Source organism: Phaseolus vulgaris, chromosome 3 (assembly GCF_051622355.1).
Source record: "Phaseolus vulgaris cultivar YP4 chromosome 3, ASM5162235v1, whole genome shotgun sequence".
NCBI classification, from domain to species: domain Eukaryota; kingdom Viridiplantae; phylum Streptophyta; class Magnoliopsida; order Fabales; family Fabaceae; genus Phaseolus; species Phaseolus vulgaris.
The window spans coordinates 43,036,090-43,105,906 of NC_143500.1; the positions used below are offsets into that span (position 1 = coordinate 43,036,090).

General features: G+C 33.6%; 9 protein-coding genes across 16 annotated transcripts; 5 read left to right on the forward strand and 4 right to left on the reverse strand.

Moving 5' to 3' along the window:
* Positions 1-5,397: 5,397 nt before the first annotated feature.
* On the forward strand, positions 5,398-13,368 carry LOC137807788 (P-loop containing nucleoside triphosphate hydrolases superfamily protein). 4 transcript variants are annotated; one of them, XM_068608582.2, is made up of 13 exons: positions 5,398-6,389; positions 6,478-6,634; positions 6,887-6,999; positions 7,120-7,221; positions 7,897-7,966; positions 8,453-8,508; positions 9,474-9,524; positions 9,759-9,863; positions 9,989-10,033; positions 10,953-11,055; positions 11,914-12,119; positions 12,581-12,667; positions 12,920-13,368. In XM_068608582.2, the coding sequence occupies exons 1-13, from the start codon at positions 5,529-5,531 to the stop codon at positions 13,082-13,084; spliced, it is 2,121 nt and encodes a 706-aa protein (XP_068464683.1). In that variant the 5' UTR covers positions 5,398-5,528; the 3' UTR covers positions 13,085-13,368. The 4 variants fall into 4 exon arrangements, 2 of the variants coding, with proteins under 2 accessions (XP_068464683.1, XP_068464684.1); XM_068608583.2 differs by having other exon boundaries at positions 5,414-6,389; positions 6,887-6,990; XR_016519145.1 differs by lacking the exon at positions 8,453-8,508.
* A 1,972-nt stretch (positions 13,369-15,340) lies between these two features.
* Positions 15,341-16,741, forward strand: LOC137807789 (uncharacterized). Its single transcript, XM_090299525.1, has 2 exons — positions 15,341-15,648; positions 15,962-16,741. Exons 1-2 carry the CDS (start codon positions 15,516-15,518, stop codon positions 16,594-16,596), a joined length of 768 nt encoding a protein of 255 aa, XP_090155651.1. The 5' UTR covers positions 15,341-15,515; the 3' UTR covers positions 16,597-16,741.
* A 2,026-nt stretch (positions 16,742-18,767) lies between these two features.
* Positions 18,768-22,715, forward strand: QKY (C2 calcium/lipid-binding plant phosphoribosyltransferase family protein). The gene has a single exon (XM_068608584.2). It carries the CDS (start codon positions 19,155-19,157, stop codon positions 22,212-22,214), a length of 3,060 nt encoding a protein of 1,019 aa, XP_068464685.1. The 5' UTR covers positions 18,768-19,154; the 3' UTR covers positions 22,215-22,715.
* A 2,704-nt stretch (positions 22,716-25,419) lies between these two features.
* Positions 25,420-28,129, forward strand: LOC137807792 (mitochondrial outer membrane protein porin 1). The gene is made up of 5 exons (XM_068608593.1): positions 25,420-25,951; positions 26,038-26,124; positions 26,765-26,826; positions 27,023-27,249; positions 27,390-28,129. Exons 1-5 carry the CDS (start codon positions 25,903-25,905, stop codon positions 27,700-27,702), a joined length of 738 nt encoding a protein of 245 aa, XP_068464694.1. The 5' UTR covers positions 25,420-25,902; the 3' UTR covers positions 27,703-28,129.
* Positions 28,130-28,186: 57 nt separating this feature from the next.
* HIR1 (SPFH/Band 7/PHB domain-containing membrane-associated protein family) lies at positions 28,187-31,780 on the reverse strand. 4 transcript variants are annotated; one of them, XM_068608587.1, is made up of 6 exons: positions 31,442-31,780; positions 30,272-30,469; positions 29,685-29,805; positions 29,502-29,593; positions 29,314-29,410; positions 28,187-28,953 (listed from the first exon to the last, which is right to left on the reverse strand). In XM_068608587.1, the coding sequence occupies exons 2-6, from the start codon at positions 30,458-30,460 to the stop codon at positions 28,598-28,600; spliced, it is 855 nt and encodes a 284-aa protein (XP_068464688.1). In that variant the 5' UTR covers positions 30,461-30,469; positions 31,442-31,780; the 3' UTR covers positions 28,187-28,597. The 4 variants fall into 4 exon arrangements, with proteins under 4 accessions (XP_068464688.1, XP_068464687.1, XP_090155652.1 ...); XM_068608586.1 differs by having other exon boundaries at positions 31,372-31,507; XM_090299526.1 differs by having other exon boundaries at positions 31,409-31,464.
* A 4,039-nt stretch (positions 31,781-35,819) lies between these two features.
* On the reverse strand, positions 35,820-39,492 carry LOC137807793 (protein NRT1/ PTR FAMILY 4.6). Of its 2 annotated transcripts, XM_068608594.2 has the most exons (5): positions 39,175-39,492; positions 38,948-39,050; positions 38,531-38,748; positions 37,372-37,812; positions 35,820-37,009 (listed from the first exon to the last, which is right to left on the reverse strand). In XM_068608594.2, the coding sequence occupies exons 1-5, from the start codon at positions 39,175-39,177 to the stop codon at positions 36,038-36,040; spliced, it is 1,737 nt and encodes a 578-aa protein (XP_068464695.1). In that variant the 5' UTR covers positions 39,178-39,492; the 3' UTR covers positions 35,820-36,037. The 2 variants fall into 2 exon arrangements, with proteins under 2 accessions (XP_068464695.1, XP_090155653.1); XM_090299527.1 differs by lacking the exons at positions 38,531-38,748; positions 38,948-39,050; positions 39,175-39,492 and having other exon boundaries at positions 37,356-37,478.
* Positions 39,493-51,310: 11,818 nt separating this feature from the next.
* On the forward strand, positions 51,311-53,144 carry LOC137807794 (uncharacterized). Its single transcript, XM_068608595.1, has 3 exons — positions 51,311-51,800; positions 51,878-52,269; positions 52,458-53,144. Exons 1-3 carry the CDS (start codon positions 51,683-51,685, stop codon positions 52,932-52,934), a joined length of 987 nt encoding a protein of 328 aa, XP_068464696.1. The 5' UTR covers positions 51,311-51,682; the 3' UTR covers positions 52,935-53,144.
* An 8,684-nt stretch (positions 53,145-61,828) lies between these two features.
* LOC137807796 (Integral membrane HPP family protein) lies at positions 61,829-64,499 on the reverse strand. The gene is made up of 5 exons (XM_068608597.1): positions 63,243-64,499; positions 62,960-63,093; positions 62,451-62,598; positions 62,252-62,358; positions 61,829-62,155 (listed from the first exon to the last, which is right to left on the reverse strand). Exons 1-5 carry the CDS (start codon positions 63,550-63,552, stop codon positions 62,114-62,116), a joined length of 741 nt encoding a protein of 246 aa, XP_068464698.1. The 5' UTR covers positions 63,553-64,499; the 3' UTR covers positions 61,829-62,113.
* Positions 64,500-64,616: 117 nt separating this feature from the next.
* On the reverse strand, positions 64,617-68,948 carry LOC137807795 (Leucine-rich repeat protein kinase family protein). Its single transcript, XM_068608596.2, has 13 exons — positions 68,581-68,948; positions 68,184-68,322; positions 68,024-68,095; positions 67,860-67,931; positions 67,681-67,752; positions 67,497-67,568; positions 67,341-67,412; positions 66,853-66,959; positions 66,552-66,725; positions 66,124-66,456; positions 65,643-65,897; positions 65,175-65,308; positions 64,617-65,085 (listed from the first exon to the last, which is right to left on the reverse strand). The coding sequence occupies exons 1-13, from the start codon at positions 68,663-68,665 to the stop codon at positions 64,864-64,866; spliced, it is 1,809 nt and encodes a 602-aa protein (XP_068464697.1). The 5' UTR covers positions 68,666-68,948; the 3' UTR covers positions 64,617-64,863.
* Positions 68,949-69,817: the final 869 nt, after the last annotated feature.

The window sequence follows — 69,817 nt, forward strand, 5'->3', positions numbered from 1 at the left end:
ATCTCGGAGAGGCCGCTTATGTTATTGGCATCGAAATATACCGAGATAAAGCTAAGGGGATTTTGGGATTATCCCAAAGGGCCTACCTTGACCGTGTCCTCACTCGTTATAACATGCAACATTGCTCTCCTTCTGTGGCTCCAGTAATTAAGGGAGATGTTTTCGGTTCTTTTCAATGTCCGAAAACAGAGGCTGAAAAAGAGCAAATGGCGATGATACCTTATGCATCTGTAGTTGGAAGCATTATGTATGCTCAAGTCTGTACTCGTCCGGATATCGCGTACATTGCTGGAATGCTAGGCCGGTATCAATCTAATCCTGGTCTAGATAACTAGAAAGTAGCTAAGAAAGTACTTCGATATCTACAAGGCACAAAAGACTATAAGAAGTGACAATTTAGAAGTGGTGGGTTATTCTGACTCTGATTTTGCAAAATGCAAAGATGAAAAGAAATCCACTTCTGGGTATATCTTTATGTTAGCAGGCGGGCTTATCTCATGGAAGAGTCATAAGCAGCAATTAACAACAACCTCAACAATGATGGCAGAATATGTTGAAGTGTACAATGCAACTTGTCATGGAATGTTGTTGCGAAATCTTATCGCTGAACTCAAAGTCATTAACTCCATTTCCAGGCCATTGAAGCTTTATTGTGATAACTCAGCCGTCGTTAGTTTTTCGAACAATAACAATTTGAGTGGCGCTGGATTATATCTTGATACAAAGTACTTGTTCGCACGTGAGCGAGTTGAGGAAAATAAGCTTTGTGTTGAGTATATTAGTACTAAAAATATGCTTGCGGATCCGATGACTAAAGGTCTCCCACCTAAAGTATTCGAAGAACATGTTTCGAAGATGGGATTATCTAAAGACCTTATTTAGCATATTTGTACTTACTTATGTTTAATAAAATTTCCTCATTTACCTTGATCTGTGTGTCCTTAAATATGTTTATACATGCCTAAATATACATAGACACTAACTGTACAAATCAAAGTCTAAAGGGCTTATTTATCAAGTGATCCTAAAATTTACTTAAGTTTTAAATTTGTATTGTAGTATGATTAATGGGGGTCTTGAGTTGAATACTGATTCAAAGACTATATTTCTCTGCTACAATTACAGTTTAGGACTAAAATGAGTATTAAAATCTAGCCAGACTTATCTAATGCTCATAATAAATAATCCTTTGGCCAAGTGGGAGAATGTAAGAATATTATGTGGCACCTCACGATTATTTATCTTATTAATTGATCAATTACCATAATTATCCTATTATATTATTGGTAATTACTTGATGGACGTAATTACTATTACCATAAATAATTAGGGTTTCTCCTTGGGTGTATTATAAATAGAGATTACCAGACAACTAAAGAGACACCCTCATATTCTAACATCACACGGCCGAAACTCATTCCCTAAAGGGATTTTCGAGCCTCTCATCTCTTTGTCTCTCTACTCACATAATTCCATTCTAAGCGATACACCCTAAAGGGGAACCCGATCAAGATCATGTCTTCGTCCCTTAGCCATACGATCACGGGTCTACCATGTATTATTTAATCATCATTATTCTCGTTTCATTATATGATTGAGGAATCCTAATCCAACATTTCAAACATGAAATCTTATTTGTTGTATTACCTCATCACTATTAGAATTACTAGTATCTTATGTAATTTGGAATTTGAAAACCAAAATGTGCTTCTTGGATCATAAGAGCAATGTTTTACACACTCAAACACCATTATAACTAACAGAAAAATAATTGAACCAAACACTTTTGAGTTTAAACCAAAACGAGTGGAACAAAATCTATTTAACAATAGTGGTAGATAAAAAATAGAGGAGGCTAAGTCAGGGTTGCCCTGTGACTCCAAGTGTTGATGAAAGTAGAGAAGTTTCCAGTGTTCAAAATGAATTTGCGAAACACATAATGGAGAGTGGGTTGGATCTTAAAATCAAACACAAACTTTGAAAAACCTCTATGGATATCTGGAGGTAGTGGAGACAATGGAATATATTGAAATATGGTCTCCATGGCCCACATTATGCAGCACAATGATCTTCCTTGCTGCTTAATTGTGTGTGACAGATGGCACATTATTGAATTGTAATTGTGCGGTGGACGCATTAGGTTATGCGGTGGAAAAGAGAAAAGGGGTAAAGGATAAGATAGAAGGAAAAAGTATTATATTCGTATATAATGTGAAAGGAATACAAGTAATATATAGGCTCTGTTAAAACAAAAAACAGAGAAACCAAAACTCATAAAACCCAATATCCCCCCTCAAGCTTAGCGGTAGATGTTGATCAACCCAAGCTTGGAAATAGCAGAAATAAAATCACCACGTTCAAGTGGTTTTGTAAGAACATCAGCAGTTTGATGGTTGGAGGAGATTGGCAGTAGCTGGAAAAGTTTGGATTGTAGTTTTTCACGTACAACATGACAATCTATCTCTATGTGCTTCGTTCTTTCATGGAAGCTTGGATTGTGAGCTATATACCTTGCAGATTGATTATCACAATAGACAACAGCTGGAGTCTGGACCTTTATCTTGAACTCATCGATCAAATACTTCAGCCACTGAATCTCACAGGTTAAAGTAGCGAGGGCACGATATTCTGCTTCGGATGATGATCGCGACACAGTAGACTGTTTCTTGGATTTCCAGCTAATCAGCGAAGAGCCCAGAAAAACACAAAAACCGGTTGTTGATCGCCTAGTTTGTGGACAGCTTGCCCAATCTGAATCACAGAAACCTTTAAGCTGGGGATCAGAACTGGCAGAGAAGAAAAGCCCTTGTCCAAGAGTTCCCTTAATGTAGCGTAGAACACGGTGTGCATCACTGTGATGTTCTGAAGTTGGTGCCCGCAGAAATTGACTTAGAAACTGGACACAATAGCTTATGTCGGGCCTGGTATTTGTAAGATATAGTAGCCTCCCAATGAGTCTTTGATAAGCAGTAACATCTTTTATGGGAATTCCTTCTTGAAACATGTTCTTTGTATCCTTCATCATAGGTGTGGCACAAAGTTTAGCAGCAAGTAGACCAGCATCGTTGATGAAGTCTATATTTCCTTTGGGAAACATGAATGCCCTTATTAGATCTGGCTATCTCGAGACCAAGGAAGAACTTCAAATCGCCTAAGTCTTTGACTTTAAAAACTTTGTCTAGGTGCCGTTCTTGTTGGATGATGAGGGAAAAAATACGATTTATACTGGGTAAAGGCTCCATTAATAAGATTTGTGTCTTAACAATAAGATAAGTATCGTTCAGACCTTTTAACAAACACAATGCGTACTCAGACTCTTTATACCTCTGGATGTGTTTGGTTAACGCACAACTGCATTTGATCTTGCACTCACAATCAGGAGTTGGTCGTAGTGCTTCAAGCTCTTCCCATAAGATTTTCAAATCAGTGTAGAATTCAGTCACTGGTCGTTCACCTTGCCTCATGGAATGTATCTCTTGAAGAAGATCCGAAATCCTGAAAAGATCTCCTTTTGAAAAACGTTCACGTAAATCTTCCCAGAGTTCCCTCACATCCTCTATGTAAACCACACCCTGCGCAATTTGTTCACTGAGGGTTCGTGTTACCCATGATATAACCATCATGTTCCACCGTTCCCACGTTTCTTGAAGAGGAGTACCTGTTTCTGGAGCGGGTAGAGTGCCATCAATGAATTTGTGTTTGTTCTTTGAAAGAAGTGCACGACGCATAGCCCTACTCCATTGATGATAATTGTTGCTGTCAAGCTGAAGATTGATCAAAACGGTTCCTGGGTTTTCTCCAGCATGCAGATAGTAAGGACTGCCTGGATTTTGAGCGGGATCTTGACTAATACTTGGATTCTGGGTGGGATCTTTACTGCGGCTAGTGTTACCTTCCATCACGAAACACAAACAAAAATACAAGAACCAGAAGCAGAAACAAGAACAAAAGAAATAGCGGAAGCAGAGCGGGACTTTAACCCGCTCTGATACCATATTGAAATATGGTCTCCATGGCCCACATTATGCAGCACAATGATCTTCCTTGCTGCTTAATTGTTTGTGACAGATGGCACATGTATTGAATTGTAATTGTGCGGTGGACGCATTAGGTTATGCGGTGGAAAAGAGAAAAGGGGTAAATGATAAGATAAAAGGAAAAAGTATTATATTCATATATAATGTGAAAGGAATACAAGTAATATATAGGCTCTGTTAAAACAGAAAACAGAGAAACCAAAACTCATAAAACCCAATAGAATATGAGAGTTGGATGCAATTCACAGTGAAATAAGGAGGAGGAACGTAACCTTAACAAGGAAACTAAAAATATGATGTATTGAACTTCGTGGATAAAACATGTTTAGTCCATTGTTAATGCATATAAGGTTATAAAAATTCACATTTCATGTTTAGCTTAAAAATACAAACCTGCACTAATGTGAGAGTGCCAGTATTATAAGTAATCCACATGCTTTTGTCCAAAATACCCAACTTTAATCATGGTGTGCATTGCCACTATCGGTGAGATCACATATGGTGAAAAATACCTTAACAAATTGTTCCATCATATTTTGAAAGAGTTCATAACTTTCGTGCTTAAGGTTTTCCAAAGCCACCGAGGTTGCAACATGAGGTTAGTTAATTGCCAATGAACATTGAACTTTGTTGCAAAAGTTCAAAGAGTCAATTGAATTGTTAAACAAGACTTAATATCATTGTAGGGTTGCTCCATTGTGAGTGGTGGAAAATAACTGCCCTGTAGAGAGACGTCTGACTTGTGTTTTTAACGTTCTAAGGTGTTAATCCATTATAAATTCTAATGGTTGAAGATTTTTGTCCGTAATCTAAACTTTAGACAATTCAAATGCTCATATTAAGAAAATAATTGGAAGGAGTCCTTTTGTAGGTGAAACTGATTCAATTTGAAGTTTCATTTCATCAACCTATTAGAAGTAGTTATAGTGTGACATCTCTCTACAATCAAAACAATAACGAACAAATTTTGAAAAAACTATTAATTTTTTAAAAAAATTAACAATAATTTTACATACAAAATGATCAATTCCAATCATTTCTATACTATAAATACATAGATGGTTTAAAATTTCAAATAGAAACAAAATAAATTTAATGTTATAGTATAAAGATAAAAAACGTATTTAACCGTAATATATCATTAATATATATATATATATATATATATTTAAATGTTACTCTCTATTGTAAAACGGTTGCTATGTAATTTTTCTCATTGTTAAAAGAAAATTCAAACAAAATAATTATGATTTAATTAAAAAGTTGAATAGTTAGGAATATATGTATTATATGATTAGTAAGTGATTTAATTAATAAAGTTGAGAATATAGTATATTATAACTTAATTGTATAAATAGTTATATTGTGAGGCAGAAGGGAGGGAGCATAAATTGTGGGTTTACTGAAGGGTTAATCTCTGGTTAAGGGAAGGAAGGAGACAACTTTCTGAAATAAAAACCTCTTCTTCAAGAATCCTGTGTTTCAGTAACAATGGATAATCGGCAATGGCGTCCCACTCCTTCCCCCAATCTCTGCCCCACTTGCTCCCTCACCCACTTCCCCTTCTGCCCCGCTCCCCCTCCTCCTCCTCCCCCACCCTATCACTCCCACCCATTCCCACCCGATCACCCACACCAATCCCCTCTCTCTTACGCCCCCGCCAACCCTAATTTCCCAAACTTCAAGAGACCCCGAATCCACGACGACAACAACAACCCCGTCAATTTCTCCGACGACCAGCGCAGATTACAGCTCATTCGCGATCACGGAACCAACCCCTCTCTCCCCCACACTCACGCGCCACACCAATCACAACACACTCAAAACGCCTTCCCTCCGCACGACGCCGTTCCGCCGCACCACCTTCACAATGCCCAATTCAGATCTTCCCCGCACCCCTTCCACCCTTATTCAGACCCCTCCCAACGCTTTCCCGACGTTTCCCCCGCCACCTACCATCACTCTCACGCTCCTCACGTTGGCATGCCTCCACCACCGCCTCATGTTAATTTCCCGGAAGGGAACCACCACAATCAACACAACTTGAATGGAGGAGTTGGTCACTATCCTTACCCGTACCCTGCGGGTAACAACAACAACGGTTCTTGTGATAATAACATGGAAGCTTCAAGATTTTTCAGGGGTCACCCTCAGCCTCCTCTTCCTTCTTCGCCGCCGCCACCTCTTCCTATGGAACCATCCATGAATCAATTGAAAACGTACTTTTCACCGCCCAAGAAACCGGCTTCTCTTTTTCCCGTTCACTTGAGCTCATCTCCTTCGTCGTACTCGCAAGTTTCCGAACCACATTCTTTACCTCAGCCCTATCACCCCGCCGGTTTTCCTTCCGAGGCAAGTTTCTATTTTTTCTCAGATTTGTAATTTTGAGTTGTTACACTTGCACATTTCTTAGTTTGCGTGTGTTTATTCTTTTGACCAGGAACCGTCGAAGCAGTACTCGGGAGATTCCCAACCTTTTTCGTTAAACCAGTTTTCTGCTGTCAGACCTAAATTTATTGATGCTTCACATTTATTTCGGCATCCTCATCGGGCTTCGCGGCCTGATCATTTTGTGATAATCTTTCGGGGCCTTCCAGGTGTGGTCTGCGCTGGAGTTTCGTTATTTGTTTGTCTGTTCGTGCAGAGTTTTTTATATTGTTGTGTTGAGGAAGTGCTGTTGTGCAAGTTTTCTCAGTTCGATGTTTTTTTTTTATCAGTAGATAGACTACTTGTTTATTTATTATATAAAATGAATAGGAGTTGTGGATGCAAATTCATCAGTACAATGCTTGCATGTTTGATTATTTCCTTCTGTTGGGATCTTTATTGCGCGTTTGAATCTGTTACAGGTAGTGGTAAGAGTTACCTGGCAAAGATGCTGCGTGATCTTGAGGTTGAAAATGGCGGTGATGCTCCTCGAATTCATTCAATGGACGATTATTTTATGACTGAGGTTGAAAAGGTTCACGACTCCTTTTTTATTTTTATTTAGACTGATTTTTCTTGTTGTTCTCTATGCGATTTTGATCAGTTCATAAGTTCTGGTGGAAGTTGTATTGATAGTTGTATTTTCTCTTAAAAGGTCGAGGATAGTGAGGCATCAAAATCTTCAAGCTCAGGCAGAAACAAGAAGCCTGTCACCAAGAAGGTCATGGAGTATTGTTATGAACCTGAAATGGAGGAGGTAGCGTTTCATATACTGAGCATTGTATTTTGTCATTTGTATTACAAATGTTTGCTGTCATTTGTTTAGAATTGTTGTACTAGATTTTTGTTTGTCCATGCAATTTCTCTAATTGGGAATGAGTTGTAGGGAGGGCATTATGTGATTGATTGGGTCTACTTCATTGTTTTATCTTATTATTACTTATTTTCTTTTAAAGTTTATATATAAAAAAAATTGATCATGGTAAGACTTGTTACATGGACTATATGGATTTGAGCCTTTAGACTTTTTTTTTGTGCTGTGATATTTTTGGAGTAGATTTCAAATGGAAATATCAGAAACTGCAATGATTGGTACATAGAGGACAGTGGAATCTAATTTTTGCAATGCAGAGTGTTTGGGAGCTGGCTTGCATGTTATATGGTAGCAAAATGGGAACTAGGCCATAGCAGCTTGGTTGCTAGGAATTTCTTTATTTCTTATTTTCTTTCCTTTATTTATTATGGCTCCTTGTCATATATAAATACGTAATTGCTTGAGAAATACTGGAAAAGTCAATGTTTTAAGTTCTATTGTATTAGCTCTTGTTTGTGATATTATGCATTTGCTTCAAGTTCTCTGTGAATTCCTTGATATGCACTTAATTACCTTCTCTGATTATATATTTTTTTGTTTTACACCCAATCATGACAGGCTTATCGGTCAAGTATGTTGAAAGCTTTCAAGAAAACTGTCGAGGAAGGAGTTTTCACCTTCATTATTGGTATGCATCACATTAAAAATATGATAGCTGGGTTATTCTTAACAAATGATTTCCACTTTTTCGGATATTATCTTGTTCAAGTCATTGTTTTGCTCTTAATAGAAAATTCTGCCTTTTGTCCTGAGGTGCATGCACATTTATTGTGAATTATCTGTTGTGTTCTTCTTAATAGAATTGCAACCAGTACTGATTTGATCTGCTCTGGTATGTGTTTATGTGAAATTACCTAAATAATCTTTTATTCCGGAAACCAAAAGAAATTGTTTTCTTAGGTGAATTATAATAACTTAAAGCATAGAATCAGAAAATGGTTGAGGGAGCTATGGTGGCTTGTTAAAAAAATTAATAAGTTCAATGATGTGGCTTCATTTTAGATTAAGTGGTGACGCAGTGTCCATGCACTGCCTATTTATGCACTAACCACAGATGCAGTTTTTTGTTCGGCAATGTGACCCTTTTCTTGGTGGTATTTGTGCCTCATCTTAGTGGATGACCGCAATCTGCGGGTAGCTGATTTTGCTCAATTTTGGGCAACTGCAAAGGTATACCCTTTTTTCTTTCTCGCAACCTCTGCCATGTGTGCTCAAGACGACTCACAATATCTTTGCAATACTCTCTCCTATGCTCTCAGAAATAGGTGTCGACATATGTTTCATGTGCCTTGTAGTTTACCTAGTTTTGTAAAGCATGTACAGTTTCTTGTTATGATTTTGTATGGAAAACTAGCAAACAAAAGGGTAGAGGATAAGAACTGCATTCAGTATTAATAATAAATGCAAATAACCAAGTTTTACCATTAAAAGTGATCTATAATTATGCTTCACTGTTGTTTGTCTTGTTTAATTATAGAGAGGCCAATCAGTGACTGGCCAAGGACATTGATGTAAGATGTGGAGGGTAGGGTTTACTTGGTTTACAGCAGAAGAAACTTAAGAATATACTTAGCCAGGATATGTAGGTATTCTATTATTTTATATTTTGGATGTGATCCACCAATAGTGGAGGGGTGATCGTGATTTTCCTTTTTCTGTTATTATTTTTGGTCTCTAGCTTTGGCAGGTATAGTTGTCTCCATGGACCATAGCTGTGTGGGTAGGGAGTTAACCATTTTCTAATTCTCCTACATTCCTACCTTATTGCAAATTCAATAGGACTGTTCACACATTTGGCTCCCATCATAAGACTTTGTATGACTCATGTTATGCACAAGGCTGTTAAAGATTATAGATAACGAACTAACTTTAAATAGGGAGGTTCATACTACTTCTTCTCCCATGTTCTTTTGTTTTAAATGTGCTACAATCTACTGAAGTTTCAGTCTATATGTATTTGAATTAAAAGTTGGTTTGATTTTGACGTACATGAATAAATGCTAGTAGCCTCTGTGTACTGTTCCAGTGATTAGTACATATTTCATTACTAAATAGATACATGAATTAAAGAGAAGGTACATGAGATCTGTTTGTTCTGTGTTTCCTTTGCTGATGAATATTTCTCTTGCTTTCAGAGATCGGGCTACGAAGTTTATATTTTAGAAGCTACATACAAGGACCCAGTGGTGCGTTTACTTGTTCTTTCTACCTATCATCTATTTTTCTTTTAGCCTTTAAACTAACCAATAATTCATTATCTTAACAGAGAGCCTTTCCTTCCTTCCTTTTGTTTTTCTCTTTCAAAACATGGGATTGACTTTTTGTATATTGAGTTTAAAAGCTTTGGTAATCATTGATGACCGAATTCTCATATATAAGCAAATAATTCTTATAGTTGCTGTTTTGATATTTTTCTTCAGGGTTGTGCTGCTAGGAATGTCCATGGATTTACACAGGAAGACATAGAAAAGATGTCTAAGCAATGGGAAGAAGCTTCGGCATTGTATCTGCAGCTTGATGTGAAGGTTTGTTGTAGATCTGGTGTTATTTGGTTGAAAGTGTGGCATTATCAAGCCATAACATTAGTGCAAACTGTATAATAATGTCTTATTACTAGTGTCTTCATTGTTTATCTTTATTCACTTGGCAGTCATTATTTCATGGAGATGATCTAAAGGAAAGCAGGATACTAGAGGTAATTAAAATATTTGCACATATTTATCTCTTGAGCCTTTGTGTGTAATTTAGTGTCAAGACTTTCAAATATTATTCTTTTTTTTGGAGTGTGGGTTAAAGAAGAAATTATGGAGAGAAAGGAGAAAAGGCACAACCAAGGGAAAATAATAATATTTCGTGGAAAAAAAATTCTAGAATGTTTAGTCAAAGGCGATGTTATGCAAGCTTACTTCTGTGTATTTGTTAGCATTCTAATGACCATGTTTTATACCAAATTTAATATGGTAAATATTAATAATTTTTTGTTTTGTAGTAAATTATTATATAAAACATTTCATGTTTAGAGGTACAAAATGAATCTAACGTAAATTCAGAATCACTTGTTAAAATCTGTCTTGTGTTTATGAAGTGTATATATACTATTAATGGAGTGGTTTCTAATTGAATGATATGTGTGGTTACCATATAAATTACACTACCGTACAATGTTGCTGGAGATGTTTTATTTATTTCTTTTCATGCCTTCTGTTAATTGGGCTCAATTATCTGTCCGTTTTCTGGGCACTGATTTTTGGCTCATCTGAATTGCAAGTGTCTTTACTCTGATGTGTGTTCATAGGACTGAGATTGACACAGGCAGATTATTTTTAATAATAAAATGCTCTAGAAAATATAAGTGGAACTATCGTAGTTTCACTATTTTGTTTGTTGTTATGGCTTTAGTCATCTAGCTATAATAATAACTAGATTTGTTTTAATTTGTAGTGTATTGTATTTTTGACTTCCTTGTCGGATGTAGAGTATGCATTGTCAAATACCTACACACCTTTTGTTGCTGAATATTCTATAATATTTTGCAATGAGAAATTCTGTTTGTTTTTACAAAATTTTCAAGTAGCGCACCTGGACTGATTGGTTTCATATTGCACCTATTCCAGGTTGACATGGATATGGAAGACGATGATCTGGGTGATGTATTACCTCCAGTTCAAGGGAGAGAAGCTGGGAAAGTTGTTGACCCTATTGTTGGGGAAGATGCAAGTAGGGTGCTCTAACCAGTTGCTATTTGTGTGGCTGTATTTTATCTATTTGCGGTGCATCTCATCACTGATATCCAACTCTACTGTAGTTGTGTATCTTATTTTTCATTATATATTGGATATGATCATGCTTGCTTAGAGTTGTAACTTTGAAGTGCCTAACCTTGCTAAAATTAGGACCATAAGCATTCAGGTTAACACTGGGATGGGTGGTGTATCTTGATATTTTTTTATCTTCCCCCTTTATGTGTCTCAAGAACGGTGTGACAAAGTCATTGTACTTTTTAAGGGACGATGTACAATTTCTAGTGATAATTGGCATGATATAAATTTTCATCTAGGGAGGACATGATTAAAAGGAAATCAAGAAAATATTAACACCTATTTTATTTTATGTATTTTGTAAGTGAATTAAACAATTTGGTTTTAAAGCTGTTTTACTGTCACTTGTCCTTGGATTTCGTTAAGGTGAGAAATACTAAGCTCTCTTAAATGGAATATTGTGTACTATACAGTGGAGTCTTATTATTTTTCTTTGGGATTTCTGGAGTATTTCACTTACAATGCATGCTCATCATATTCCTACTTGTATGCATGTTGTTTTCAATTTCATAATTAAAATATAAACTTGTTTATGCCCTTTTCTTAGTAATGTGTAAAATTATGTTAGTACCAACTTAGTATCACCCCTTTCCTCTCTTGAATTGGAAATGCATTTATTTTGAACTTTTTATACAAATTAAATATGTCCAAGCTATAATACCATCCCTGGATTATAATTAGATTAGAGGTTTTTGGGTGGGTTTAAGTACCATGTTTGTCTTGTTTTTTTCTGTTTGATTAAGCTTTTGAAGTTTAGGTTTCCTGAAAAAGGCTGGGAAGAACTGGGATGCTGAAGGGGAACATCCAACGGAAGTCAGGGAATTGGGTAAAAGCAAGTGGTCAGAAGATTTCGGTGAAGATGACATTGGTCAAACTGAAGGTATGAAGGGCAATATTAATGCTCTGTCTGGGTTAATTCATCAATATGGCAAGGAACGAAAATCTGTACATTGGGGTGATCAGGTATGATATATTTGTTTTGTGCTGTTATCTGAAAGCTTAGAAAGTACTATTTGAAGTCTCCTTCAATCTTATAGTTTGGTACCAAAAATTGCATTCTTGTTTAAATTCCTCTGGAAAGAAGGAAGGGAAAGGGGGTCATGCAGGGATTGAATCTTAAGTCATGAAGTGCTGTATGGTAAAGACGGAGGCATGAGCTGTCAGCTCATTGGTGTCCGTTTTTTGAATTGTATTCATCTTTCTATTTTTTTTTTCTCTTGCTTGAGGCGTTGAGGGTATCGAAATGTAGAAAAAGGAAAATTACTTAAAACTATAATATATAAGAGAGAATTTCAATTTTAGGTTTGGCTGTTGAAACACGGCTACAAAAACAGTGGTAAAACCTGTTTTTTTGGCTTTCATTACTTAGCCATTTCCTTAATCTCCACATCCCCGCTCCCCTCTCTTTGCAATTATTCTTTCAGGGTGGCAAGACAGGGTTTTCAATAGGGGCTGCAAGGAAGGTAAATGCTTTGTCTATAGTGATCGGACCTGGTACTGGATACAATCTGGTTAGTGGTTTGATTTCATGTTTCTTAAATTTCAGGAACAGCATTCTATTTAGTTGTCCTTTTCTTTTTTGGTGTTAGTTCTGATAATAATCTATCTTTCAAGATTTTGTGTTGGGTCTGTTTTCCATCCTTTTCCGGAAGTAAATAGGCTGTATGTTTAAGCATTCTATTAGCTGATTTGCCCCAAGTTGAAGATTTTTTTCACGGGGAAGATCCTTTATATAAACCTTTCCATTTTATATTAACGTACAGAAATCTAATCCATTACCTGAAGAAGATATTCCAAGCCGTAATAGTGTGGAATCAAAAAAGCATAGCATATTTCAAGAACGAATCCGGGCAGAACGAGAATCCTTCAAAGCTGTTTTTGATAGGAGACGACACAGGATTGGCGGACTTGATGTGGAGGAGGACTAAAAGAGAGACGCAATGCCAAAAGGCTTTCACAAAGTATGCACTGGACAAGTTATTTCCAGGATTTGAACCCGTCACAAGACAAGTTCTTACCTGATGTAATCAAAATAGAGGGGTTAATCTCATACTTTCATTTGTTAGAGAAGTAGTTTATGTGACAAAACTGAGTTGAATTGTTTGGTTGGCTAAAAAGAACGTGATGCCGCAGGCTCTGTTTTTGTGTGAAATGATGTAAATCTTGTCCAATGATAATATTAAATATATACACCGGATGTAGTAAGCTCAAACTCGGCGTGTGGGTGTTGGTTTTTCTTTCCCTTTTTTCCCTTGTACCAGCTCCTTCTTTCACATTTATAGGCATGAGTTACGCTGAAAAATAATTGGTGTGAAAGTCGTCTGCAAACGAAATATGCTTGTGTTATTGTATCCTTCAAGTACGAACAGTCGTGCGTGATGATTTTATAGATACAACGAATATACAATGGAATCTATTCATACACTGAGAGGATTTGTTTGCTCTTTTACTTTCTATCCTAAGTTATTTTTTCTTCTATTCTTTAAAATTAACATCAAAGGGAAAAATAAAGTATTTTTTTTTCATAAAATAAACAGTACAGAAGTGCGGGAGCTGAGACTTCGATTCTAATGCTTCTTGGCTTGCATGGCTTTGCAGTGATGTCTGTCTTGTAAAATATTGCATCTTTTCCTCACTTAGTAAAGAAAGGTTCCATTCATCATGAAGTCACCCTCCGATGTCCTCAACAAACTCGGGCTCTTAATCCCATGGTTACCTAAATTATGGTGCACAACAGTATTATAGTTTCGTTACTTACAACAGCCCATAATACACGAAATAATACGAAAATTGAAAAGTTATTTTGGCAATCTAAGAAAGTGAGATATTGGTGAAGTATACTTAAGCCATTGTCTTGTAGTCTTTGTTGAGAATATTAAAGAACACCCTCTCCGTTGGCATCCTCAGAACCAATCCTGGATTAAAATGATTGAAAGCCAGAGGTGTGTGAATTATTAGAATCAAATATAATTAAATATATAGATATTATATAATCAATTATTTTGCTTTTCTTTTTAATTTGTTAATATGTTTACAATTATATATAACTATCTCTTTTTGTTCCATAGATGTTGTGGATGAATTCTAATGTCTCAACATTGTTCAACTTTCTGCTATTGATGTTCTATAATAATTTTTATATACTTAATTAAATGAATTATTTTATTTATTTTTCTTATTATTTAAGTAGAGAGGACTCCTACAAAAAAAGCAACAACCTGCATAACAATATGCATATAGCCAATATTTCTGCAGTTAAATACCAATAACAAAATAACGAGGTTCTGAGAGAGGTGGAGGAAAACTAGTGTTACAGTTAAATTTATGTATTTCAATTGAATACAAACACATTTAACAAAAACAAGTTACCCTAATCTTTCCAAAACCCAAAACCCTAAAACTAAAATTAAAGTTGTATCATTATACTTAAATTTATTTAATTTTTTTAGTGCCATCTCGTCTCTTTTCATCATTCCAATCATAACCTCATCTTTTTTAACATTTTTCATTGGTGAAATTGAAAAGGTAGATTATTTAGTGCATGTATGTTATAAAAGATAGATAAATTTATTAAAAAAAAGAGTTTCTTTTGAAAAAATTCAGTTAGGTTTGCAGTAAACTAAATACAAAACACCCTAAACGAGTCATTAGAAATTTGCAAACACAGTAAAAACAATTGTGCATATTGACTATAAATCTCCCAAAGAAGAAATTTTTTTAAATAATATTTGCACCATAATTGAACCGGCTATTATTTCTTCCAAACTTATTATTTGCATTTGCTTATAAAACAAGAAATCCCTTATTTCATGACATAGGTTCGAAGTCACATGTTATAACGTACATATTGTTACTGCCATAAGCACATACGAATATATCCTCATTGTCGATAGTAATTCGAGTAGAGTATATCAAATTGACCCTCCAAACTAAAATTAACAATTTTAAGCTGTATTTATGTATTGATAAAAAAAATGACACAAACCAAAGATATTTAAAAGATCAAGAAAATAAATGAATTATGGATATGTGATCAGTCTCCGCCGAAAGAGGGTAACTGGAGATAAGCAACGCAAGGAATAATATGCTTTTGCACGTGTTACAAGACTACATAGGTCAATACTCAATACCACCCAAAACTTTTATGTAGGAATAACTCAAGTTTCGAATATCAATGTTCATGCAAGCAAAGCAACCCAACCCATCAACTTGATCATCAAGGAAACATATAAACTAAAGCACCCATCAATACCACCATATATACCATTCCCAGGTTGCATGCAAAATATAACATTCACGCTTCTTCAATACCAACTTCTTGCCATCTTGAAGCTCATATTAGTTTTTAGTTCGTTCTGAATGGCCAGTGCTAGGGGTAATACAGTGGTTGGAGGAAGAACTTGGGCACGAACTCCAGTTGTAGAACAGATAGTACCTAATTCTGGATGGACACATGACTCTGCGGGCCATTACCTTCTGGTGGATCTTCCCGGTATTTCAAACACCTAATTCACTTTTGAACAAGGAATATGCGTATGAACTAAGAAGAATTCCATAAACCCAGTTGAGATACCAATGTGAATAGTTTATTTGTACTTTTTTGGCTTGCTTGTTTGTTTCCCTTGAGAATCACCCAACTGAAAAACCTGTCTTCTTTTAAGGTGCACGCGTGCCATTTTTTTTACCAAGAAAACTATTTATTTAGTAGTTTCATTTGCAATTGGTAGGACTTCTTGTGCAGTTCTCAATAAGGATTGAAAACAAGAATAACTGATGTTTTTCTTTTTCTCGTCTTGCTTATTCAGAATTCAGGAAGGAAGAGGTGAAGCTCCAAGTTGATAGCTATGGCCGTATTGTTGTAAAGGGTGAAAGGCAAATAAATGCATGGAAACAAGATCATTTTCGGCTGACTTTTCCTGCTCCACTGGACTCTGATATGGATAGGATAGCCGGAAAGTTTGACGGTGGAATTCTTTATGTCACTATCCCCAAGCAAGTAACGCAACATAGCAAAGTAAGTGAGCTCAGGAAAGTTGGAAATGGCAAAGTTGAAAGGGCAGAAGAAAATGGTAGCCATCTGCTTGGAAATGGTGAAGTTGAAAGAGCAAAAGAAAATGATAGCCATCGGCATGGAAATGAAGTTGAAAGAACAGAAGAAAATGATAGTCCAGGGCATGGAAATGGTAAAGTTGAAAGAACAGAAGAAAATGATAGCCATGCCAGTGAACATGACAAAGATAGAGAGGAAGAAGTAAAAAGAAATGAAAACGAGTGCATCACAGAATTTCCAGAACAAGTAATAAGGAAGTGGGAGCAAGAATCCATGTTAAGAGGTGCAGCTGAGGTTTTGAGGGAAAACAAAGGAATTGTAGTAACAGCTGTTGTAGCCTTTTCCTTAGGGTTGTTGGTATATCGCAAATTCAACAACACTACAAGTTAAGTCCTTTGACCTGAATCAACAAATGTATATCCCTCACTCCATTTCAGGTCACGTGCCTCTTACATGTATGTAAATAGAATAAAGTACCATGCAAGTATTCAAACATTAATAGTAATATCTCCGCTTTATCCTTTGCCATCTTAAATTCTGCATTGACAATATGATATGGTTTACAACGTCATCAATCTTTTATCACATTAAATAAATCAAGTTATTGAAGGAATTTTAAGAGAGTTCATTGGGATAGGTCCGTGCCTGTGGCTTAATATACCTCATCATCAATATTGACCGTTATAATTTATTTTTGCTCATATTATTATGGTCTAATATCAAATGGCTACCACATGAAAGACTCAAAGTCTTGCCTCGTAATTAATTCGCAAATGTTACGAATCTAATGGTTACCATACGAAAGGTTGAAAGTCTCAACTCGCAATTAATTCACATAGAATTATGAATCTATAATTGCTTCAATTTACCTTGACAAAGCACATACAACTTTATCATCAGTTTATTTATGATCAAAATCAAGCATCAACTTGTAATAATCTAATTTAAACAAACTTTTTGAAACCAATCCAAATTCCTTGTCTACATCGGCCCTCAGTTAAGTAAAAAGGAAGAATGAAAGAAGGAAGTTATTAAGCATATCAGATCCAGTTGGTGCATCTCATCAAGGCAATCTTAGAGAAGATAAACCAAAACAAAATTATCTTCCTCAAGAGTTCAAGTTCCTTTTTCTAGAACGCTCAGTTTTTCTTTGAAGCTACTATTCTATAATCTAATGTGACTTCTGTACTGTGATGAATCCTATCAAAATATCAAAGCTATAACCAGATGCCATCACCTCTTCTTTTCAACACCACCTTTGCATAAATGATTTTTTAAACTACAGTGTTTTTTCACTGACCTCATCCTGTATCTTGATCCATATTAATTCTGCTGATTTTGGAATAGCATCATATCCCCAAAATTTACTTTTATCTTACAGGATCAGATACCGCAAGTAGTCGACCAATTTAAAAGAGCAAAAGACCGCATTGGATGTTGATTCGGGAAAGAGAAGCTTCTTTGGCATATGTGCCATAAAGTTGTGAATTGTGACCTAATGTTCCTAACTTGTGAGAGCTTATCTAAAATAACCAAATAAAGCTTCCCCATCCTGAGCTTAACAGAGAACCGCTTTAGTTCCAGAACTTAAATTGTCTGGCTGCTTCTTCCGGTCACAAACTATTTTCTTTCTATTCCTGCTGCTTTTGTTAAAATATATTAATCTACAACCTTCAAAAAGATTTTTCAAATTTCTTATTAAAAGGCAAATGATACATCAGAATAATACAATCCAAAACCTCACGAGCCAATTCCGAAATGAGGAAAAGAAAGAGCTTGCTGAACACAGTTGGTGATATATGGGAATTGTACCTCCGGGAGCTTCCCGAACACTAGTATAACACTAATAGACAATAGTTGCTTGACTTAGAAAAAGGAAAGGTGGTTAGAGTTTGGAGATATAGATGTTGACAAGCGATGCATGGTGAAGAATAAGAAACCAAAGGAGGAGAGGGGTATAAAGGTGATGCTTTGTCGTTGAACTTTATCCAAAATGCAAGTGCTTTTTGACAAAAAGGAAGGGCCCAAGTTGGGACGCGGAATCATGTGCTTCCTGCCAAGGCTTTTTTAACTTCCTTTGACAATTTGATACGGTTATTGACTCAAGAGCCTGTAGTTAAAAAGGGCTAATTACTAGTGAACGTTCATTTTGTTACGAAGGGGGATGGACATTTTAGATATGGGAATTAGTACACAATCTTTGTAAGAATAATATATTACATGAATACTTGCTCTTGAATGCAAGAATAATATTTCACACTTCAATCGTACTTGGAAAACAGTAACTTTAGATTACTGGATCAAGAGCACAAACAATAAATCAAAGGTGAAGGAACCGTGAACAAGAAAAAAGGGAAGGATATATAACAATATGAAAATGATATAGTGATATAAGGAAGATTTAGTGAATCCAGAATTGAAACATTATTACACAAAAAGTACAAAAATCTTCTCTCAACTTAAATATAATGTAATGAATGATCAGAAAGCGCACCTGTACATTAGCAATGGATGTCTTAAACCTACATATATATATTTAGAATGAGGAATGGAGATTGGTGCAAGAGAGAGAAATAGGTATTGAAATATTAAAATGTAAATCCTAATATAGTCTAAAATAAAAATGAAGAAAAAGGTGTGAGGTCGATAAGGAAGGGTGAGTGGAGGGAATTGAAAAAGTGGGAAAGAGATCCTTGGCGAGAGAGCATGGAATCTGATGTACGTACGCACTGTCATCACAACCAAGCTCAAAACCAAGAAATAAACAAAAAGAAAATATATAAATAAATATAATTAAAAACAAAATACACCGCACAACGCAAACACAAAACGATCCTTTCCTCACCTCTGTCAAACGCTGATCATAGTGACTGACCGCTATCAACGGCCTACTGTGTAAGTCCGTTTATCCATATTCGGCGCATTCAAGGCTCCACCAAGATGATAAGATGACGACGCCGTTTCAGCAACCACCCCAAATCGTACGGAGACTGGTCGTAGAAGTCATCGACGCGCGCAATCTTCTCCCCAAAGATGGCCAAGGTAGCTCCAGCCCTTACGTGGTGGCTGACTTCGACGGCCAGAGGAAGCGAACCACCACCCGCTTCAAGGAGCTCAACCCGGTCTGGAACGAGCCGCTCGAGTTCATTGTGTCCGACCCGGATAATATGGAGTTCGAGGAGCTCGAAGTTGAGGTTTACAACGACAGGAAGTTCGGCAACGGTGGCGGACGCAAGAACCACTTCCTCGGGAGGGTTAAACTGTATGGAACTCAGTTTTCCAGAAGAGGTGAAGAAGCTCTTGTTTACTACACACTGGAGAAGAGGAGCGTCTTCAGTTGGATAAGGGGAGAAATTGGCCTCAGGATTTATTACTACGATGAAATGCTTACTGAAGAGGAGAGACAGCCGCCGCAGCAGCCGGAGGAGCAGGGTGAGAGACCGGAGCAAGAGCGGAACAGGCCGCCGCAGGGAATGGTGGTTGTTGAGGAGGGACGGGTTTTCGAGGCGCCTGGACCGATGGAGCAATGCGTGCCTCTTCCTACTGGTCTTCCTCATTCGCCGCGTGTTGTGGTTGTGGAGGAATCGCCGCCGCCGGTGGTTCATATTCCACAGGAGCCGCCTTTGTCAGAAATGTTTGAGCCCCCGGTGTCGGAAATGCAGTTTCATCCGGAGATGAGGAAAATGCAGGCCAACAGAGGCGAGAGGGTGAAGATTTTGAAGCGGCCGAACGGGGACTACTCACCTAAAGATATCTCTGCAAAGAAATCGGGTAATGAGTCTGAGAGGGTTCATCCGTTCGATCTGGTGGAGCCGATGCAGTATCTGTTTGTCAAAATCGTGAAAGCTCGCGGGGTTGCCCCTCCCAGTGAAGCCCCGTTCGTGAAGGTTCGGACGTCGAGCCACTACATGAGATCGAAGCCAGCGAGTTTTCGGCCCAACGATCCCCCTGATTCGCCGGAGTGGAACCAGGTGTTTGCGCTGGGTTACAATAAGACCGATGCTAACAGCGCCACTCTGGAGATTTCCGTCTGGGATACCTCGACAGAGAATTTTCTAGGCGGTGTTTGCTTCGACCTTTCTGATGTTCCAGTGAGAGATCCTCCCGACAGTCCCTTGGCACCGCAATGGTACCGTCTTGAAGGAGGAACCGCCGAACAGAATCCAGGTAGAGTTTCCGGCGACATTCAGCTATCTGTTTGGATTGGCACGCAATCCGACGACGCGTTCCCAGAAGCGTGGATCTCAGACGCACCGTATGTTGCACATACTCGATCTAAGGTTTACCAATCGCCAAAGCTCTGGTACCTTCGCGTGACTGTAGTGGAAGCACAAGACCTGAATATTGCACCGAATCTGCCTCCACTGACAGCGCCGGAAGTGAGGGTGAAGGTGCAACTTGGGTTCCAATCGCAGCGAACAAGGCGAGGATCAATGAACCACAGAAGCTTATCGTTCCACTGGAACGAGGACCTTCTCTTCGTGGCCGGGGAGCCTCTGGAAGATTCTGTCATCATTCTGATAGAAGATCGTACTACCAAGGAAGCAGCTCTCCTAGGTCACATCGTGGTTCCGCTGAGCTCCATCGAGCAACGAATCGACGAGCGCCACGTTGCGGCGAAATGGTTCCCGTTAGAAGGTGGGCCATACTGCGGGCGAGTGTTCCTGCGTCTCTGCCTAGAGGGTGGCTATCACGTGCTGGACGAGGCGGCGCACGTGTGCAGCGATTTCCGTCCCACGGCGAAGCAGTTATGGAAACCGGCGGTGGGAATTCTAGAACTGGGGATTCTGGGCGCTCGCGGGCTCCTACCGATGAAATCAAAAGGCGGTGGAAAAGGGTCCACCGATGCTTACTGTGTGGCCAAGTATGGGAAAAAGTGGGTCCGAACCCGCACCGTAACCGACAGCTTTGATCCACGCTGGAACGAGCAGTACACGTGGCAAGTTTACGACCCCTGCACTGTCCTCACTGTTGGAGTGTTCGACAACTGGCGCATGTTTGCTGACGTGCCAGAAGACAGGCCCGACTGCCGTATCGGCAAGGTTCGGATACGTGTCTCGACGCTTGAGAGCAACAGAGTGTACACCAATTCCTACCCCCTCCTAGTCCTCACGCGAACCGGGTTGAAGAAAATGGGGGAAATCGAGTTGGCGGTTCGTTTCGCCTGCCCCTCATTGTTACCCGACACGTGTGCAGTTTACGGCCAGCCACTGCTTCCACGAATGCACTATCTCCGGCCGCTCGGGGTGGCGCAGCAGGAGGCGTTGCGTGGGGCCGCGACAAAGATGGTGGCGCAGTGGCTGGCGAGGTCAGAGCCAGCGCTGGGGCACGAGGTAGTTCGGTACATGTTGGATGCAGACTCGCACGTGTGGAGCATGAGGAAGAGCAAGGCGAATTGGTTCAGAATCGTGGCGGTTTTGGCTTGGGCCGTTGGTTTGGCGAAATGGTTGGATGATATAAGAAGATGGAAGAACCCTGTGACCACGGTGCTGCTCCACATGCTTTATTTAGTGCTTGTTTGGTATCCAGATTTGATTGTCCCCACAGGGTTCTTATACGTGGTCTTAATTGGGATATGGTATTACCGGTTCAGGCCAAAAATACCGGCTGGAATGGATACCCGGTTGTCTCAGGCGGAAGCGGTTGACCCGGATGAGTTGGACGAGGAATTTGACACCATGCCAAGTTCGAAACCACCGGACATAATCCGAATGCGCTATGATAGGTTAAGAATGCTAGCAGCTCGAGTCCAAACGGTGTTGGGTGATTTTGCAACCCAGGGAGAGAGGCTTCAAGCCTTGGTTAGTTGGAGAGATCCCAGGGCTACCAAGTTGTTCATTGGAGTATGCCTTGCTATAACTGTCACACTCTATGCAATGCCACCAAAAATGGTGGCCGTCGCCCTAGGCTTTTATTACCTCCGCCACCCCATGTTCCGGAACCCAATGCCCTCCGCCACCTTGAACTTTTTCCGGCGACTTCCTAGCCTCTCTGATCGCTTGATGTAGATTATTCAAATTCAATCGCTAGTTTTATTTTTTATTTTTTATAACAGTTTTATTTTAAGGTGACATTTTTTTTGGGATGGGAATTATTATTTTCCTATATTGGAGCAGCAAGGGTGTGGAAACTTGAAAGGAACAGGCAGCTGTTTTTAGGGACAGTGTTTGAAAAAGGTGTCTCAATAACACTTTGAGGAGAAAAAAGGGTGGAAAGTGGCTAGTTGTCATCATTTGTTTTTGTTGCAATCAAATTGATTGACTGTGGCCACTGTTGAAAACTCGAAATAAGAGAAAGAGAGAGAGTAGGGTGAGAGGGTGAGATTGGAGAGACAGACACGGTGAGAGAAATTTTGGGTACTGCAGTGGCTTGGCTCTTCTGTGGTGGGGACTTTTCTGTCATCATGTTTGGGATAGGAAGCCATATAATATTACCTTTGGTATCTCTCTAACATTTTAAAAAATTTAAAAATGCATTGCGTAACAGCTCCTTTTGCTGTTTGTGTTGTTTCTCCATGTTGTTGTCTAATTTTAATTTCAATTGCCACTTTCCACATTTTTGGAATCACATGACCTCAATTGCTATTTCAGTTTGTTGTTCTCGACATAAAAAAAATGATTAGATTTTTGCTTCTCTCTTTTAATGTTTCAACACACACTTACTTATTTCGCCTCAAATACACTTTCCTCTTATAAATAATATTACTTTGCAGTGACACTTGAAGTTGTGCATGATTCCTATATCTAACTCAGTCTTATGCTGGGAAATAGGAAAACATATGATAGGTGGAAGGTGACGGCTATTTGATTGGAACATATGTGCATGGTAGAAAAATGAATTCATATGCACATGACATCTGCAATCAGCATTGGACAATTCAAAGGTAAGTTATGCTTTCAGCAGATTTTGAGGGAAAAAAATGTATTGAGTTCAAAGTAGTGATTAAGTTTAGGTGCCACTGATTTGCGCAAACATGGGCTTCCTCTGTAAACTCTGTCGCATACCATAAATGATGCATTGATTAATACACTAACGCGTAAGAAAATGTAAGGCCCCATGACATGGTTACCTAAAAAACAATGCCAGGCCTGTTTCTCTATAACGGGTAATATTGTGTAATGTTATTTCTATTTCAATTCTATAAAAAAAATAATTATAATTATATTTATAAGTAATCTTAATTTTATAATTTTTTTCTCTGTTTTTTCATTCTTTATAATTTTACATATTTTTGGTTAAATAAAAAACAGTTTAGAAAGGTGAATAGCTCCATGACTAGGAGCATAAAAGAAGAAGTCTCAAAGAAGAAGTCTTCTTTTCTCTTAATCTTAAGTCTTCTACAAAAATGTATAGGTGTACTTTCTTTTTCGTATTTTGCACCATATCAATTCTAATTAAAATATCCCTCTAAAATGACAAAAATAACTTTAAATAAAAAAGGGTGTAGATAAAAATTACTTATGAATCCTTTATCTGAAAATATTCTAGATTTCTGGAACACATTTTTCAATTCTAGAAATTTTTATCCAGAATGCATTTTCAATTGTGTTTTGGATTTTTTTTTTCCGGAATGTATTTTTTTAGTTTTGGATTATATTTATTATTCTATATTTTCAAATTCAAATTTAAATGATATGATATGAATGGACCAAGAGATTTAAAGAAAAGCAAAAAATAATGACCATATTTTTCGAAAAAAAACTTTAATTAAAAACCCAATCACAACAATAAGGAAAACAACAAGAAAAGAACTCTAAACACTTTTCGGAAATGCGGTTAATCATAACAACAAGGAAAAAACTCTAAACACTTTTCGGAAATGCGGTTTATAAATGTGGCTAAAATCATATAAACAATTCATTATTTCTTTCATTTCTTTTTTCTTATATTTAATTATTATTATTAACTCAATAAAAATGTTATAAGACTCATACTTTAAAAAATTTAAATTTTAAATGTTATTATATTTCTAAGAATGGAAAAGTTAAAAACCTTGCAGCAACAAGGATTTTAAATTAAAATATAGTAATAATGGGGGACCTTTTTCTCATTACAAAATTACCAAGGACACATATATATTGTGTCATTTGTGGCGTCCACTGAATACGTGTAAATCACCGCAGTAGGTTTTTTTTAGAAATTGGGACATTCTTAGCATGGATTACATAACCTAACGGATATATTCTAAATTTGGTTTAATAGATTTCCTTTTAAGAATTTTTAGGAAAAGAAGGAATAAAATATTATTTTGTATGTGTTAAAACCAATTTATAAATGAATTAAATATCGTGAAAATAAATAATAAAAAAGATTTCTATAATACATAAGTTAACTTTAGTTTCACTACTTATTGGCATTTTTATAGAAAAAAAAAACTAAATAAATTCTTATCTTTTATATTATATGGAGTTATGTTACCCGCTCAATAACTAATTTATTGCAATCTTGGTTTGAATGTGGAAGACAAACATGAAGGTAGGTGAAGTTGAGGATTCTATGAAAAAGAAGAAAAAAACTAATTTCAAATTTAAATTTGACTTTGTATGTACTATGTAGGTAGACATTACAATAATTGTAAATTAAATTAACATTTATCATTATTTTAGTCATTTAAAAATAATTGCAAATTTAAATTTTCAAGTCTGATATAGTAAATGATTTAAGTCTCACTAAAACAATGATCATAAATAGTTAACTTAAGAATTGAGTGTGAAATGTTAGAAGTGATTAAATTTACGACTAAAATGAAATAAACATAAGTACTAACTTTATTTCTATCCAACATTAAATAATTTCACCCCTTTTCAATTTCTTGTGAGTTTTGAAGCTTTAGAGAAAAAAGTGTGTAATTTGAATATGAAAGTTGTTATTGAGGTGCTCTTTTTATCTAACTGAGGTGCCACCACAAAAAGACAAACAAAACCAAACTAGAAGAAATTTTAAAAAAATGAAAAACAGGCCAAAGGCTTTGCACTTCCCTATGTGCACGATTATATCAATTTTATTTTAGTATATATTTTGTTATTAAGTATTTTTCCAACATTCAGTTCTCAATTGTAGTGAAGTGTTAAACGCAATTGGTGGTGCACAAAAAAAGTGAAATTAATTTAAGCTACAACTGAAATAGTAACATAAAATATTATTGTCCCATAATTTTGTCCATAGTATTAATATGAAATTACGCATAAGACTCGAATTCAAGACTTGAGTTAAGAAATATGAGGACGATTGCGGAGCTATTCTGAGTTTGATTACCGTACAGTTGTTAAATGGTGACAGGAAAAAATGTTTGCAGAAAAGCTTAAGCTCAAAGCAACAATGACTTTACTTACTACAAAACGGTAACGGTTAGATTTTGCTCCATTTGCCTTGTTGACCAGCATCTTGGGTAGTGTCCAGAAACAGTGGCAGTGGTTGTCAATGCTGGCTTAAGTTTTACTCCTTCTGTGTTTGTCAACATCTTTGGGTGTCCTTTTTGGAGTACGAAATAATAGGTTCATATTGGTGCATGGAAGTTTCCTTACATATGCAGGTTTCAATTGAGTCATTTTGTAGGGATACCAAAAAAGTGAGTCATATTGTACAAGAGGAAACTTCCTTTTCCCTTCTTTCCCTCCCAATAAATTATCATCCCAACAAATCATGCAAAGGTGAAAGATAAACAAGTTTTGATTTCTGACCATTTGTTTAAGAGAAATGAGCACCACTCCGGGGATATATTTTGATATTGGCAAGAAGGCTAAAGGTTTCTTCAACTAGTTATCATTCTTGCTATTATTTTCATTTTGATCTTTCAGTTTTAACACAGATTTTGCTTACTTTTTGTATTAGATGTTCTGCACAAGGACTATTCAAATCTGTCACCAATTCACTTTCATTACCAATTCATGGACTACAACGTAGACCTCTCTTGTCAATGTAATGTGAATATATACTCTATCTTTCTCTTCTTTTCAATTCTGCTTCTGATTGAAAGTTGAAACAAGTTCATGTTTTTTGTTATTTTTTAATGTTATTCAGTTGGAATAAGGGGTCTGTTTATGTAGATAACAGATGAGTAAGCTGATATTTTGGTCGTGACAAAAATGTTCAGTTTGCAATTTAGTTCTGATTTAAATTATATCATGATTCAGTCCTCTAACTTTCAGACCTGTTTCACTGAATTCCTCTCGCTCAGTAGGGATTAATGTGGAATAATTTTGACTAATTCAATTACTAATCATGGACATAATTTAGTTGAAGGTAGAAATTGCAAGTTACATTTTCAGTGATCAAAACACCATTTTACTCCAAACAAATATCAATTACAGATTGAACTCAAGACCGCTTTTCTGCGACCTTCTTTTTGTCTTTGTTTTTTTGGGTGAATTTCAGTCTTCGTTTCATTTTGTTTAGCATCTTCAGTTAGTACCTCACGAGTCATATAATCATATAAGGCATCAATTAGTCGTGAAAGTTTTCCATAATCACTAGGAGAGCCACGTGAATTTCTTAACAAGCCATGGAATTGCATGCAACATGTCTAACTTTAGTGTTTTTGCTGTTGCATCCTTTACAGTAAATGAAATTGTGCCTGGATTCAGGAGCCTTTTCAAGTGCACCATACCTGATTCTGGGAAGGTAAAATTAGTTTTCGCTTTCCTACATACTATCAGTACTACACATTGTTTGATTAAAGAAGATATGAAAATAAAATGTTTAGTTTTTCCAGCAAGTTAAGTGCATGAGTTGATTTTAGCTTACTTGAAAGTTAAACATGGCCTTAAACATTTTATTTTATTTTTCTACATCTGACTATTTTCTGGAATCATCGTAGGTAGAACTACAACACTTGACTAACTACACTGGACTTACTGGATGCATTGGACTAGAAGGAAACGTGGAAAAAGGATATGCCCCTGTTCTAAACATGTCGGGTCTTGTGGGAACAAACATCTTGTCCCTTGGAGGCAATGTTGCTTTAGACATACCAACAAGATCATTCAGTAATATGAATGCTGGAGTAGGCCTCAACACTCCCTTCCTTGTTGCTTCCTTGACCATGTGAGATATGTTGTACAAGAAGTATAAAAGCTAAATTTATCAGAAAATGTATAGGGACATCGATTTGTTCCGTATAAACTAACTAGAGAATTTAATCATTACAGCTTAGTGTTATATTCTTGTTGCTTTCTGTTGTGCAGGCATGACAGTTTCGACATTCTGAAAGCCTCCTGTTATCATGAAGTGAACCCCCTAAGCAAGACTGCCATTGCAGCTGAGCTGAAGCATAGCTTGTCAATGGGGGAGAGTAGTGCCACCATTGGTGCTCAGCATGCACTTTTTCCGCAAACGTTAGTAAAGGCTCGATTTGACACCTTTGGCAAGGCAGGCGCTGTTATTCAACAAGGGTTCTTGGAGAGATTTTATGTGTCTATGGCTGGAGAAGTGGATTTTAAGACCACAGACAATAACTTGCATCCCAAGGTTGGAGTCTCTGTGGCTTTAAGACCCTAGTCAATGCCACTGAGATAAGCTTTCATCTCCAATTCAGAGGTTGTTGGATGGAAGGAGACTTCTAAATGATGGCACAAAACGGATGAAACTTTTCGCCATCCATTTTCTTCAACATTCAACAACAATATGAGTACCAATGTGCCATGTCTAGTTCTACTACTCATACACAATTTTTATAAATAAAATTATTATAGTACTAGTCATAGATATTTATTTATCTTCTTTACCTGTTCAAGTTTAAATTAATTCGTGCTTATTCTTGTAGTTGAGTCTCTGAGACAAATAGCTCCAGAATTACTTCTTTTCTTGGATGAGATAGTAGCTTCCGTGTTACTTCTGTTCTTTAATTAGCTGTGAATGACTTTATTATTTCTAAAATGTTAGTCGTTTTATATTTTCTTGGGAGAAAGAACTTAGCACTGCATTCCAAGCAAACCTTCAGGCTAGAAAGCGTAGAGTTTAATTTAAGGATTAGCACGAATCATTCTCTAACTGTATATAAGAAATTTATTGTTCAACTTCCACAATCTAAACAAGTTGTATATACAGATACTTGATAGTTTGATTATGCATGATTCAAAACAAAGACAACAGAGTATACAGTATTACTTTGTGTCTGAAAGTATAGATAAAAAAAGGTCCTTAAACTGGTCCTCCAAAGATTTTGGCCAACAAATCAATCCCTCAAAGATATAAATAAAGACTAATTTTAGAACATAGGTGGTAAAGTTTTAGATATTTGTGGGACTAATTTGATGGAAAAATTCTTTAGAAGATTAATCAGTTGACGTTATAATTTTTGGAGGATCAATTTAGCAGTTTATTCTAAAACCAAATCACAAAACAGTGCAGAGAAATACAAGTATATAACCACAGGCGCTAGGTGGAGTAGAAGCTAGTGATGAGAAGCCTGAAGAAGGCCATCACGAATTTGGGAAGCAACTTCACGAACAGCACCAGGTCCATGTGGAATGAATACAGAAGAAGACTTGGAGGCAGCGCCAATTTCTTTCAGGGTGTCAAAATACTGAGTAACCAGGACCATGTCCATAACATCTTTGGCAGTCGTCCCAGGTACATTGACTGAGAATCCAAGCACACTATCTCTCAATCCATCCACAATTGCTTGACGTTGGCGAGCAATACCCATCCCAGAGAGATATTTAGATTCAGCCTCACCCTCAGCTCGTTTAATTAGCAAGATCTTCTCTGCCTCTGCCTTCTCATTAGCTGCCACCCTCAATCTTGCAGCTGATAAAGTGCATAAAACAATAATTCCATCCATCACCAGAGGAAAGATTGCTCCCCACCCATGTTAGCATAAAGCAATCAAGAGAGACTATAAACACAAACAATCCTATGACTCCAAAATTGCACTTCATACCATATTATACAGCGAAAATAACAAAATGTAAGGCCTAAACAATATTTCTGCGAGAAATTAGATTTAGGATCTAATACTAAAGAATAAGAGCTTGCAAAGTACAAGTAGCTGCATATACCACTAGGAAAAGGAAGATATTAGTCATATTTCTAAAAATAATCAAACCCCTTTCGAAGAATAAATAAAGTATGGGCAGAAAATGAACATACTAAACTCGAATAACATACCAGCATTGATTTCATTCATAGCTCGCTTCACATGCTCATCTGGGTCTATATCAACAATCAGTGTTTGAACAATTTCGTACCCATAAGCTGACATAGCCTATTAAGATAATAAAGCATGATATTCAAATTAACATAACTTCACTGTTCATCTTATAAGTAAACAATATATTTTCACATTTAAAAACAACCTTCTCAAGTTCTTCTTCCACAGCTTTGGCAATATCATTTTTCTGCTCAAAAGCATCATCCAAGTTGAGCTTTGGAACACTTGCCCTAATTACTACAATGAGAATAGAAATTTCACCTTAGCTAATCAAATATGCTTAAACCACTTATTGCAGGCTTCTGTTACTGAGTATTAGAGCTTATACCATCAAAAACATATGCCTGAAGTTGGGTTTTTGTATTGCTGAGTTTGTAAAAAGCATCATTGGCCTTCTCTGCCAGGGCACGATATTGAATTGACGCAACAACATTAACAAAGACATTATCCTGTAAGCAGACAAACATTTTAACGGATCAACTTTAATTCAACGGGAAAATAAGAAATGTTTACAAAATAATATGTTATACATAGAAAACTGAGAGTAACCAGTACTAGTGAAAGACAAATAAACATACAACAACAAATCAAGCTTTTTCTAAACTTATATAGTATGAAATATCTTTATCTTTAGTCGAGGTGTCATCTCCAATCTCCAATATTATTAATAATCATGTCTTAGACTAACTCATGGACCTCGAAATCCTTTTCATTAGTTTCCCTATAGTTTTTCTAGGTCTCCCTCTGCCTTTCGCAATAGGACTGCCCTCTAGCCTGACAACGAAACACAAGAATGACAACCAAATAAACTTAATAAAAAATCTCCATGCCAAAATGAAAGTATTTGTGGTGATTAAAGACCAAGAAATGCCTTAAAATATTGGTTATAGTTAAAGTGTTAGGCAAAAACAAAACCTTTGTCTTGGTCTCACATCGAAGATCCAATTGTTGTAGTCGAAGAGAGAGATGACCAGCAACTTGTTTGCCAAGGAACCATGGCATGCAATGGCATCCTGGCTGAAGCACCTGCTCAAATCGTCCAAATCCTTCTTTTACAGCCACTGTAGATTGCTCAACTTGCACACAACACAAAAGATTCCCCATTGCTGTTAACTGCAATATTCGAATGTATCAGCACTAACTCAACAAGGTACAGAATTTTGAAGATGACAATTGAAGGATGCAAGAACTGAATGCAAGAAATTTGAAGGACTTAGACTAAACACGAACAGCCAATCTACAGGCTAAATATGGACACAGGGTAAACTACAAATTATTTCACACATTAGCAAAATCTATGGATAAACATTGAGTTACAGTCCTCAGCAGCAGGAGAGAAACCAGTGTTCATACCAACAAAAGTCCAACAAACCTCTACTGGAATATTAATTGGTATATTAATGCACTGGAAATGAAGTGCAGTAAGGTTGAAGATGAAAAGCATAGGTAACCAAAATATTTTATCAAGGAAACATTGATTGTGTTATTCCTACAAGCTATTCAGGGAAGGGTATGCAACATGAATACGGTAGAAGAGTTTAACCATTAAAAAGGATGCCCAAAACTTGTACTTTTTACAGCAGACTTTGAGAATTCGAACTAAAGAAGGCACAATACTGGACAATATAAGTTAGTTATTTTATATTGAGTCACCAACACTAGTCCCAAAATTATTATCACTGGAAGAAAAGAAAAAAAAAAGGCAGAGTTAACTGGCAAGAAAAGAAATAAACAAATCAAAGGCAGTATGAGAAAAGCCTTGCCAAATTAATGAATTCACCCCATAAAAGATTACTATGAAATCTGGAAGCCAACATCAGATCATTTAATAATCATATCCAAATCATGTAACCATTGTATATTAAATCACCTACTCCAGGGAGACTCTTTTGTTCCAGTGATTACAACTACTCAGAAACCGTAAAAAATCAATCAATGTGGATATGCTTTTATATTCTACAAAAGAATTCATCCCAACTCTCCATGCAAAAACAAAAAGATAATTAGATACTCACATCAACACAGAGAATTAGAGCAAGGAAAAGTTACAACTTAGAAGCAAAATACTGAGGATCAAAATGGCACCTCAAGATAAAGGCTTCCAAAGCAAAGCTGACTTGGAAGAGCTCTTGCTTAAATTATAAGCCACACACTGGCAGTAGACAAACTTGCTATTCTTGACATATTCATCACCACCATCAGTCATGACGCATTTGTCTTAACCCTATATTCTATAGCCATTGGCATACACATATACAATTTATATATTGTCTGTCAAAAACCCAGAATTGCAAGCTAACTTCCATGACAAGCCAATTACAACACAACCTCGTCAAGGAGATTTTACCAATCACAATCCTCCTCCTGATACAACCTAGAAAACTACTTATTGCCCTTCTTTTAACTTATTTGTGGGACAAGGGCATACAAAGTCCAACCCTAAAAATATATAAATAATTGAAAAAATATTCTTTGACATCATCTTTTTTTATCTACATCCATCTAAATTGCTATTCATAATAAAATATTATATTACAATAATAAAATAAATATAAATAAAATGTTGTAATAACATAACAATTTATGAAGTTATAATTTGAATATAAGAGAAAAGCGGAAGTGTCAATGGTGACTCTAAATAACAAGCCACTGGGTAAACGCTAACAACCATTGCACACAAACAGAGTTGGAAGATTTTTTTTCTTAAATTAGGCTTTTTTTATTCAAATTCATTAAAATGAACAGATTTTTAAAAAGTACACAAAGGGTAAGTCTTGTTTTGAAGGAACAAGAAAAGTTGTTTTTGAATAGAAGAGTGCTTTTAATACAATTTTTTTATTTTTTTATTTTTAATTTTTAATGAAGTCTTACGATTTTATTTTCCTATTTTTTTACATTAAAATTTATTTATTTTATTTTAGATAAATTATTATTTTTTTCAAAAAATATATTTAATTCTTTGATAAAAAGAATTAAAAATTTGTTTAATTAATTATTTCAAAAAATTATACACAACTTCTATAAAAAAAAATTAAAGTTGTGTATATAATTTATAAACACCATTTTTTTAAAAAGTAAAAAAAGTTAAAATTAATTTAAAGTTGTATTTAAAAAATACGACTTCAAATCCACTTTTGTAATTTTTTTAAATGTGCTCATGTGGATAAATTTAGTTAAAAAGTAACATGAATGGGATAATAATCAATACTATCTTCACCTGTAAAATTGCTTTTGGTCAGCCTTATTTTCTATTTTTTTAATGATTTATCTCTTTCAATTTATTTAATTTGAATTTTTTTTTCAAAAATAAAATATTGATACTTAAAATAATTTTTTATCATTTATAATTTACAGATTTTTTTTTCTGTTTTATAGTTATAATAATTTTATTGTATAATATCAGGTTGGTACCGTATTAATATTATATATATATATATATATATATTAGATTTTAAAATTTTATTTAAAATATATGTATATATATAATTAAAATTAACATGAATATTAAATTTTAATTTATTAAAATAAAATAACTTCAAAACATTACATGTGTTTTCTCCGTGAAATAGTTCATTAGTATTTCAGTCCATATTAGTATTGTTAACATCTTTATAGATTTATTGGCAAACTTAAATTTTTGTTATTAAAAAATGGAATCCATAAATATTAGTAAGATTTTAGTATTATTGTAGGGATGTTTTCCTTCTATAATGATGACTATTAAATCTAAACTTAATGTATAGACTTAAATATGTTTTTCTATTCTTCATACACTATTGGACTTTGTTTCTTGTCTTTAATTAAAAAAAAAAAAATTGTATCCAAAAAATTTTATTTTAATTTTTGCCACAAAAGTGATTTAGATAAATAAAAAGTGCTCTAAATCAGGCTTTAGAAAACAAAAAGTAGAAAAAAAAGGTTATTAGGGATAAAAAGGTTCAAAAAAATATCAAGGATTAAAAGCGTAATCTAATAATTTATCGAGAATAAAAAATACTTAACCATTAGATAAACTTTGATTGGTTTTAAAGGTTGAAATGGTGGGTAACGTGTTCTCTTGTCAATACTTAAGAAATAGTTTGGAAGATACCACTAAAAGGAGGAAAGATAAAATATGGATAATGAGCTTATCATTATATAAGCGAGTGAGACAACAATAATATTTATAAATTTAATTTCTACAGAAAAAATACATAATATTATAATACTTATAATAAAATGAAAAGTATTTATATAAGTTAAATGAGTTAACTTAGAGAAATTTGTTTTGAATCATAATTTAGAAGTAGAGTGGTTAAAATGAGCCTAAATTTACATATTAAGTGGAATCATATTAAAAATGACTTTTTTTATAATATGTCAAAAAGAAAATAGACTTGATCCACCTCAAGATGAACTATATTCACCTAGTAATCAATCTAAAAAAATCATCTAATTGCAAATATGATGTTAAATTAAAATTCTTTAAGTTATCAAGTAATACATATTATGTAAAACTTAAAAACTTATAACTGATGGATCAAAATAATGTTGACATATGACAAGAAGATCTTTCCTGACTTGATGTGACATTCTAATTCTTCAATTCATTATGCATTGTGTGTTGTTGTGACATTCCTAATTTTTTAATTTATTATGTATTATGTATTGCATAGAATCTTTAAATTTTAATTACAAAGTTTAATTTTTATATAGTTTATTTTATTAAACATAAAAAATTACCTTTTTTATTTTAAATTTTAAATCTTAAGTGGTATGATCTGTTTAGCCTATCAATTTATAGTAGACTTAATTACTATATTCTTAAAATTAAAAAATTAAATGTAATTTTTATTAACATGAAACCAAATAAAAAATAAATAATGGCACTGAAAATTTAATCCTTTTCAAATTATAGGATATTTTTATAAATGGAACTTAACGTATACAAATTTATATGTGTCTTTCAGTTTTGTTATTATTTAATTTTTCAAGTACTCAATCTTAATTAAATAGCTAGTATCAGATATTAAATAGCTAGTATCAGATATGGCGATCAATCTTAATTAAATACTTAGTATCATATATGACAATGTGACTGTCTTATTTTATATAGGTTCATCTCAAAATGCAAGTCGAATTGACCCGTCTCGTAATATAAATATAGGTTGATTTTTCTGTCTCGTTCCATATAAATATTAGTCTATATATAAATTTTTTTTAAAAATTTAATAAAAATATTTGTTATTAAAAAATTGAATATAAAGAAATCAATAAAATGTTTGCTACTTTTTCATTACTACTGAAAAATTGAATAATAAAATTGAATAATTATAAAAAAGTTGAATCTAAATTAATTATAACTGAATAAAAAATTGAACCTAGTACTAATATATAAACATCAATATTATTTTCTTCCATTTCAAACATAGTGAAACATCAATAATTCAATTAAGATAAAACATCAAACATCAATATTTTTTCATTTCAAAACATATTCAAGCATCAAACAACTATATCACTACATTAAAATATGATCCTACTAGTAAATTGATGTTTTTCGTGGTTCAAAGTATAAATTAAAATTAATGATTAACAAAGTACAAAATAAAATATGATACTGACAACACGATGATTTCGTCCAATTTGAAAAAACATTATTAGACTCTATATTTTGAAAGTATTTAAATATAAATGTTTAACATACACAACTTTATTTTTATGTTTGTATGGATCAGGTCAATTCGTCTCATCTCGTTATTGATCTATGCCGATTACGAGTTATGCAGAACTTAAAAATTAATGAGTCCACCACACTTTTTTGTAAAGTTGGCCCCGGCTCATATTGATCCAGCATTTTAAAATATTTTGAAAAATTAAGTTAAAATACTTTAACCAATTCAAACACGGTCATCGATAACATCGTGAATGAGAGATAATATACTAATTAAAATATAATGAAAGTGTATCCAAATATTATTTTATTATCCATTTGCATCCATCTCTGTTTAAAAGTATTTATCGTGATTGTCAACCACATAAAAAACAAATATATTAAGTTATTTTTTCAAAATTAAACATCTATGTATTTTTAAATTAGTCGGTGAAAGCAAGTTATTCTATTCTTTTAGAATGGCCACAGCAATATTTGAATATGGGTTTTCTTTAATCCATTTTACTTCACCATTAGATTTAATTGAGAACAGTTCCATGAAACTGAGTACATTGCACCAGCAATAAGGGAGAACAGTTTTCATGAAAATCCGAAAGGAAAAAAAATAAAAAAATAATATATATATATATATATATATAACGAGATATTAATAACTTCAATTTTTTATACAACTAAATTATAACTCCCAATATTATTATTATAATATTTTTATATAATTTAATTACAAATTTATTTTTTATTATATATATTTATTTTTAAATTCATCCCATGACAGTTATATACGATTTCAAGAATTATCAAAGTACCATATTTTCCGATAGATAGTAGGCAATGGATTAATTTATTTAAAATTAAAACTGGGTACATTGAACCAAGAAATAGTAGAGTGGAACCAATATTGGTGTATGCATGGACATGATGAAGATAAAGTCTCAATGTGCTGATTATTTGGGTCCAACCACAAACTACGAAGGAAAGTTATCAAGTTACAAGAAACAGTATATATGTACGTAGTAGGTGTGTTCTAGCTAGTATCCAGGCTTTGCTGAATGTTTGTATTTGTAGGAATTGGCCCAGAAGAGAAAATTAACGAAGTTGAGTACACTGAGAACACACATCAACCAGTAAAACCTCTCAAGGTGATAATGATTCAAGTTGGCACCCAAAAGCCATGGTGTGTGTCCAATAGCTCCTGTCATCTTGTTGATGGTGGACACAAGAAGTGTGCTGAAGAAGTACCCCATGGCCAGTGAGGCCCATGAGAGTGCTGTTGCCAAGGACCTCATGCTCCACGGTGCCTCTGTGAAGAAGAACTCCATCATGCCAGCCAAAGTGAAAAGATCAGCTGAACCAAGAAAAATGTATTGTAAGGCCACCCAAAGGAATGTTATTGGGAGGGGTTTGGTTGAGTCCAACAAACCAAACTTTGCAGCTGTTTTCTTTCTCTTCGTTTCCACCAAAGCTGCCACAGCCATTGCCACAATGGAGAGGAATAGGCCTGTCCCTATTCTTTGTAGATGTGTGATCCCCATTTCAGTGTTGGTTACTTTTCTAGCAAATGGAACAATGATGTGGTTGTAGAGTGGGGCAAGGATCATGATGAAGACGACAGGGAACACTGGTAGAGAAGCTGGTGGGACCTTGAAGGAACCAAGCATGGTGTTCATAGTGGCTGACTGTTGGACTGAAAATGTAGATAGCTGAGCTAGACAACAGTTTAGCATTATGGTGGACATAAATATGGGAATAATCCTTATCACAATCTTCACCTCTTCCACTTCCTTTACAGTGCACTCTAAAATTGGGTGAACTGGTTCTATCACTGCTTTGTTAAGGAATTTAAGGCTCTCAGTTAGAGTTTGGCCTGGAACCTCTTCTCTACTCCTACTTTCTTCTCCATTTTCCCTTTCAGTTGTATGGGATGGACTTGTGGCCATGCTTATGACAACATTGCTTGAATTCCTGGATTTGCAGTTGTTGCATATTGCTGCAACAAGAACCTTCAACACAGCAAATTCCAAACAGATTGTTTAGCATTTTATTTGACTACAAAACTAGTCATTTTCTGTTATTTATTCGGTCAAATAATTCATATTTGGTCTCTATACTTGTGTTGTGCCATTATAATTTTTAGTTCCAAAATGAGAAAGCAGTTACTTTTAATTCCTGGACAACTTGTTTGTTGGGTGTTGTGGTTTTGTACAGTAGAAAATTTTCTCTAGTGTTTGAGACATGACCATAGTTAAGTCTTGTGTAAGAATGAAGCTTTCATTTTCTCATGTAAGAAGTAAAACATGAAATAGATGAAAACTATATAATAACGACTAAATGAATTGTGTAACGTACTTATTCATAAGTATACCTTGAACATGGATGTAATGGGGCTCCCCGTTGGAATCTTGGTCCTGTACTTGAGTGAACCAAGAAGAAAAACTGGGATGGAGAGAAGTATTGAAGCAGTTGAGACTCCTAAACCCCACTGCCATCCCTTATTGTCTTCAATCCATACCACAAAAGTCACTGCAATTAATGCTCCACATGACAGGCTGAAAACAAAGTAATTGAAAAATGCAGATCTCTGCTTCCTTCCCTCTGGGGTATTCTCATCAAACTGCTCAGCCCCATGAGGAGGAAGTGAACCTTTTATACCCCCTACGCCCAGAGCCACTAGATACAGGCCTGCGAATAGCATTACTGAGTCCCCACCATAAATTTTATGGCATGGACTGTCGGTGATTCCCATAACGCAGTTTGGTGGTTTCAGTGATGGCTTGTGTGCTTGTATTGTGAGCATTAGTAAACCCTGTGTCCATCAAATAATTTCACTTTTAAAAGTACGATCTAAATATAGTAGTGATTATAATCTTGATAACGGCATGGAACTGCTTGTATTATACAGTTAATTCCTAATGAGCTTCAATTATTTGACTTCATTGAACTTAACTTATTTGATCAATCCATGCTTCTTTGGTAAAGTTGTTTCATTTGCTGTTTTGGTGACGTCTGATAAATCGTGATGATATGAAGAAAAGTTATTTTGAAAATTGGCTTGGAGTTTCACTTGTTAACTGTTTTACACGGAAGAATAGCGATATACTGACTCAGAATCTGGTTACTAGAAGATTGAGCACAATCTAATCTTGCTTCCTGTTTGGTGCACCAGCATCTAATGGCAATAAATGATAGCCAGGCCTCTTTCATCTTTCTTCTACTCTGTCATTTTAATTTTGGAGTTGGTTGAGGATGGAAAAAGGGTCCCTTTATGTGGGGATACTAGTACTGTACTACATGAGTGAAAGTCTATCAAAATCCTGACCATGTGGTTTTTCTCATAATAGTAATCAATTTTTTTATTTATTACAGTAAAGTGTAATTAACTACCTAAGTACAAAGTATAGGTTAGGTTCTCTTTTTTTTTTTTAACTTTTTATTATTGACACGTAATGACATTCAAAGCTACCAGACTATAACTTATATAGACGCTAAAGATAGAAGCTTAATTTATTACGATGAGAACTTACCATAAATTCTATAGCAGCACTTATGAGATAGATGGAGTAAGTAGTGATAAAGGCATCGGCCAGAAACCCCCCAAGAATAGCAAGGAGGAAGGATGTTCCCATGAACTCAGTGACAATGTTGGCAGAGGTGGATGGTGAAAAGTGCATAAACTTGGACAGATATAAAACAAGGTTGCTTGCATTGGCAAGATATGCTAGGTTCTCCAATACCTCCGCAGCTGGGGTTTGCCATGTCGAAAATTTACAAACATGTTATGCATATCAAAAACAATATGGAAATTTTGTGAAGGAGAAAAACGATTAAACAGTATATGGTTAAAAGAAGTACATGTAGCTAAAACATTTCGTGGTTCCAGTATATGAACATTGTTGTTAGAAAATAAGAGAAACATGAAAAGTGTCGCCAGACAGCCTTACCTAAAACAAAGGAGGCTGCAAACATGCCACCATGACGTCCTTTGATGGCTGGCCTGTTCTTCCAATCTACATACCCTTCCAGTACGGGCACCTGTGCTTCTTCCTATAACAGTTTTGTCAGTGGTGGTGTTAAAGCCAACTAAAGAAAGTAGTGCTATATACTAAAAACTAAGATAAACAACGAAAAAAACCATATTGGAAATTATGTATGAAAGTTTAATTTATACCATCCCGAGCTTTAATTGTTATATCCTGTATTTATCTTATTCTTCAATATGGTAATGAAGGAGAGATTGGGATGCTGGTGGCAGAATACTTGATCAAGAACACTTTGTATCATGTAGGAAGTGGTGAATAGAATAGAATCGCATTTATAGCGGGGGAAATGGAATTTCTGATAGAAGAGGAAAGGTCTAGACTATATGAAAGCAACCAGTCATTCTCCTGGATCCTTTCATCTTGCATTAATGCTGATGTTGACTGTTTCTACCGTTACTTTGTCGTTCTTGGTTCCTTTCATTTCTACACGAGACCATGCTGGGAATGAATGTTTCTATCTGGTTAAAGCAGTATATATAGTAACCAACTTTTGGTCCTATATTTGTTTTGAATCTTCTCATTTCTTCTGTATGTTTCCTGTGAATTGTTTAGTTGCTTATTGAAAAGATAAGGTTATATACATAAATGGAAATGATAATGATGGTAATCAATCCAACTCATTTAAAAATTTAAAAACCGATGCATGTTGGGAATTTTATAAAGGTGGCGGTAGATAATTGCATGAACAAAGCATGCAGTGCGTTGAAGTTGAAGTGCGGTGATATTTAGCAAGGGCATGGACATTAGGGCACCACAAGCTGAGAGAAATTAAAATGAACAAGTGGGCAACATTATTTGAGAAAAGGTCATAGTTGCATGATGGTGAGCGTGAAGGTAAAGTTAGGGAGAAGTTTTTCTCAAGCATGTCCCACACCCCTCTTACTCCCACAAGCACCCATGATTCGTTCACATAGTGGCTATAAGTCCACTGTGTTTTATGCTAATCTCAAAGATCAATGATTTGCCAACTTCACTATATCTCTTAAACTATCTTAGGTACAACCTTTCCTGACCAGTAGAAAACAAGGGGACCATTTTTTCAAAAACAGTATTGAAAACTCTGTTTGAATGTGACTGTGACTAGTATTTGTAGTTAGCAGGCCAGGCCAGGCCAATGGAGGCTTATGCAGGTCATGTGAATTTTGTCTCGTTTCAATTCCTTGAGATCGCTTTCAAGCTGTGTGTGGATCTTCTCTAAGGGGGCATTGGCTTTAGAACAGTGGTAAGTACCATTGAATAGTATGCTTGATGGTTAGAGTATGCATTAAAGTGTCCTTTATGGCCACCTTTAGTGTCCCTCTTTCTTTGGGTGAGCAGAGTACTGTGTATGGCTGTTGGGTCAATGCCATCTCCAAGTTCTGTGGCTAGGATCCCCATAACAATGGCTCCGTACCCATGTGCCACCATTTAACCTAACTCCGTTTCATTGCTACTGTGTAACACTCTTCCCTACATCTCATTACAAACATATACAAGGGAGATTTCAAGTTCTTAGTGAACCTCATTTTAAAACAAAAACATCAAAGTTGTATCAAAAGTTGTATGTGCCATGTTAAAGTATCATTTTCCTTAAAACAAACTATTACTTATTAGTATACAACCTGGTCTCTTACACGAAAAATCAATACTAATGTAGTCTTATTTTTTTTGTTAATACTTAAACTTTTTAAAATACCTCTTTAATTTTCTTACTTTTTGCTTAGTGGTTGATGTTATACTCTACACCCTTTATACTGCCTTTTGAATCCAACAGTCATAGCTTATAGTGACTCTGGTGGATGACTTAGTAGAAGAGATCAAATAAAAAATGCTTGTGATCAGTAAAACTGAATGATAAGTTTTATCTACAATGTTGTCCATAGTCATATATATATATTTCATCAATTAGAATGAAAATAATATCTAAACTCCAAATACAGTATCTAATCTGATAGCATTGAATTAATGATCAAGTGTCGATATTTTTGTGACAGGAAATAGGATTATACGAACCAATCGTTGGTTACAAGGTTGCCCTTGTGATAGGGGGTGTGATAAATATTCAAAAGCTCAGCATGAGGGTATGCTTCCATCTTCTTTTCTGTGGGGACTAATTGTATATTTATTTCACATACTGTACACATTTTTCTGTTGAAAGTTGTGACTCTGGATAAAATGTGTAGGTACAACAGATGAAGTCCACGTTGGCATCTTCAACTTGCCATTTGTGTGTTTTGGGCAACAAAAGTTAGGTTGATTATGAGTTATGATAATTTTACACTTTTATTGTTTTGTTATTATTATTATTTTAATATAATATTTTATTATGAATAGAAATTATCAAATGAACGTAGATAAAAAAGATAATGTCAAAAGAAATTTTTTCTAATGATTAAGTAGCATTAAAAAAAGAATATTGTAGTGATATTTTCACATCATAGTAAAACAAACCCTGAACCCTAAAACAAACTCTTGACAACTAAAAAATATCCATTATAATCTGTTCAAAAAGAGAAATAACATGATAATTATATACAATTCGTGAAGTGACTTATTTATATATTAAAATTATATAAAAAAATATTAAAATAATAATATTGAGGGTATAGTGGTATAAAAAATTAAGGTTATCAATATATTATTAAAAAAAATACTGAAGTTTGTAAGTTTGTGTTGTCCACGCAAAGCAAGCCCTTTATCTTTTTTGCGGTAGTAGTAGAAAAAAAAACAATGTTTAGTTGAGTTGGAAGTTAGCATGTGGCATGGTGACAAATTTGAAATTGCTCCAAAATTATTTGTTTTGAATCTTAAATTGATTAAAAATAAGAATATTTTATATATAAAAGATTATTAAACTTTAAGATTTGATAAGGTTAATTAATTTTTTTTATCGACAAATAGTAAAAAAAAATATCTAACAAAAGAAGACCAAGTTTACTAGACTCTAAAGAACATTCAACCTAATTTACAATATTAAGAGAACTATATAGTCTTGTGTCCAAATATCAACATCGGAAAAGTTACTCCAAAATCATATTCACATCTAATTAACTATATAAAAAACAGCTACTTAGAAACTCTATTTCAAATATACTTTTTTTTCATCAACAAAAAATAAATCCATTACAGGAGACATTTGAGTAGTATCTCAACTTTATACAAGATCAAAATCTCACAACCTAGTAACAAACTAAAGCCACAAACAGAATTGAAAAGATGGGACAATTTGTACTCTGGCACTAATTTTGAGCTGCACTATGCATGAACTGTGCAGAATTCTACTGCATCAACGCTGCATCATTTCTTCAAATTGCTAGTGCAGCAGCACGTCTGCAGCTCCCACCTTCCAGCTCTGCTTGACTTAATGCTCCATCTGCAACCGAATTTGAAGTTGACAATTATGCATCAAAATCCTCCTGTATGCTACTTAGTTCGCTGGCATAGGACAAGGGCCTCCAGCCTTCACTCCAAGAAGTGTTATGCAGCAAAAATTAGACCTTCATAATTGTGCTTACAGCCAGAAGAAAGGTCCTTACAACTGGATCCAATTATAGAAGCAAGAAATGTGGAGTTCGTATTCTGATATACTTAGTTGTCCCACAATCTTATACAACGTATATGTATTCCAGAGTACAGAAAACACAAACTATAAAAAATATGTCTAAATCTTCAATCATATTAAGATCACTAATTTGTTTAAACTCTTAAAAAACCTTCTCTAAAACACAACTTCCACTCAACTCATCCACAAAAAGAATATTCAAGTCCAATTCTGTGCACTATATTGAAATGCACAATTTTACATAAATAACTGCATCAGTCAAAAATCTGCAGTAGAAAATTTCACAACAGTATCATCCTTTAATGAATACCCTTATTCTAAGTGAGTACTAATTTTTGCTGTCTTACTCTTCAGTCTAGACCATCATATTACACCTTTTTAACCATTTACTATACCCTGCATAACTTAAAGTCAACCAAAATAAAAAAGGTTGAATTAAACTTAAAAGTTATTTTCTTACTATAATATCAAATCATCTAAAAACTTGATGACATTAAAGTTAATCTCTTTTAAAAAAACTCCTTCCCTATATATATATATAAATATCAGTATGTATACATTGGAGCAATGTGTGATGGAGATATGAGTTTAAGGGCGATTGAGTGGGTTATGAAGTTGGAAAGAGGGACATGAATGAAGAGTGTGAGTTAATATTTTGGTCCATGCTGGGATGGTTCTTTTTTCAGGTTTTGAATTCAACAGTCTTTTCAGATATGTCTTGGAGAGATGTGGTCCATTGAAAGAGCTCTGTCATTAGCCAAATCTCTTCTTTCCAGTACAACATTCAAGGAATGCACCAACACTTTTCCCTTTTCTCCTCCCTAAATTATTGTTATTCACTTCTATAGTTTAATGGAATTTTACCAAATGTCTCACGTCCATTACAAACAAATATCCATCGCAATTATCCAAATAAACTTATAAACGATTGAGCTTATACTGGAATCTAATCTCTAAAACTCATCCAAAAACTAATTTCTTGAATAATTTATTTTCAGTAATAATAATATGTTATTAAGAAATAAGAAAGGCTAGCACAATACTTTTTTGTCACCGAGTATATTTTCCAAGTGAATTTAGTTTAGTTTTGTCTGTACATATGATATGATGATGAATTGAATTGGTGGCAAGATGTTTAAAAAACTCAGCAATTACTTTTGACCTTGCTTCCTACACAATACTTTGTGCAAGCCAAATAAATGGCTACGCAACACTCTCATTCGACATTTTCTTCCTTTTTTTGGTAATTTCGTATCAAGTAGGGACTTTCTATTCAGAACATTGGTAGTTTATGAGGTTCATCTTTGTGTGGGCTTCGTTCATCTCTCTTTTCGTCATGTCACTAACCACATTCGATCACATTCATCTGTCCAATTTTGTCTTGTATACCAACACTAATGGAATTGAGGCCCATTTCCTTAAGTTCATTTTTATTTGATATTTTATTTAGATAAAATTGATTTATAGTATATAAATAATAACAATAATCATTATCGGATTCATCTATAAATATCTAATCACATATAGGATTTGTATTAATTTAAAATAAGAAATACAATTGAATATAAGAAATCATGGCACCATTTTTAAATAGAATATATTGTTATTTAATTTTTCTATTTTTATATAATATGAGACTTTTACTTAAATTTCTAAAAGTATTCAAGTGCGAGTTTTAGCACAATAGTATATATTTATCCCCATCCAAGAATCACCTAAACAAATAATTTCAATCCCCTTTTTGTTGACTCTTGTTGAGTTTTACCATAGTGACCTATATTTATATCATTTGAGTTGATCACAAAACAAAAAGGTCATGCTATTGTTGATCTCTTAAAAGGATGATTCACTGGAAAATTTAGAAATTAATATGTTATGATCATCTTAAAGAATTACAATTGGAGCATGTGTTACATTACAATTGAAGCATGTGTTACAATTTTTAGAATACATGACTCAAAAAGATTTCAAACAAACACTAATGTTGATTAGTTTGTGAATGGGCGACAAAGCAGTAGGTGTATTTCTCATCGAGATAGGGAATTCAACCTTGGGTAGCTCCAACTATAAAGGCTAAGGAGCTTCAACTTCAAAATGAGAAGCACCATTTCTACTAGAACTTTCACCAAGATTCTTATGTGGACCACATCACGTGTAATGTTATATGTTCTACATCACTCTAAATAACTTTTAATCAATACAACGTGACTGTTTTATTGTTTCAAAAATATATGTAATTGAAAAGGTTAAGATAAGTTTTCTAATTTTTACTATATTTTTTTAGTTTTATCCTCTTAGAACTAAAATAGGAATTAATGAATCATTTAAATTTAAAATGAAAAAATTTCCCAAATGAGGTGATTTGTGTGAGTCATTAAATGAATATTGTACTTGGATCAAGTGACATCTTTATTCATGATATATTTATATGTTTCATCTCTCCTTAAGTTCCTCAAAATAACACAAAATTGGGAATAAATCATTCTTATTCATCTCATAATCCAAAAATATGTAAAATGGTTAAAATTCCTAAATTAGAAGTTGAATTATAATTCTTTTATCAATTAAAGTTTATAAGTGTTTATCTTTTTGTATGAAATATTACTGAATTATGACACTTATCATAGCTCATATTGCTTCTATTGATGTTGTTCAGAAAGTTAATAAAGATTTATCCGTTGTTGATAACCCTATTGGTGATATATGAACTTGGTTTGAATCTCAAGATGATATTTTTTCGGATATGCCCTAATTGGAGAGTGTTCATGAATAAGAAGATTTGCTATAAGAAAGAACTCATTGCTTATTGTTGACAAACGAGTTCCTTCTAAAACTATCTCTAATGATTTGACATTGCAAAATTGTTTTGAATCCCTTTTAGGTTTAGAGAATGTAGTGGCAGGGACGAATTACACTACTCAAGTTGAGTTGATTTGGATAACAATGTTGCATCTCATGGTCTAACAGATGTTATTCTCGGTGCTGTTACTAGTCCCAAAACACAAGTGTTTTTTATTTTGTTGTTCTTTTCTTGTCATGTCTGATGTAAATGTTTCTCTAGAGCTTGATGTTGTCCCCTCTTCCGCTACTGCTTTTTTCATGAAAGAGTATAAAATTGTTGCTAAGTATTTGAAGGGTGAGGGTGATATGGGACAATCTCTTATGCTTTGTTTGTTTCTGTTGATACTCTTTAGGTGCAAATGGACGAGTGAGGATTTTCGTTGTTTGCATCCAATAATTTGAAGGAGAGAGCGCATATGGATGAACGAGTAGATATGATTTTTTTTTCTTCTCTTATATGCGATGATTAGCGAGTGTGATAACGTAGAATAATGATAATTCACTACAATACCCTTAATTTTCAAACTGTGCATACAATACACTGAGGTTTTTAGACATTGAATCAAAGAGGAGAATCGATTTTACAAACTTAATAGTGGATGAAAAATCGACTTTAGTTTTTCTTTTTGTCATGAAAATCGATTTTATGTTTAGTGAAGAGAAAGCAGACGCAGCACCTCCACTTTTACTCGCTGCCTTCTTCGCATTCATTACCATCTCTGCACACCTCCATCTTCTTCTCTTCCTCCCCTCCAAAATGCAATTGTTACGAGCATAACACATGTATGTTACATATGGCTACTGGATTAGGGTTTCTTTTGCACCAATTTTATCATATTATTCAAACACAAATCACTATTTTTCACACAAAATATTAATAATAAATATATAACTATTGATAATAAATATTTAAATTTATATAATAATAATAATATTGATTATAAAAAGATAATATAGTAATTTTATTTTATAAATATTTTTTATATTAGAATAAATTTTAAATATATTAACTTCTTTATAATACAATAATAATAATTATTATATATAATATATAATTTTTTTTATTATTATCATTATTATATAGTTATATACATACAATATGTAAAATTAATATATTAAATATTACATAAATTTATGTAATAAAAACATTTAATTATTCTATTAATAACAACAAATAATTATAAATAATAAAAATAATAAAATAAAATTATAATATAAAAAAAACAATAATCATTATTATTTTCATAAATTTTAATATATTTAATAATATCATTTTAATTTAATACAAAATTATTTTATATTATATTTTTTAAAATTTTAAAAATTTAAATTATTTGTTTTTATGTAACAATTTCCAAATTTGCATTTATAACTCTAATTTTTATATATTACAAAAATTTAATTAAATCAAATATTAAAAAAATATCATAATTTATTATTTAAGTTTTTTTAATAATAAGGATAAATTTGTAATCTTACATTTTATATCTTTAAAATATTTTCTAAATTCTCTCTCAACTATCATATCACTCACAAATTTTAATAAACCATCCTCACAAATCCACACTATCATCCCTCAATCCAAACAACTTAACACATTCTCACACATTCTCTCTAATCCTCACAAATCCACTCTCCCTCCTCCTCACAAATCTCCTCCCCAATTCAAACATACCATGTGATAGTGAAGATGATGTTGTTCAAACTACTCGAAGGTTTGGACATCCTATAAAATGTTATAAGATGTATGTTAAGAGTTCTTACTTTTTTGGGATTTTCATCTATAGGTAAATCTAACTTCAGCGTTATCTAGATCTTGTTCGAGAACAGGAATCAAAACTCAAGTAGTATGAGTAAACAAAACATATAACTAATACAATTAGACAAACTTAGTCATCATATTGTAATATTATTATTATTATCTCTTTTATAATTCTTGGAGTTGAAGAATGTAAAACCCGGAAAGAGATTTCCAAACGGGCTGTGAAGGAATTTTGTTGGGCGAAGTGGATATATATTAAGTTTTTGCAAACAAAACAACCTTGACCAAAAAGAAAAATGAAAAAAAAAATGTGGAGCGGGCCTTTTCAATGTTTCGAAAAGCAGCCCAATAAGATTTGTTTTCCTTGATGTTTTGTTTCCTCGTTGACCAAGTAAAAAAATAGTGAAAAACAGATGTTGAAAAATGAAATTAAGAATGAAGTGTAGGGCTGTATTTGAAAGGGAATACGTACTCACCCACCCACCCATCAAAAACATCAAATTGTGATTGATATTCTCGTGCCAAAATTAAACGAAATGCATCATCATTATTTTATTATTATTGTGTGTGAACAGTAAAAACAATGTGTTGGTGTTGATTTATTAGTAGTTAATTTGAAGGTGGGAGGGTAAAATATGATTATAATATGAAATTGAAGTGACATGGTGGATCGTAGGCCTGTGAAGGTGGCCCAATGAGGCGTGTAAAAGTGGAGAGGATATGAAGGAAGGAAGCAGGTGAGATCAAAAGTCAGAGTTTTAAGAACAAAAATATTATAACTTCACAAAATATGTCACCATCTTCTCTTTACCTCTCTCTGCCTCCAAATTCATCTTAATTATAAACAAACCTTTCTTTTTCCAACAACAAATAAATATATAAATTTTTTTAATTCTTTTTGTCTGTTTCCTTCCACCTAAGAAAGCGACTCAATAATATACACAAAACTCATTCATCATTTATCCTCTTATTATCTCTCCTACAGTCCAATTTCTCCTCTTATTATCTCTCCTACAATCCAATTCTACCTCTCAGATAAGAGAAACTATATATCACTTACACTTGTTTTAAAAAAAAAACATTTATGTGCCATTATAACCTTTTCTTTCCTTCAAACTGTAATTTATAATTAATCTTTAAAGTCACAACTTCATTTTTATATTAGTTAGAGTAGTAACCACTGAACTTTACGCTTATATCAATTTTATAAGATGATATTTATATTTATTATTATATTTAAGTATTTAACTTTAAATTTAACTCAATTTTATAAAATTAGAATTTATAAAATGAGATTTGTATTATTTATACACTATTAAATCTTTTTATTTTTAGTTATTTTTTTTGAGATATAATCTGATAAATATAACAAATTTTGATAAACTTTAAATAATTTTGATATTATATTAAAAAAAATATTTTAAACTTAACTCAATTATAAAATTGAATTTATATGAAGTTTGCACACTTATATATTTTATTAAAGTCGAATATGTAACATAAAAGAGGAATCTTTACACTTTTTTTTTAAACTTAAGGACACTGGAAATAATATTAGTCTTTGAAAATAGTAAGTTCGTTCAAAGAATCAAGCTTTCAAAATATATATTTTTTCATACATATACCCTTAGACATGTGAATTGAATCGATGATTGAACACTTAAAAAATATAAAATATATGATGATCTGTAAACTATGCCTTGTTTTGTTTCGACTACATCTACCCGTGCTTCAATTAATATTACTCGTTGGATAAAACTGTTTCAATACATAATATAAAGGGACATTAAAAATCATTCCTTTCATTTTGTTTTTTTTTTTGAATGTTTTATAATTCTGTAATAAATGTCATTTTAAATTCACTCTCCTTTTCAATAGAAAAAATCAATGATTTATTTCTTAAATTATTACCGGGTATTTGTTGGAATTTCCAATATTATAGAATTTATAAACTAGTTTAACGTAAGCTTCGTTCAAAAAAAAACACAACATGTAGTTAATTTACTTTTAACTTGTTCTTATAAAACTCCTCTCATTATAAAAGAAAGTTATAAATCATTAAAAAATTAATATATATCATTATATCTATATATAAATTAATAAATATTAATACTTTCTGATTAGATTATATATACATGTAAAATAATATAAAAATTAAAAAAAAATTACTCTAATTAAAATTTGGATTGACTAGTCTTAATTTCTAATTGATAACCTTAGCGATTGTGAAGTTGGATCTTAAAAAGGAATACATGACCTAGAAGAAAAGAAATTTAAAAGATAATTTTTTTAGATAAATGAATAATAAATTAACTTTGATGTATATTCTTAACTTAAAATATTTAATATTTTTTTTATCTATTTTAATCCTTTTTTTTCAAACTTATTCATACACCAACTAAATTATTAGAGATTATTTATTTAAAAATTAATAAGTAATAAACATTATTATTGTATAATATATGAGTCTGCATATATAAATATATATATATATATATATATATATATGTTATTTGATAGTAAGATAATTATATAAATTTAGAGAGGTGAGAAAAAAAATCGTATATTTAGTTGTAATTTTATAGCAATAGTCACCCTCACCACCATATACGCCGCCATTAATACTATCTATTTTTCATTTCATTTTGTATTTTTTTTAAATCAAACATGGAATAATCATATTTAAACTACATTACAATATATTTTTTAACGAATCAAAAGAATCATCCTATAACGGGAAAGAAGAATTTATAAAGAATAAATGGTTATTCTAATCAATATGATAAGTTTTTTTATTAACACATGTCAAAGAAATTTAACGTGTTTAATAAATTAAAGTAGACTCCTTAACATTAATACAATAATTTGTTTAGAGATAGAGAACAAAAATTTCATTAAAATCCAAACGAGAGAGTATAGTGAAAAAAAATCATAATAAAAAGTACATAAAAATAGTTATTTAATATTTTTTATCAGATCACTTTTATGAGATTACTTTAGCGTTTACCAAAAATAAATAAGTCTTTACCATTGTTAACTGATAACATTCCACCAGTTATAAGCATTCATGACATCTTTATATATACTTTTATACCTCCACATTATCTCATAAAAAACGAATCTGAACACAATTTTTTTTTAAACCTTTAAATATTTTTTATTTACAAACTTACAAAATATTTTTGTAGTTAATTTTTTTTTTATTTCCTCTCACTTAATTAAACAATAAAATTTACAAATTAAAAAAAAAGTATTGTTTCCCTCAAACTAGATTTTAATCAATGTATCAATGTGAATAAGTGGCAGTTGAACTTTTATATATATATATATATATATATATATATATATATATAAAGTTTTCATGTTAAATATCATTATGCTATATATATATATAAAGTTTTCATGTTAAATATCATTATGCTATTTCACATTTCAGTTAGGCTGATACTTCAAGTAACAACAATCATTTGTCATCACATAAAAAAAATATTATTAAAAAAAAAAATAAGAAAAAAGTAGACCAAAACTCATATGTTAACAAAAACGATATATATAGATTATACCTAATAATAAAGAATTCTAAAAACAGACTAGAATGCACTTGAAATTTAATAATGAATAAAACTCTTCATACGGATAAATTTATTTATAAATAAATAAAATTATACTTTATTTAATATATTTTTATGTACTAGTGATTTTTTTCCAAGTCTTTTTATTTGTGATATTAAGTTTAAAAAAATGGTTGAAAAAATTGTGAGATTAAATAATGTTAAAGATAAAATTGACTGTATTTGTGGGAAGGGTAATTAAGGAGGAATAGGCTTTCCACAGAAACTCACGTGGTCTCATCTACCCATGGAGAGGGGAGACAAATATCAGAACACAAAGGTTGGTAGGAAAAACCATTTATACCATCTCCAGTTTTTACTTTAAGTAAGTTTTGTTTCTCATAAAATTTACATTTTTTTTATTTACAGTTTAATTTCTTACAACTTAAGTAAGTAGTTCGAACATATATTATTTAAATTAAAAATATTTTAACTTTTAAGATGTATTAAGAAAATTAGTTGGAATGATTGAATTTGTACATATAAAAGATAGTTTATTAGATTAAAACGAAAGGGCATGATGGTAAGTCCACACTCTCTTTCCATGGAAGGGTGTTGTTATAAACCGAAGCCACACTCTTGTGTTCTCCAAACATAGCCACTGCTTCTGTCTCCATATCTCTCTCTCTCTTTCTCTTCTTGTTCGGGATTGTCTCTTCCGTTGTGGTGTTGGAATTGGTGTATCTCGTCGTTGTTGGGGTTCTGAGTGATGGGTATGCCCTGCCGCTGTTCTCACACCTCGCACATCACGGAAATCATCATCACCAGCTTCTTCCGCCATAAGTCTTAGATCCTCACCTCAATTATTTAACTCCTCTACTCACCTTTCTTTCATGGCACCTTCAGATCCAACTAGGTCGGAGTAACCAACGATTCCTCACATGGCGGCTGGAAGGGCCTTTTCCGACATCACTACCTTCCTTCGCAACCAAACCGCTCCTCCCACTTCCCAACCTCTCGATTCTCTCTTCCTCTCTTCTTCCACTGCTTCTTTTCTTGGTCAGTAATAATTACCCTCCCTCCTTATTTTTTACCACTCATGGACACTGTGTTTGACTTTTTGCTATTTGATTCAGGTTCGAGATCCATGATGAGTTTCGAAGGAGAAGGAGGGAAGGGGTGTAATGGTTCCTTCTTCCGCGCGTTTGACATAGACGAGAATGGAGATGAGTGCATGGACGAGTACTTTCATCAGCCTGAGAAGAAGCGCCGTCTCTCTGCCAACCAGGTTCAGTTCCTCGAGAAGAGCTTCGAGGAAGAGAACAAGCTTGAACCCGAGAGAAAAACCAAGTTAGCCAAAGACCTTGGTCTGCAGCCACGACAGGTCGCTATTTGGTTCCAGAACCGTCGTGCTCGGTGGAGGACCAAACAGCTCGAGAAGGACTACGAGATTCTGCATGACAGCTTTGAGAGTCTCAAGGCCAACTACGAAAGCCTCCTCAAGGAGAAAGACAAGTTGAAATCTGAGGTAATTAAATCGAGAACTCAATTTGGATCCAATGAGTATTTTTCTTTAACTATTTTTATATCGAAATTGAAGTTTGATCTTAATAACAATCCATAACTTAATGTTGGTTTATTCATGTATTGATACAAATTGATGACTCTATTTTGTGGGCTGACGAGTTAATTTGTGTGACGTTTTGGTTAAATCAGGTGGCGCACCTGAGTGAGAAGGTGGTTGCAAGAGAGAAAGAAGAGGGGCAGTTGAAGCAGGGTGAAAGGGGAACGAAGGGGTTGCAGGAACAGGAACAGGAACAGGATGAGGAAGCACCCCAAAGGCCTATACTTGATTCAGTTTCGGAGGGTGAAGGATCGAAAGTTTCTTGCGTTGTTGGGGGTTGCAAACAGGAAGATATCAGTTCAGCCAGGAGTGACATTTTGGACTCCGATAGCCCGCATTACACGGATGGAGTTCACTCAGCAGTGCTAGAGCACGGTGATTCTTCTTATGTGTTTGAGCCTGATCAATCAGACATGTCACAAGATGAAGAAGACAACCTCAGCAAGAGTCTGTACCCTTCCTACCTCTTTCCCAAACTTGAAGATGCCGATTACTCCGACCCCACGGAAAGTTCTTGTAATTTTGGATTCTCGGAGGAAGATCATGCCCTTTGGAACTGGGAGTACTAAGTTTTCTCCCATCTTTCTGTGTCTGTGCCGTGTGTAGTGTTTATTTAGTATTTGCACTTTTAGTCAAGACTTCATAAATGGCCAATAAGTCAGATCAATCACTATAGCTTTATTAGGATAGAGATGGTGGTTTTTGCCGCATTTTGCTACTTGTAATGAAACTGTTGGTTCCAATGTAATTAAATAATGCTTTCCTGTTGAGAATGTAAATCTGGATTTAGTTTAATGAAGCAATTTAAATTGAAAAGCTGAAGAAATGGGAGAGACAAAATTATAATAAGAAATCCAAACATAGCTCAATTTCTTGGTATAGAGGCCAAGAATGTATATATATACACAGTGTTTACTGTGATGTGTGAGTATGATTCTTCTTCACTTGGGTTCTGGGTCCCTGTTGTTTAGATTGGTAAGCAACCCTGCATGTGGAAGTTGACTTGCCTGCACCTTTGCAATTGTTTCCAAGTTCAGAGCATTTAATCTTTGTGACAGAAGGAGTGTCACTTTCGTTATGACTTGGTAAAAAATGTCTGGCTATCCATTCAACGAGGATCACCGACTTCTCTTCTCGTTTACTCAATACTCGTGATATCAAGAACATCTGTGAGAGCCTTCGCATCTTGGAAAATTTCTTTCCATTTCTTTAATACCAAAGAGAACACAACGCAGTAAATCATTATTTATATTTCACCTGTAACGTTTTTTTCCCTTCCTTCTTACCTCAGTAAATTATTAAACCAGGTAACCAACTCCTTTTGGGATATGAAATTTCATAGTAATAATATAAATATTAATTTATTAATGTCTTCGAAAATTATAATAGAGTGGGATTTTTTTTTTCCAAAAAGAGGAATATATGGATTGAGGTGATCATTTCTTTGGTCTAATTTAGTGGTAGTTAGATATCTATATTAATAATTGAAGAAAATGAAAAAAATATATATTTTATCTCTGAATAGCATAAATTAAGGAGTGTAAGCATCGTACTATTAAAATAATTTATTTTTTTTATCAAATACTCTGTTGGAGATCCCACATCGACTAAATTGGTGCAAACCTCAATCTTATAAGCCGGTTTTATGAGGGTTGAGTTAGGCTTAAAGTCTTCTTCGTAATATGGTATCAGAGCCATTTCAAGCCTATCCTAGCGAGTATTTGTTGGGCTTATCAGGCCACCCCCTATCGAGCCGCTATCGGACCACCCATAATATATAGTCCCACGCACGAGCTTCTATCAGCTTTTCATTGTATATATATAAGTGGGTGCAAACCTCACCTTATCGAGCCGGTTTTATGGGGTTGAGTTAGGCTTAAAGTTCACTTCGTAGTATACTCACTTATTTTTATTTTACAAAATAACAAAACATTCAATTTTTCTTTCATTGAATTTTTTTTGGTTATAACTATATGGCTTAAGAAACTTAAGCTAAAGCATTCATTCTTCAATGCTTTGAACTAATAATGATGCAATGATTTACATATAAATAAATAAAAACGTTTAATATGCATCCGATTTTAGGACTACTAGCTTTGTGTATAAGGTACAATGCATACATGGGATTAATATGTATTAGATGTGTTTTTAGGATTAGTTTGGTAATTAATTAGAGACTAATTTAAATTTTTTTATTAATAATAAAAATAATTTTAGATAAAAATAATTTATTTATTTTTTAAAATAGTATATAATTTAGTCAATATAATTTTTTTAGTAAAAAGTAAAATAATAAAATAAATAAATGTCAATAATTTATAACATATCTTTAATATTTGTATTTTTTTTTTTGTATATAGAAAATGTAAATTTATCAAAATGAGCTATATCACATTGATTAAGTTACTGAGAACTAATTTTCCTTAACCAGTACTCTTGACTTTGAATAAATATTTAACTACATTAAATACTTTGAGTAAAAAAAATGAATTTTGTCACATAACAAGAAAATGCATGTCTACCCCAAAGGTAAAAACAGATAATCAAAGTAATAAAACAGTAATTAATTCACGTAATACATACGTAACTACTTTTAAGGAAGATTTTAAACCAAAGTGATATTTTTATTTGGAAAAATAATTATATTTACAAAAAATACACGTACGTACGTACACACGCGACATCATTTATATTTTCATTAGTTAGTTATAATGTAAATCTTCATAAATTAAGTGTACTTATCTTTTATGAAACATATTAACTGTCTACTTAAAAAAGAGAGTAAAATTGAAGATATGTGTTGAATCTCTTGACTATAATAAAGTAAAAATAGTAGAATCCCGATGCAAATATTAAACATCAGTCACATGTATAAGTTGAATTTTGAAAAGAATAACAAGAGACGGAAGCAAAGTGATAGACAGGAAAAATTAGGTCATAAAAAAATGGTGTTTATAAATATTGAAAGAATAGCAGTGTCTTAATATTTTATCTGTTTTACTGTTCCTAATTTTGTACTGGGAGTTTTTGTAAATAGTGGAGTTGTAAAAGAAAAGGCTACAAAAACTAGGGTGTGTGATGACGATGATGATAAATATGATTATTTTGAAGAGTGTAACAGAGGAGAGAAGAGGACGTTAATGGTAGAATAATTGAAATTAGTGGCTGAGAATGGTTGCGATAAGGGTCAACATGTTGTTCATATTAATCTCTGATGTTAATTATAAATTTAATTGATTGGTATTTGGAAAGAAATTGCGTGAGGAAAGGTCCATGCTTTACGGCGTGTAGAAAGATCCATTCACAAGCTGCCACACGCCCTGTTTTCTCAAAACGCTTTCCTACCAACCGGGTCAACCGCACCACACAGCACAAGGCCTTCACCTAGATTGCACCACGTGTACGGCCACCATGCCACCACCTGCCACCTTTTTTTTCCTCTCCTCTTCGGTCAAACAAAAAAGGGGGGAAAATGAAGAGGTGCGAGCCAGATTGAAGAGCAGCCACACCAAATGACTTGTGCAAACTCCGCACTGGAATCTACACATCACGTGGGCCCCACACGACGTTGACCTCTCCTGCCACGTGCCTTTTACTCTGCGATGCTCTATGAACCCACCACGTAAAAAATCTCCCCTCTTATTATTATATAAATACTGTATAAACTTACACCCAAAAGATAAGCATCATTAAGCCTTTGTTAAAGTGAGCCAATTTAATACATTTCTCCAAGCACTCAAATTCCTCTTTTTTTCTCCAAATCATACTTGTTTAGTGATTATTTTTTTATTTCATAAATCATATATATTTTTTCTTAATTTAATACCGATAAAATAATTGTTTCAGATAAGAGTATAACTGATTTCAAATTTACAACATTGTAAAAAACATTTGATCTCTTAACTAATGTAAAATTTATCTTTTTTTTATATATATTCTCTGGTATATATGAAATATCCATCTTATTATTGGATTTTGAGAGTAATCTAATTCAATAATAAAAATTAATTATTCAAAATTCTATTAATTTATACTGATACATTATTATTGTTTTGAATATGAATATCTATAAACAATCTATTAATACGCAACGGAGATTAAGTTTATGATACATTGAAATACTACAATCTATTTATACTACAATCCTTTAATCTTTTATATATATATATATATATATAAAAGTCAATGAAACTAAGATTTAAATTCACAGTTTCCAATCGACCTAAATATCACTTAATCGGATTTGACACATGTGAATACAATTACAATTAACAATAAATTTGTATAGTTAATGTGATTGTGAGTTTAATTTGAGTGGTATTTGATTGATCCTCTCGAAGAAAATGTCATGTTAAAACTTGATGAATGAAAAGAAAATGTTACTAAAATTATTCTGGTTCATTATAATGATTCCGTGTCAGCTGATGAACACACCATGTTGGTTCATGATTTTGTGTTGGTAAGGTCGTACATACACTCAATTATTTATTTTATAAATAGACCTGGTTCTGAAAATGATAAATTTTAATTGGCAATATTTTAAAATAGGTTAGACTTATAAGATAATGTAGAGAAAATTTTGTACGTTTAGCGAAAAATATGAAGGAATCAAAAGAAATGACAAGACAGAGGGCCAGGAGCGACACCACTGGCATTGATTTATGGCGCATTTTTTTGTTTTAAATTCCATGAATAAAGGAAAGAAGTGTGAGATGGTTGATTACTGAAGATGAAATTATATGAATAGAGAGTTAAAATCTGAACCCAATCATTCAAAAATTTAAACTACCATTTTCAGAAAGATTAGGGTCATATTTCAAGCTCTCTCTCTAGTTTAAAATTCAAAATTTCAAGTATTTAAATCATAATTAATTGTATTTTATTTTCTCATTTTCATAAAAAAATGATTCTTTACAGACAATCTTCCCAGAAACTCAAAAAAGATAATGATTTCTCGGAACACAACACGTAACAAACTGGTATTATTATGCAAATTTCTGAGTGATAATAATAATAAAGCATGTTTAAAAATATTGGCCACGTTTTAACCTTAAACATGACACGAGATTACACGTATAGGTTGTGTTGCTTTCGTTGGACCCATTGTAAGGTCGTTTGGCAGTACTTCACGACAGTGTCCTCTTACCTCTCACTCCTTTAAATTTTCTTTACATAACACAACAAAGGAAGTTATATACATAGAAACAAAATCAAAACCAAGGATTTAGTTTTTTTCTTATGACTTATAGTGTGCTTAAAAAATTGGGAGTGATCGGAAAAGTATCGTGAGAGAAGATACTTACAAAATATGACATTTTACAAAATGTGTATATATATATTAAGAGATATTTTTAAGCATTCTAAGTGCTTTGAAATAGAGATAAAAAAAACATAGGAATGGAAGAAAACATCGAATTTAAGAGAGTTAAAAGAGAAGTGTTTTCTTTATCCAAAAAGATAATCTTCCAAGCATCTTGTCCAAAATCGAGTTATATGCAGAAAATGTTCTTGGATTGACATCAATAGACACCCTCATGTGAGTAAGAAAGAAAACACACTAAAAAAAGGGGAAAAAAGGGGCAATGGACATAAATAAGGTCTTGTCTATTTTAGCACCCACCAATTTGGTTTTATGACTTCATGGGTTGTACTAGTATCACAGCAACAAAGACATAATTTGACTTGAGGAGTTGAACCATACGAAAGAAACACCTTCGAATTTTTCCCCAACTTTTAAACATGATACTTTTCTAAGATTATTCTGGAGTTAGAAAATAAATCCAGTAAAAAAGCATCTCAAAATAGTTAGGATGTGCAAAATTCCAAGTTTGAAATCACTAGGAGATATCAAACAAATAATATAATTGGTTCAATTAGAAAACAATGTTAATATTTTTTTTATCAGAAAAATGATAATATATTTCTATCACAAAGTAGTAATTACAAGGGTTAAATATGTTTTTATCTTTTATTATTATGACATAAATTTAGTTTTTTTCCTAATTTAAACTTTAAACATTTATATCATCAGATATTTATAGTGTGAATGATTAAAATAGTGTAAAATAATTGTTAATTTTTTTCAAAAACTGTTAATTTTTGTTCTTGTTATTTTGATTGCAAGATTATGTGTATTGTAAATACTTTTAATGGATTCATAAAGTTAAACTTTAAATTGAACAAATTTCACATACCAAAGACTCAATTCAATCATTTTCATACTACAATATAAAATTTAAAATTTGGACAAAAGAAAAACTAATTTTATATTATAGTATAAGAAAAAAATAAATCTAACCCTAGTTAAAAATGAAATAATTATGCTTTCTCGACAAAATAGTAATCTTTAAAAAAAATTAGCTTTCTAAGTATACTTTTGAATAATTGTGCATATTATGAGTACGATCAAATATGTGAACAAATGAAAAGTTAACCATATTTTTTATATTCCTTCATTAAATTATTGGTTTACAACTGACTGCACAATCTAATTTTTTAATACAATCAATTTGTGAATATTTATTTCATTTCTTTTCATTGAATGTGGGATTTTCAATTTTATATTTAATTTTTTTATACAGTAGATAGACTTTGGTTTCTAAAGCAGAAATACCTCTCCTATGATGTGTCTGAAAAAGGAACAAATATTTAAATAGGTTTGAGTGTTAAAAGTCAGCAAAATAGATGAAGTAAATGAAAATCAACAATTAAAAAACCATTAATTTCTCACCGTAACTTTATTTTCTATACATTATAATATACAACTTTATTTAATAAAGTATTTTTGAAAATGTATAAATTTTGAAGACTTATTCTACTTCATAATAACGTTTAATAGTTGGATTAATAAAATGTAATATGAAGAGATTGTGATAGAGTAACACTACTTAAATGTTCTCATGAAATAACTTGTTTGCTCTCTGTAAATTTTCAAAATATAAGTAAATCGTGATTATAATATTCCACAGTTACATAATGTTTAGCTTATCTACTTTTTCTATGCATAATTGTTGAGAAAATATACAATAAAAAAGTTAAAAGGGAGTAACTATATCAAAAGTTAGTCGTAAATTAAATTCCATCCTTCTGCATTAAGTGATAACTCATACATATAAGTAAAAAAAAAAAGTAATAACTCTTTATTTGTGAAAAATGAGAATTGAATTTTGGTAAAATAATTCATATATAACACCATAAATGGTTAACCATCGCACAAGTACTTAATAAATTCATATTTAATTTATCTTTTAATTTAAAATATTATTATAAAGATTGTGAAAAGAATGTTCTTATTGTTAAGCAAACAATCTTTTTGGATAGTATAACACAACCCAAACTCTATCCATTGACACCAGTTCTCATGTTGATGCATCATCTGTGGGCTCCTCCTTGTGGTGCATCAACTCATGCATCGCATTAACTCAGGTTTGTGATTTGCCCCTATTTCCCCTTTTCATTTCTGGTTTAGAGAAGCTAAAGAATGCGTATAGATGAAATAGAGACAAAAATCACTTGAGAAATGAGACCCTAATCAATGATTGGATTTATTGACCTAATTAACAAGGTCTGCGATATTGCTATTTGAGATAGGAGTGTTGCATAATTATGAGGCACTCACCAATCCAGAATTTTTGCAATTAAATAGAACTGAAAATGAGTGATGTTTAAGATCCCACTTTAAGAAGGTTGTTGCATCACAATTGGCGCATTACAATACAGAATCTGATAGCGTCTTCACGAACCTTAACACCAACAACCCATTCCATTCTGTGCAACACAACAGAATCAACAACCATTTTCTCAGTCAATGTGCTCCACTGTGGTGCCCCTAATAAAATAAAAGGGAGTTTGTGTTTCAACTTTTAGGAGACCATGCCACGGGTGCTGTAATTGGGTTAGTGGGTTCTTGTTTGTAGACCCCTTCACCTTTTTCATTCAACTCTTCTTCTTCTTTGCTTCTGTTCAAATTGCACAGGTATCGTATCGGATAAAGATTGGAACATGGTGCTGCCTTCCCGTTTCTCATTAGCCTATCCAATCATTTATATTCACATTTACATTTAATCAAAATTCACTATTTACACTTTAATTTTAATCTATGATTAATTGTGTTATGGTTCTTGGATTTCAATTCTACAAGTCTTCCGTGAATTCAAAATGTGATTTAAGTCTTTAGATTCACATAGTTAGATATGCAATGTAGAGAGATAAGAAATGTATTAAGTCTTTTAATATATTATTAGTAAAAATATTACTTTCTTCATTCATTAGAAACTACTATTTTACATATAATTTTTAAAGTAATTATTAAAAAATAAATAATCGTATCACTGTCATTGAATTTTAATTTTTTATAGACAGTTTTTTCTTTTAATTATACATGTTTCACTAGCCGTTTACATCATTCCTTTACAACTACAAGTTTAGAATACCTTATTTTATAAATTAGTTTATTTTAAAAATAACTTTGAAAAAAATGGAATAGGAATTATTTCACTGACCACAAACACAAAAAAAAAGCATAGGGATTGTTGATAATGGATACGAATAATCTTTTGTAATGTTTTTTCTTATAGTGAAAGTTAAGCTGTGCAGTGTCCTTCTAGTTCATATTAAGTCCACAAGGAAGTCATTTAGATGAGGATGGATAACATATATTTTAAAAAATTCCTATGTAATATTCTGGAATAAAAGTTTTTTTTTAAATTTGTAATTAGTTTTTGGATTATATAATCCAAAAGTCTTTTTTCAGAAGCATGATTAGTTTCCAGATTATATAATACAAAAGTTTTTTCTAATGAGATTAGTTTCTGAATTATGTAATTCAGAAGTCTTTTTTCAAATGTGTTACATAATCCGGAAGTTACTCTCAAATCTAGACTTCTGGATTATATAATCTAGTATACCATTCTTTAAAAATATATTATGGATTACATAATCCATAAGCTATTTTTGATTCTGAAAGTAACTTCCGAATTATGTAATCCGAAATATGGGGTGACACAAAAAGAATAAAAAGATATTTTCATGTTTTGTATGGGGTGGCATAAAAACATATGAAAGTGGAAGAAAGTGGAAGAAACAGTCTAACATTATTGGAGCAACTTTTGGAATAGGCGTTCCCATTTTGGCCCAATCACTGGCTTCCTAGGCAAAGATATCAAAGAAATTTGCAGGCATTGACTGATGCAACAGGCGATGCTTTTAGATATGTACTGTGTTATTCACTTATTTGTCACTATTTTACCGCACTTTGTTCCGGCTTTTGATGATTTAGATCCCTTTTATTAGATATGTATATGTATGTTAGACTTTGGACTGTCTAAGGGTGTGTTTGCTTCCAAGTGGGAGGAGGGAGGAAGTATTTTTTTGTGTTTGTTTTCATAGTTTTGAGAGTGGGGAGAGGGTGGGGGAGATGGTGGAGGATTTTTCTCATTCTTCACAAAGGAGGCACAATTCGATATGCAATGTTTACAAGTCAAAGTCATTATTGTAAAATAATTTTCGGATCAAATACACTCCATGAACAAATTGCAAGACCAATACCATGCTGCATCTGAGAAGATCCATCTGATTTCCATTTTTGAGTTGCCTCATCATGAAGGAAAATCCAGGACAAGTTTATTTTGGTTTGAGGATGCTCTCTACTTACAATTATGATACTAATAAAAGAATGTTCTTCTTGGCCCTTCGGCAAATTACATTAGAAGAGACAACAGAAGAGATGTATCAGTGTGCAGAGCAGCGGTCAAAATTTGAAATTTTTCTTCGAGTATATAACCACCTCTTGCTGAAAAAACATTTGGGGTCTTCCAATTAGCAAACTTTTGCAATGAATAATTCATTCAGCAGTAATGTATGTTTCAAGTAACAATAGATTCCTTACCACCAAACTAAGCAGAATGCATGCCACAGCCCCGGGATACAAAGCATACCAGAAATTCAAGTGATGGAACTTTGGACCATCAATGAAAAGCAACGGCATACTAGCAGCTATATGTATCATTGCAATAAAGTTAACCAGCAAATTTTGGAAGCTTAATGATTTATCAAACGACAACAAAATAACATTGAAGAAAAAATACCTGGGGGGTGAACGGAGTTGGTGCAAATCATGTAAGCAACCGATGCTGCAATACTAGCACTCCTGGCCAGCCATCCGGGTCCAAATATTGTCAATGCCAAAACACCAATTGCTGCACAACCTATTTGAGCCATGAACATGCTGTATTTCTGCATAATCACATGTGGGTTATTTAGTTCTGAAGTAAAAAATGAGATAGCACAGGATTGCCTGAAGATATGCATAGCAACAGCATGCTAAGAGACCAAGGATTTTGTGGGGTGATTTTGTTTTTGGTCTATCTATGTTCTAAACCGAAAACATACAAGTCTTATTTTTTTTACAATGACCACTATCAGGTCTAAACATATGACTCTAACAACTAGGCGAACCTAGTGAGTAAGCAAGATTCTGATAAATTGTTTTTCACTTGTAATTGGTAAAAAATGAACATTTGTAATAGTTGAAAAAGTCCAAGAGCGTATAAAAATTTAGACACACAGTGCATTGAATTGGTTAAGCAAGTCATACCCTGGCAGAAGGGGCAGTGGGTGTGGCAAAGAGGATAGTGCAAACAGCCCCAAATGGTGCAAATGCGATTGAGAGTCCTTTTGGTGCCAATAACTGATCCAGCTTTCCCAATACTGCCATCGCCGCAAATGCCCCTGAAGAATCATTTTTTAATTACCAGATTGCACCAAATCTAATTGGTATAGTTAGGAAGATCCTACAGTGGGTGGTTCAATATAAATTATGGGTTCAAATTTCCTGAAAACAAACAAGGGAGAGAGAGAGAGAGAGGAAAAAAACTAACCAGCAGAGGGCCAAAAAATGTCACTGAGGGAAGGAGAGGAAGGGGCTTTGAGAGGTTTCCAATCATCCCATATAGATGGAGAAGCAACGTTGCTTGATGCCACAATCCCATGTCCTCTTTTCCTTCCTTTTTGAATATGTTTATGATTACAGTTCCTAGCTGCCCAATAATCCAACACTACTCCCTTGCGTATGATGGTGGTGTTAAAACAGAAGGAAGCAAATGAAGATGATGAAGGTAACGATAATGGGAGCATATAATTGGTGCCAAAATTGGCAACAGCAACAATTCCAGATGACATTTGACTCATTTCTCAAGTCTTCAGTTTTGGATTGATCGCTTAGATTCTGAAAGTCCCTCTATCAAATACCAGAGAGGGTGATGGAAAAGCAACGAGCGTCGAGAGTTGAAAAATGAATAAGCTTTGAAGAGACCCAAAGGGCGCCCGTTAAGAACATCCAAGCTACTCCTATTAAACTACCTTTTCTTTTTTGTTTCCTTATTACTTTAATTTCAATGCTCTAACTACCTATAACTTTGCATCCCCACATTAATACAAGACAACCAAACAAGACCCAATCTTATCTCATCCACCACCACTACTACCTCACCCAACCTCTACTTGCTTTCTTTTTCTCGAATCATCACTGTAAGCCCAAGTTTCGGATTCTTTTTTTCTTGCTTCCAAATCATATATGTACTCCTAGGCTTTTAATTCAAGAATAAAAATTAATTTGAAAGATTAAGTTTAAAAGATGTTTTATACCATCATCTCAAAATTAAAGCTTTATAATAAGAATGCCAATTTTTGCAATCATACATATGATGATTTTTAGTTACCAATTAGTTGACCAAGAAAACTATTATACTAACAGTTCAAGAAAACTAAACTAAACTAAAATAATGATAAACTTGGAATTCGATTTATTCATTCGTATGAATGATTAAAAATTGGTGACCTACTTAGGAACGAACTCTATCAATCTGCACAAGATTTTTCTAGACTCCAACTGAGTTCCCGATGAGTTTATGAATCTCTGGAGAATTTTGTTCCATTAGGCAAAAAAAAGGTAGGAAGCGGTGAAATGAATTTGAGATTTAAGTTTGCCTTATATTGATAAACAGCTGTGACGTATCCTTAATGTTGGGAGACTGGGGATGAATCGTGTCGATAAACAGAATAGCCTCATAGTTGTGTTTTTCGAGTTTGTTTAGAAAATAATTTATTAGGTACTTCCGAACCACAGAGACGACAATAACGCATATTTATGAAATGAAACTATTCTGGCCTCTTTTTGCGCAAAGGTAAACTAACTTTGTCTTCGGAAATAGTTGACCAAAAACTCACCTTTAAGAATGCCTAATTGGCCAAAATTGTATGAGAAAGTGATAACATTTCATATAGCTAGAATGGAGGCCATTCCAAATACAAAAACCCACTGCAATATCTAAGTTGTCCCTTTAGTTCTTGAAGGGGACAACAAGTGTTTCAGATAATTGACAGATCTATTCACATTTGCTACGAAGTAATCTAGAATGCCACACAAAGGAAAAGGGACACACGAAATGGTGCAGTGGAAATAGCAATGGCATCCATAATTGGAGAGGATTACTTTTGTCATCAGTGATCTGAATGAGACTCATAAAACTCGCTTGGACAAGGAGACATGACCTCTTGTTCCAGCAACTGTAACACCTGGTTCATTGAAGGACGATCATCTGCATTTCCATCTGTGCATCTTTCTGCTAGCTCAAGAATTACTTCAAGGGTTCCTGCATCTGCATCGCTGCATCTTTTGTCCACCACATCTTCCAATCTGTTATCTCTCAGTAATGTGTTCACCTGCAAAGAATTGCCTAAAGCTTAGTACATTATGTTCGAAAAACTTTCCTGTGTTACCAGAGGTTTGCATTGAGAGTTAAAAAGCTTACCCAACCAACAACATTTAAACCTCTTTTTACAAAGGAAGGATCTGTTGGCCTCTTTCCAGTTACAAGTTCGAGTAATAGAACTCCAAAGCTATACACATCTGACTTCTCAGTTGCTCTTCCACTTTGTAGATACTCTGGTAGACACGTAAAATATCACTAGTTTACCTCTTTATATTTAGAAAAATCACTTGATGCACTATTGAATAATAATTAATAGGGTCTTGTTACGGGACTACTTGAGGAATGCATTGAATAGTATCCTAAGCATTTATTAGCATTTGTCAATTAATACATAATATACATTAGAAATAATTATCTAACATATCATTCGGGACTCTTTCATCACATTTGGCATAGGTCAATTGAAAATTTGAAGAATGAAATGGAATATGGCCACTTTCCACCCAAAATCCCAAAACAAAGGATAACCAGGCCATCTGCAAGGATCCAGAAGTACTAAATACATACCTGGTGCCAAATACCCAAACGTGCCAGCTACCACTGTGGTAACATGGGCCTCTTCATCGACCAAAAGCTTTCCGAGGCCAAAATCAGATATATGTGGTTCCATGTTTTCATCAAGGAGTATGTTGCTAGATTTTATGTCACGGTGAACAATTTCTGGGCTGCATTCATGGTGCAAGTAAGCCAAACCCCGGGCAGAACCAAGAGCTATCTTTAGGCGATCACTCCAGTTCAGTAGTCGTCTTTGTTGAGTATTTTCTGAAGAAAGGATTGCTTTACTATTAGAAAATTACACAGCTACAGGACGAGTCATCACAAATATACAATAGATTTTATAAAATTTACAGGCTTGATAATATACTTTAAGGGCAGCCTATGATCCCCACCCTAAATTTGATTGTTGTACAATTTCAAGAAAATCTTTCTCATCTTCATAGGAAAACAGACTTATTTATAGTTCAGTGAATATTAAAATGAACCATACCATGCAAGAGATCATCTAAGCTGCCTAAAGCCAAATAGTCATAGATAAGGAGTCTTGAAGAAGGAAGCCTGCAGTAACCACGCATATTTACTAGATTTATGTGCTTGATGCTCCCCAAGATCTCTAGTTCCCTTTCAAACACTTGATCAGACCCTTCACAACTTCGATCAATCCGTTTAACAGCAAATGTACCACAATCATTCATCACCATTCGGTAAACAGTACCATACCCTCCTGATCCTATTATATGCTCTTCATCTAGAGACTCCAGCTTCTCTATGATCTCAGATGATGTGTATGGCAGGTCACCATGGAAAGTAATAAGTTTTGTGCCTGTTACAGATTATTTCAGCATTTATGAACAAAGAGGAAATTGTCTTTTCTTTTTTCCTTGGAGATTGTCAAATTTGAAACATCAGTGTTCTTACTTGCTCCTGGATCAACTTGTTTCTTGACTTCCGTGTATCTCTTCGCAGCTCGTTCCTTCTTTGATAATAAACGAGTCCAGAGGAATGAAAGGATCATGACAAGTGCGAGACCCATTGTTGCCATTGCACCAATTAGCACCCCCTTCATGTAATGTGAAGACCTTTTGGCTGGGACTGCATATATTGAAGTGATAAGGATTATCATGCAAAACAGTGACCATAATTCTTTAATATGTATATCAGTTCTAAATCGAGTAAATTAGATAGTATTTAGAAAAGTCAAATCCAAGATGTGACTTGCCTGCAGCTTCATCACTTTCAGCATGGGGCAGTACCACAGGAAAACCAAGTGATGTCCGACATGGCTTTTGGACTTGCCGCCCACAAAGATCTAAATTTCCATTAAACCTATTTACATGCAATGAATTTGTTAATACAAAAGTACAGGTATAATAAAATCAACTTGCTGCTCATAGTGCAAATACATTAACCTAATAACAGGATTGATATAGTAAAAACAAGAAAATCCAAAACTATAGTCTTAATGCAAAATGAGCTCTCGTTATTCATGTCCAATAAGAACATTTAGCTGCTGTCTGCAATAGCATGAACTAACTACAACAGCCAAGAAAACTTAAAATCACAAAAATGACTTTTTTTGTACTTTACATATTAAAAAGATAGAGAGTAGAAGTTCAGAGATCAAAAGTGAAAAATTGACACACAATTTTCACCATTCACGTGTGTTACAACATATAGTCTAAACTATAATAAGGAAAGAATACATACGAGCTCTTGTCAAAGGTGCTTAGTACTCCAATGTCAGGAATTTCACCAGAAAAGAAATTGGTAGACAAGTTCCTAAGACAAGGAGGGTCAGCATAAAAAGAATCACAAAGTTATGAATACCACTACGAAAGAGATGTTTAGACTATACTGACTTACAGAATTTGCAAATGTGAGAGCCGGCCAATAGAGGAAGGTATAGCACCTTTTAACGTGTTACTTGACAAATCCCTGTATTTAGACTATGAATCAAATTCCAAATAAATTCTGAAAAACAAAATCTAGAAACAAGTTCAAAGAATCATAAAGGAATAGTGACAAAAAGCAAGGGAATAGGAATTACAGTATATTTAAATATGAAAGATTTCCAATGTTTGACGGTATGCCTCCTTGGAAAAAATTACCCCTCAAGTACCTTTTGAACACAATCAGATGAGAGGCATCACCATCAGCATAACATAAAAGCAGCAAAATTTTTAGGAAATTGATAAATACTTCTCTAGGAGTGAACCATATACTTACAGCGCTCTTAGCTCAGTACAATTGGTAAGTTCATTAGGAATGGTTCCATGCAAACTGTTCTGATGAAGTGCCCTGATTCATTACAAGCCATTCAATGGAATGAAAATGACAAAAGTCTCAGGTGCAAGTTTACCAATGGTGGGAGGAACATGTTTTCTACTTACAATCTTTGTAGTCTACTGAGTTTACCAATGCTGGGAGATATAATTCCTCCAAGTTGCATGTATGGCAGATTTCTGAAGAACAAAACACAAAATGCCATACTCAGCTGAGAAAGTGAGAAAAAGAAGGTAACAGAATACAGTGCATGTGTTGTCTGCATACATTGAGCGAACTCTTTGCTCATCGCCAGAGTGACAAGAGATACCAGTCCATGCACAATGAGTCTCATCAAACTCTTGCCAGTTGCCCAGCACATTCTTAGTATCATTAAAAGTACTTTTGATTTCCAACAAGGCCAGACCTAACAGATGAAAGAAAGTTCGAGAGTTAAATTTCACAACTTTAAACTCCAGCTGCCATAGGAGAAGCATTTCACAGAGATTTGGAGAGAGAATGATAAAGATAAACTCCCAAAGTAGGAGGCAGAAGGTGAAATCGGAAAACTACCCAGAAAGCTTTTATTCTCAGACAAAAAAGATTTAAAAAAAAAAAAAAAACTAAACAAAGCATAGAAGAGGATTTGAAGCTGAGAAACAAAGAAGGGGTTCATAGTTCTAACCATCCAGGGTGAGAGCAAGAGAAGAAGGGCAGAAAACTGTCAGCATAATCACCAGAGAACTCCACCCTACAATCCCCATTTCCATTTTCCAATCTCTCAACAAATTTGAACTCTGAAGTTCTATGAGTGAAAACGAAACTTGTCACTAAGACAGTGTGACTTTAAAGTGATGATTCAGTAGGAAAAAAAGTGTGGGTAGGGTTGGGAGTATGATAAGAATGTAGACCCAGGTGTTACATGATTTTAACTTCCATTTTTGAACTCAAAATAACTATTATATATATATTACAGAAAACAGTGAGAATAATTCCATGCAACAAGGTAAGAGAGTGCACTTATGATACTCCAATATTTTACTTTATTTGATTGGTTCTTAGACTTAATTACTGTAATATTTTATGCAGAGGGGGGGGGGGAAAGGACAAGTATTTTGAAAATCGGTATGAAAAGTGGTGCAGGTTGAAGGAACCGTTGTTCAGGCAGAAATTCAAAAAAAAAGAACACTTCAACCACTCGCCTGTTTGGGGGTGTAAAGAATACTCGCCAGTAAGTCAACAAAATTGTGCTTGGTAAGAGCCAATGAAAGAGAAGTGAAAAGCCACATCAGCAAGTGGAGTACACTTATATGACTAGCGCGTGGTATTTTTCTTTATCATGTCTGATATATGTCAGACATATTTAATCTAATTTAATCTTTAAATTTTAACAATAATAATAAAAGGAATAAGTGCCTAATTAGATTGTGTATAAGATGGAATTTCGATGGATTCTATGTTCTTCTTTTGATTTGATTTCCATTTTAGTTCATCTCTTACATTACTTGTTTCTGTTTAACTTTTATCATTTTTTTTGTTATTTTAATTTAAAAAATATAAGAGAGAACAAAGTGTTTTTCTTTTCTTTCATAATAAAAATAAAAGAAATAATTATATAAACCACCTGTTTTTTACACAAATAGAAGAAAACATATAACATCATTTCTAATAAATCTTACTTGTTTTGCTGTAAGATGCTATTTATATTAAGATGAAGGGTTAGTTAGTTGATAGTTTAAGTGTATATTTAGAAAAGATTATATGTTAAAAATACTATTTCATTTTATAAAAGCTGTTTCATAATTTATAAAATAAATTGAACCAAACACTAGAGTTATTTGTGAAAGATTGAAACGGAGTTTGGCTTAAACTGTTATCATAATATTTTATTGATTGAGGTTTAGGAATTACAATGTATAATA

Coding starts and splice junctions, on each gene's coding strand:
- LOC137807788 (XM_068608582.2), top strand. CDS start 5,529: ATGGATAATCGGCAATGGCGTCCCACTCCTTCCCCCAATCTCTGCCCC. Junction 8,509..9,473: donor AATTTTGGGCAACTGCAAAG/GTATACCCTTTT, acceptor TCTTGCTTTCAG/AGATCGGGCTACGAAGTTTA. Junction 12,668..12,919: donor CTGGTACTGGATACAATCTG/GTTAGTGGTTTG, acceptor ATTAACGTACAG/AAATCTAATCCATTACCTGA.
- LOC137807789 (XM_090299525.1), top strand. CDS start 15,516: ATGGCCAGTGCTAGGGGTAATACAGTGGTTGGAGGAAGAACTTGGGCA. Junction 15,649..15,961: donor CCTTCTGGTGGATCTTCCCG/GTATTTCAAACA, acceptor TTGCTTATTCAG/AATTCAGGAAGGAAGAGGTG.
- QKY (XM_068608584.2), top strand. CDS start 19,155: ATGACGACGCCGTTTCAGCAACCACCCCAAATCGTACGGAGACTGGTC.
- LOC137807792 (XM_068608593.1), top strand. CDS start 25,903: ATGAGCACCACTCCGGGGATATATTTTGATATTGGCAAGAAGGCTAAA. Junction 25,952..26,037: donor TATTGGCAAGAAGGCTAAAG/GTTTCTTCAACT, acceptor TTTTTGTATTAG/ATGTTCTGCACAAGGACTAT. Junction 26,827..27,022: donor CCATACCTGATTCTGGGAAG/GTAAAATTAGTT, acceptor GAATCATCGTAG/GTAGAACTACAACACTTGAC.
- HIR1 (XM_068608592.1), bottom strand. Junction 29,806..30,271: donor GATGTGAGACCAAGACAAAG/GTTTTGTTTTTG, acceptor GTCTGCTTACAG/GATAATGTCTTTGTTAATGT. Junction 28,954..29,313: donor TATGAATGAAATCAATGCTG/GTATGTTATTCG, acceptor GCACTTTATCAG/CTGCAAGATTGAGGGTGGCA.
- LOC137807793 (XM_068608594.2), bottom strand. Junction 37,813..38,530: donor GTGCTGCTATAGAATTTATG/GTAAGTTCTCAT, acceptor TGATGGACACAG/GGTTTACTAATGCTCACAAT. Junction 37,010..37,371: donor CCATTACATCCATGTTCAAG/GTATACTTATGA, acceptor GCTGTGTTGAAG/GTTCTTGTTGCAGCAATATG.
- LOC137807794 (XM_068608595.1), top strand. CDS start 51,683: ATGGCGGCTGGAAGGGCCTTTTCCGACATCACTACCTTCCTTCGCAAC. Junction 51,801..51,877: donor TTCCACTGCTTCTTTTCTTG/GTCAGTAATAAT, acceptor TATTTGATTCAG/GTTCGAGATCCATGATGAGT. Junction 52,270..52,457: donor AAGACAAGTTGAAATCTGAG/GTAATTAAATCG, acceptor TGGTTAAATCAG/GTGGCGCACCTGAGTGAGAA.
- LOC137807796 (XM_068608597.1), bottom strand. CDS start 63,552: ATGAGTCAAATGTCATCTGGAATTGTTGCTGTTGCCAATTTTGGCACC. Junction 63,094..63,242: donor CATTTTTTGGCCCTCTGCTG/GTTAGTTTTTTT, acceptor ATGATTCTTCAG/GGGCATTTGCGGCGATGGCA. Junction 62,599..62,959: donor CCACTGCCCCTTCTGCCAGG/GTATGACTTGCT, acceptor GTGATTATGCAG/AAATACAGCATGTTCATGGC.
- LOC137807795 (XM_068608596.2), bottom strand. CDS start 68,665: ATGGAAATGGGGATTGTAGGGTGGAGTTCTCTGGTGATTATGCTGACA. Junction 68,323..68,580: donor TCTTGCTCTCACCCTGGATG/GTTAGAACTATG, acceptor TTCATCTGTTAG/GTCTGGCCTTGTTGGAAATC. Junction 67,413..67,496: donor CTCTCACATTTGCAAATTCT/GTAAGTCAGTAT, acceptor TCCTTGTCTTAG/GAACTTGTCTACCAATTTCT.